At 27.9% G+C, this 72,089-nt stretch overlaps 4 protein-coding genes across 7 annotated transcripts; 1 reads left to right on the forward strand and 3 right to left on the reverse strand.

Annotated features, from left to right (window-relative positions):
• The first annotated feature begins 16,288 nt into the window (after window positions 1-16,288).
• On the forward strand, window positions 16,289-19,575 carry LOC114178793 (BTB/POZ and TAZ domain-containing protein 1-like). The gene is made up of 5 exons (XM_028064883.1): window positions 16,289-16,477; window positions 16,568-16,701; window positions 16,786-17,089; window positions 17,180-17,499; window positions 19,251-19,575. Exons 1-5 carry the CDS (start codon window positions 16,364-16,366, stop codon window positions 19,429-19,431), a joined length of 1,053 nt encoding a protein of 350 aa, XP_027920684.1. The 5' UTR covers window positions 16,289-16,363; the 3' UTR covers window positions 19,432-19,575.
• A 7,455-nt stretch (window positions 19,576-27,030) lies between these two features.
• Window positions 27,031-34,469, reverse strand: LOC114175245 (vignain-like). The gene is made up of 5 exons (XM_028060016.1): window positions 34,022-34,469; window positions 33,666-33,895; window positions 33,438-33,578; window positions 33,118-33,316; window positions 27,031-27,901 (listed from the first exon to the last, which is right to left on the reverse strand). Exons 1-5 carry the CDS (start codon window positions 34,467-34,469, stop codon window positions 27,666-27,668), a joined length of 1,254 nt encoding a protein of 417 aa, XP_027915817.1. The 3' UTR covers window positions 27,031-27,665.
• Window positions 34,470-38,274: 3,805 nt separating this feature from the next.
• Window positions 38,275-39,822, reverse strand: LOC114175246 (vignain-like). Its single transcript, XM_028060017.1, has 4 exons — window positions 39,325-39,822; window positions 38,979-39,211; window positions 38,757-38,897; window positions 38,275-38,599 (listed from the first exon to the last, which is right to left on the reverse strand). Exons 1-4 carry the CDS (start codon window positions 39,770-39,772, stop codon window positions 38,336-38,338), a joined length of 1,086 nt encoding a protein of 361 aa, XP_027915818.1. The 5' UTR covers window positions 39,773-39,822; the 3' UTR covers window positions 38,275-38,335.
• A 2,360-nt stretch (window positions 39,823-42,182) lies between these two features.
• LOC114178449 (autophagy-related protein 16) lies at window positions 42,183-46,217 on the reverse strand. Of its 4 annotated transcripts, none has more exons than XR_003603326.1 (6): window positions 46,005-46,217; window positions 45,244-45,430; window positions 44,726-44,907; window positions 44,439-44,634; window positions 42,989-44,100; window positions 42,183-42,717 (listed from the first exon to the last, which is right to left on the reverse strand). XR_003603326.1 is itself a non-coding variant. In XM_028064365.1 (5 exons), the coding sequence occupies exons 2-5, from the start codon at window positions 45,385-45,387 to the stop codon at window positions 43,078-43,080; spliced, it is 1,545 nt and encodes a 514-aa protein (XP_027920166.1). In that variant the 5' UTR covers window positions 45,388-45,389; window positions 46,005-46,217; the 3' UTR covers window positions 42,914-43,077. The 4 variants fall into 4 exon arrangements, 2 of the variants coding, with proteins under 2 accessions (XP_027920166.1, XP_027920167.1); XR_003603325.1 differs by having other exon boundaries at window positions 42,183-42,720; XM_028064365.1 differs by lacking the exon at window positions 42,183-42,717 and having other exon boundaries at window positions 42,914-44,100; window positions 45,244-45,389.
• Between the last annotated feature and the right edge of the window lie 25,872 nt (window positions 46,218-72,089).

A 72,089-nucleotide genomic window follows, 5' to 3' on the forward strand; every position in this document is an offset into this window, starting at 1 on the left:
CACACAACCACCGTGGGGCTCAAAATGTTCACAAATCTAGCAGCGTCGGCTCCGACAAAAATCATAAATTGCATTAATAATTATATCACTCATTTTCAGGTGGTCCAAACTATAAACTCCAAATATTTATTGAACTTATTATAAAACCCCACGACCTAGGAGATTCTTCTCCCCTCCTTCAACAACTTGTGTATTCTACAATGTCACAAACATATGTGGGTATATTTTGGAAATTTAGAATAATATCGAATCACTCTATATGGATTACGTTTTTATGGATCTTTCTAGACGAGATCCATATACACGATTTAACTTGACCGTTGGTTGGAGAATTTTCTGCATGTTTTCCTTCTTCTGACTTCAAAAATTTATCATCTATATTTACTTAAACATGAATATCCCCAAATCATTATAGGAGAACAAAAGAAGTAGAAGAATCGCTCTCGATCGCTCTAAGAACATGTTTAACTTTCACAATGATCTTATTAGGCATGTATAAGTTTAGGATGAAATATTTTCTGTTCTTTTAATTTTAGTGAAATTTAAAATTAGTTTCTATTAGAAAATTTATATCAATTTGATCCATATCTTTAGAAATGTGTGGATTTAATCTTTTAAATCAAATTTATTTAACGTTTTAAATGCATTTTTCAGTTTGAAGCAAAAATATATCAAACAGTATAAAAAAACTAAAATATTATACTGAAATGAGTTTGAAACCTCAAATAAACTTAATAAAATTTTATTAAAATGATTAAATACAAACTTTTACATAATTAGAGACTAAATTAATTTAAAGTTACAAAAAACTAATTCTAATTTTCACTAAAAAATTTGAAGAATCAAAATCATATTTAATCTATAAGTTTATAATTTAATTTTTGGGTTCTTATTATACTACATAACTTTTATAACGTTTTTACACATTTTATATTTTAATGAAAAACATCTTAAAATCCGCACTTTTATTAATACTTTATTTAATAATTCATATTTTAAAAGATAAATATGACGTTTTGTTTTTATAGTCTACGTTTTTATTCAAGATTTTAAATTTTATGACAATTTCATAAAATCTAAATCTTAAACGGAGTTATTTTCATTATAAGGCTTATCTTACATTAGTTTCTAAATATTTCTTAATTTTTTATTGGAATGTAAGGGTTCTATTAATCACACCTTAATTTATAATAATATTTTATTTTAGTTAGATAGATTTTCAAGATAGATTTTTTTTTTGAAATTTTTTATAATTTATAATCTTAAATTTGGTATCATCTCAACATATTTTAATAAGATGATCTTATCAGAGATATATATTAAATTTATGACTCACATCACAGTTAATATATTTTTAAGTTAAATGATAATTATTCAAAGACTCCTCAAGCAGAACATTTAACTGTATATTTTCTTTTTCTCTCTTTATAACTTTTACATTTGTCTTTTACCTCTTCATCTACTTTTTTTTTCCCTCTTCCCTCTTAAACCCCTTAAATCCTTCAAAATCTATGACACCTATTGGAAATGGACCTAAACCCTTAAAACCTAATCAAAAATAGGTTTAACATCACACACTTACCTTAACCTTTACACTCTTAAACTAAAAGATTAGACGAATGTTCTAAAGTTTTCAAAATTGGATCTTTACACACCATCAGATTTACACCTAATACCACAACAATATATTACTAAATATATATTCATATTTTTAATTAGAGATAAAATAAAAACAAAAACATTTCTTCACTTTTCTACATTAGTTAAATTTCTAATTTATTTAATTTTTCTCTTATTTTCCTCTTTAATACATAATATTGTGGAAAATTAAAACAGAAACAAATGAAAGTTGAAGGGTGTAAGAATTTGATGAGCATGAGCTTTTGGGTGTTGGAAGGGTCGTTTGAAAGGAAGTTATGGGTTTATCCATTCCACGTCTTTCCCGTTCCTCATGAGCTGGTTTATCCATTCCACGTCAGATGAAATGCAATCCATGTGAGCACTCAAATGGGAGACCTTTGCACTTTTTCATAATTTTTTATTTCTCTTTTTAATGCACTACTCTCTATCCACTTGCCAACTGTTTCCTAAGTTTATTAATTATAATCACAACAATTTGAAAATATAATAAGAATGTTGTTGATAGGTTCCTACAAAATTATTTCAAATCCTATTGACCTATGCATTCACAATATTTCTTAACTTTTTCTAAAATATTACTTTGCAAAAGACACTAACATCTAACAATTTGGTGAATTAAAATTTAAGTGTTTGATAGTAGATACATGAGACATTTGAATATTTTAAAGAAATTTGTGTTTGGTAATCATTGTGTTTACAATATGAGATGTTATGTTTTGAGATTAAAGTTATGTTATTAAAGTTGTTTATTAACATACGTGGCTGTCTTTTGGGATTAGAGTGCGATTGTATTTTAGTAATTAAAGTTTTTTTTTCTTAGAAATTAATAAACTTTGCAAACTTAAAATTTTTAGAAACTCTCAGTGTTTTAAGGTAATGTATTAATAGTCTTGCTAGGTTTGAAATTAAAAATTAGATTTTCTTTGATGGATATTATTTCTCTTTGTTTTTTTTTTTTTATGTTGTGTTTGGATTGGGTGTGATATGAGAGAGTAGATTTACATTAATTTGAGTTAATTTGTAGATAAATATGAGGTTGTTTGAATTAAGGAAAAAATTGTATAATTTGAGTTGATATGAGTCGAAAGTTCATGAAAATTTACATATGATGTTATTGATAAAATTTAATAAATTATAATTTTTAATTGAGTAAATTGTATAATTACCATTTTACCCTTACATATAATTAGAAGAAATGATATTAAAATTGTTATTTAAAATTAGAAAAATATAATTTATTGATATTATCAATAATAATTTAAAATAAATTATTTTTATTCTCAGTAATAACTGAAATAATTTATAATATAAACTATTTAATTTATATCTCCACATTTATTTAAATTTATTTTATTTTACATAATTAATTCATTTACAAAAGATGTTTATTTGAATATTATTATTATTATTATTATTATATAATATTCTATCATTATAATATACATATAATATATATATATATATATATATATATATATATATATAAAGAAAGTAATAAATATAAGTAAATTAAATTGTTAAAAAAAGGGACAATGAAATAATTTTAACTTGATGAGTTATTGTTCTATGTATTTTAGACAGTACTAAAATCTGCAACTCATGTGCAAATTCATCATCTCAAATTAACGTAAATCAGTGAAATCAAACACGTCGGTAACTCACTTTTCATCCGCATGAACAATACTCATGCGAATCTAAACACAAGAACATATATGGTCTTTAACAAACTTAGCTTTTATGTGTGAATTTAATTTGGTCTCCACTTTTTTCTTTAATAAATTTTAAAACATTTACAAGTATTATTTTTTTTTGATTGACCTTCAACAATTTTTTTAACGTTAGTTTGGTCCCGCTTTATATATATATATATATATATATATATATATATATATATATATATATATATATATATATATATATATATATATATATATATATATTAGATATTTTAAAACATTTACATGTGATATATATGGAGAGGTATTAATTCTGTTAGGTATGGAATCATTATAATATGAATTAAAAACTATATTAAGAAATATATATAATTTTTCAGAGCTGTGTTTAGAAAGAAATATTTTTATAAAGATAAAATATTATTTATGTTTGTTTTCTTTTTAAAAAGTTAAAATATTAATTATTATATAGTTTATTTAGGTAAGGAATGTAGATTCCACTTGATAACATTCTTGAGTTGAAGTTGTGCAAGGGAATAGATGCGTTGAAGATGATTTAGTTAGGTTATAGATAAATGCTAATAACTCAAAGAATAATGTATTTTTTTTAAGGATAGTGTATTTATTAAATGAAAATAAGTTGAAGACATAATTAATTTAAAGTATATATCTATTCCGTATACCTATATATAAAAGAGTATATCTCTTTTTGCTATTTACATCTTTCCAGCTTCATCATCTGAAAGAAAGTTTTTTAAATTAAAATCATTATTTTACCAATTTTACCTTTTAAATAACTTTTTCTTTCATAAATTTAACGGTATTTTTCAATTTAACCATTATTTTAAACTTAATAATTTTTAATTGAAAAATTATCTACAAAACAAATAAAAACTTTTTATAATTAAATTATAAAAAAATTATATTTAATTTATAATAATAATAATAAAATATTTATTATTAATTTTATTATTTTTACTATGATAAAAGAAATGAATGCACATGCATGCATGTATTTTCACTGGTTAATGAATAAAAATAATTTAAAAACTTTTAAATGGTAGTTGTTTTAGTAAAAAAAGTATAATTTTTCAGGTAAAACACTCAAAATGTTATGTTTGATTTCGTGTCTCTTAGCTTCTTTATTTGGATAATTTTTTAGCCTCTCTAGTTTCTAATCTCCATTCAAAAAGTTTTAAATTATTTCTTTCTCTTTCCGTTTTTTGGTTAAATCTAAGAATGTCAAAAAATAGGAGGCGGGACATATTTTGCTATTCTATATCTATTTTCATATAAAATATTTATTTTTATTCTCATATCCAGATTCAACGTGTATTAATTTTTTTGTCTCATATTCATCTCCATCGAATAATGGGTATAATCTATTATTTATACCCGCACCCGTTTTCTTACTACTTCAATATTAATTTTAAATAATTTTTATAAAATAATAAAAAAATTACGATAAATGAAACATAATATTGTTAAATATTCAATATTAAGAGAATGATTGTTTCTTTGATATTAAAGTACTTTTAAATAAATTATAATTGTTTATATTTTAGATTAGAACACCAAATAAAATTTCTTGAAAATCAAAACATTTATTGAATTTGCAAACATTAATGAAATGAGAATGGATACGAGGATATACATATCTCATACCCGTCCTATTTAAATTATTAAAATATTTAATTATATATATATATTTTTTTATTTTTTATTTCTTCTAAATATTTGATTTGTCATAAAACTCATTTGCACCTATATTATATTTTTCATCTTATCATAATCTTTGATGTAATTATGTTAAAATGGTGTATGTTAATTAAAAATTTATTATATCTCCCATATGAATATTTATATTATTTTTATTGGTTTATCCTTTATGCATGTTTCCCATTCCTCATGAATTGGTTTATCCATTCCACGTCGGATGAAATGCAGTCCACTTTTCATGTGTACCAATCCATGTGAGCATTCAAATGGGAAACCTTTGCACTTTCTCATAATTTTTTATTTCTCTTTTTAATGACTACTTTCTATCCACTTGCCAACTGTTTCCTAAGCTTATTAATTATAATCAGAACAATTTGAAAATATAATAAGAATGTTGTTGATAGGTTTCTACAAAATTATTTCAAATCCTATTGACCTCTTCATTCGCAATATTTCTTAACTTTTTCTAAAATATTACTTTGCAAAAGACACTAACACCTAACAATTTGGTGATTAAAATTTAAGTGTTGATAGGAGATAGAAGAGACATTTGAATATTTTAATGAAATGTGTTTGGTAATCATTGTGTGTTTACAATATGAAATGCTATGCTTTGAAATTAAGGTCATGTTATAAAAGTTTTTTACTAACATTAGTGGCTGTCTTTTGCGATTAGAGTGTGGTTGTATTTTAGTAATTAAAGTTTTTTTTTTAGAGAACTAATGTTATATCTAAGAAATTAATAAACTTTACAAACTTAAAATTTTTAGAAACTCTCTTGTTTTAAGGTAAAATAATAAATGTATTAAGAGTCTTGTTAGGTTTGAAATTAAAAATTAGATATTTTTTGGATTGATGATATTTTTTTTGTATTTTTGTGTAACTTTTGTAAGAACACGTGTGGTCTTTAACAATTTTAGTTTTCATGAGTGAATTTAATTTGGTCTTATTTTTTTTAAATATATTTTAAAATATTTACAAATCATTTATTTATTGGATTGGTCTTCAACAAATTTGTTTTTTTAATGTTAGCTTGGTCCCCGCTTCCTATATTTATTTTTGTGACATGTTTTAAAACGTTTATATGTGATTTTTATGGATGGGGTATTAATTTAGTTAGGTTTGGAGTCATTATAATATGAATAAAAAAATATATGTTAAGAAATATGTATAATTTTCTGGGTTGGTTTTAGAAAGAAATATTTTTATAAAGATAAAATAATATTTATGTTTATTTGTTTGCTTTTTAAAAAGTTAAAAAATATTAATTATTATATAGTTTATTTAGGTAGTAAATGTGATTTCAGTTGATAAAATTTCTGAGTTTAAGATGTGCATGGAAATAAATTCGTTGAGAAAGATTATTTTGTTAGGTTATAGATAAATGTTAATAACTCAAATAATATCATATTTTTCGAGGATAGTTGTATTTATTAAGTGAAAAAATTGAAAACATAAGTATTTAAAGTATATAATAAAAATAATTTTAAAACTTTAAATTATAATTGTTTTAGTAAAATAAGTATAATGACATTTCACGTAAAACATTCAAAGTGTTATGTTTTTTTTTTCTCGTCTTCCTTTATTTTTTATTTCTTTATTTAAATCATCTTATACCTATCTAGTTTCCATTGCATTTAAGAATTTTTAAAATTCTTTTCTCCCCTCTTATTTTTTTCATTAAATCCATGATCTTTCTTCTGCTCTCTACCTTGTCATACTTCTTATATCTAATTATTCGATTATCCTAATAACAACATCACTAATAAACTTTTATAAGTCGGCGTTCAATCTTAACAACCAATCAACGTTATAAAACAACATAGTGGTTATTATAAATTGTTGTAAGAAAATTATAAGTAAAAATAATGTTCTTGTTATTTGAAATGTTTTTAATTCAAATAAAATTTTATATTAACCACAGAATTTTACATTTTCTGTCATTTTAATACAAAATAGCAAAATAGTTATTAAAACTTAATTAAAAAGTATTAAAGTTTTAAATATGCCATATATAAAAATTTTAGTAGTCAGTTAGTTTTAATTGAAGATCGAAATTAATTAGATATTTTGTAAATGTCAAATTATAAGAGAGTGTAGTAAATGTTGCTTAATTTAGTATATTTTATAAATAATAAAATAATCTGTAAGAAAAGAGGTTATCAATTCTTTAAGAAGGAGAGTATTATAATATCGAGAATACCCAATATAAATGAAAAAAAACAGTGCTTGATTTTGGTAAAAGCACGCACTCCAAGCGCGTGTGGAAGAAATTCACTTGGTCGTGCAAATTCAAACATAGTCCGCTAAAATGTTGACTATAACCCTCCATACATTATTAACATTTTTAAGAATATGTAAAAAAGAATTATTATGAGAATAGGAGATAGTTTACAAGTAATAAATCTGTTACTATTTTTTTAATTCATTTTTTATTTTTAAAAAGAATAATTCTATTTGCATGTCAATGTATCACCTAAAATTAAACATAGCATACATAATCTTTATTATAAAATATATTTTACTAATATTAGTGGTGATATCGGGGATATATTTCAAATTTTCACATAATTATTATAATAATTTAGATTATTATATCTCAATAACTTGTTATAAATAACGATTGAAGTAAAGTTTGGATATGTTTGGATTACAGGAAGATGTGAAAATGTCATATTAATATAAATGATTTAAGAATATTGTAATTTAAAAAAAAATTGAAAGATTAATGGATAGAAAGAATTAAAAAAAAATTGAAAATATCTTATAACGTTGTACTGTACTTTTGAATACAAATTTTAAATAAACTTTCTACTTTGTTGAGTAGATAAGAATAATTTAATAAGATGATTTAAGATATTATATATTGTATAAGTGATATTTAAAATTGTATAACTTGAGATAATATTTGAAGATGATAAACTCAAGACAAATGTTTGAAACCAATCCTTCACATTTGCTAGAAAGCATAATATTGAAAAGGTTGAATTAAATGTTAAGTTTCATAAATTTTGAAACATTCATTCGAATTATTAATAAATAGGTGACTGTTAATGAGTTAATGTAGTTATTATCTTATCTGTATCATATTGTTGAACTTTTGTTACATATTAATTTATTATTTTAAATTTTACAATTTTATAATTTTGTAATCTTGTATTCTTAATCTTATTATATTATAAACATAATTTTATAATTTTAGAAATTTAAAATTTTAAAATTTTTTAATCTTTAATCTTATAATATTATAATTTTATAACTTTAAAAATGTAAAATTTTAGAATTTTAGGATTTTAATATTGTAGGGTTCTGGAATTTTATAATTTCATAAAGTTGACGTATAAAATGAAAAGTGATCACATTCCTCCATTCAAGTCCTTTCTCTTCTGTATCACAAATTCAAACATTGAATTCGTCTTCTATATTTTCTTCCTGTGTCCATTCCACATAAGTAATAAAAATTTAACAAAATAATAAGTTAAGTCCATCTAAGAACCATATCATCTTGTTAATAAAAAAAATAATTATAAAAACAGAACTGAAAAATATAAATATATTAATACTTGAAATATCATAAAAAATTATTACGGAATTAAAATTTTCAAAATTTATGATTAAAACTTAACGAAACCTATTAAAAAGGTCAAAATATATTTGAAGGTTGAAAGAAGATTTTAATGTTGTTTAATAAAATGTTATGATTGAATAATGTTAATGTAGATTATTAAGATTATTATACAAATGATACGAACTTGGTGTATAGATCACCTAACAACTTAATTCGTGTAGATAAATACATTAAGTAATCAGAAATTGAAAGACAATTAACAACTTTAAATATTGGGATATTGAATGCTTTAAAACTATCCTCTTGTAGACTCGATGAACTTATAATAAGACAAACCTTAATTTATGATAGAACTTATTTAAAATAGTATTTTAGAAAACTGTAATAATTATTCTTTATTAAATATCTTTTTGGAAACTGTTATGACTATACTCAAAATAAAAAAGTTTGCACGTACACTGAATCAAAAAGAAGTACCATTGTATGGTATCTAGTTTATGCGTGCGTATCATTCTCACGTACTGTTAGCTTTTGAAGACTACTAATACAGATATCTTTATACGTATAGAGTTTATGGAAAGTGTGGTATCTATTGTTAGCTAACTAGAATAATCTTATATGTATTTATACTACTTGGATCTCTATATGAAAAAAATCTTATTTATTAATGAAAATTGTTACACTTAACTATATAGTTAGGTTTGAAACTGGTATTGTATTTTTGAATTAGTTATATTCATTGTATTTTCAAACTAATTGATAAATTATTTTCATAAACAAATATATCTCTAAAAGTATAAAAATGTAGGATGTGACTCTTTTCCCAAATAATATTAACTTTAAATCAAATTCTTTATTGTTATATTTATTTTATTTTTTTATTTTTATGAGCGTGTAATCTAAAAAGATAATCATATTTTTCCAAGTTACGCATTCAATACATTTATTGATGTTTTATAGGATTTATCCGACAATTTTGACTGTATATTTTTATTGATTTTCAGGATATCTTTCATTTTTCATGCCTTAAGTCTAGTTATTAAATCATTTAAGATATATGTTTGCAAAAGATGGACATGTATTTAGAACTGTAACATATTTTTTGACATATAAATAAAAACTCAAAAATAATATTTTAAAATTCTGAGATGACTTTAAGTTTTGAATTTTGGTTATTTTAGAATCGAAATATAAAATCATACGAAATTTAAAAAGTATTATTATTATTTTTGAATTTTTATCTTTAGTTAGATAATAGGTTTCAATTTTTCAGAGTCGAAATTCATTTCTTTATTAGGATTAACTTTTTATATGTTTTACATTTTTACAATATTTGTTTTATTATGGTGTTTTTGTTTTTCTCTACAATTGAGATATGCGAACGCCACTGTCATTTCTAGATATTTTTTCATTATCATTACAAATGTCAACGCTGATTCATTCTCTTCATTCATGCTCTTTCCCCTTCCCTTGCCACTGCATGCAAACATTGTTGTATTGTATATTTCATTGCAAAAAGTTTGTTCTCTCGTCCTTGCAAATTCTTTTTCCTGTTTCGGAAGACTTGTTTTCTAATGTAACCATTTTGTGTTCAAGTTACACACACGAGATGTTTTCTATAATTGTAAATTGTGGATTTGCTGCGATCCACACTCTCGTTCTTTTATTTATGCATTTAAAATATTCAAATTATATTTTATTTCACATATAAATTTTAATTTTTTTCTAAAAATTATCAATAAAAATATGTTTCGGTTAAAAATCGAAGTCTAGAATTTCACTTTTTTATCTCATTTGGATATATTTCTTCTTTATAGCAGTGAATAATCAAAATATTGGTCTATAACATTATGATTATCAAGATCTATTAACTCAAAAATGTGTCATTTGCGGTTAAATAAAAGTGTGATAAAATTTATGTTTTTAAAAAAAGTGAGAAAATTAAATAGAAGTTCCAAAATACAAGAAAAAGGAAGCCCATCTTGAATGCATAAAAATCAACCAAGATATTTGCGAAGGAAAAACACAGCGCACTAAAGATTGTCTGATACGAAATTTTACTTCAATCTTTTCCTATGATGAAATGACACGATACTGTGATTGGACCTGATGGATTCTTGTTTTGCTAAATATCTTCTTCACGGTACTGATCTACATGATTGCTAATATAAGATTTTTAGTTATAAAGCCAATCAGAAAAATCAGATTAAAGAAAATAAGTTTTCTCTCAAAATATTAACTATATTGTGGCACTCGTTGATTCCTCTGCAACTAAGTCATTCGTGGGAGAACATCGTCCTTATAAGTAATGTATCTAAAGATAATTACAAATTTAATATCAAACAACTTAAATCTTATAAAAAAATAAATAAATGTACTAGTAATCAGTGACGAAACTTGGACACAAAATTTAAGGACGCTAAATTAAATTTGTTACATATAATTTTTTTTAGTTAGAACTTTTTTTTTCATTTTTTCTCTTCATTTCTTCGGCTTAAAACAAGCACATATAATAGTAGAATTCAAAAAAATATGACTATCATTTGTTATTATATCATGATATAAACCATAATACCATTTTGATAAGCCCTTCGTACCTCATCAATTTGATTTGGTGGGTATTGTCAAATTTGAAGACGTTTTTTCCGGATCATGTTCTAATGAATTTTTAAATTCATTATATGTAACCTTAGAAAATTTAGAGATTTGTTTTTCATTGTCTTGAATACTTGGTTCTCATGAAATTTCTTAAGTTTAGTTAATGTAGATGTTTTTTTTTTGTCATCTTTATCACAAGCCTTCCTCTTTCAAAAAAAAATCAATTATTTTACTCTTTATCATAATCTTTCTAATATAAATTTATCACCTCTCACCTATTTAGAAAAAGAAAATTTGTATTCACAAATTACAATTATCACGATGCAAAACATAATAAAATTCATATAACTTTAATTAAATAAGCAACGCTATATAAATTCAAAACTTTAAACAATTTACCATAGGCAGCAAAAAACATAAAATTCCTAAATTTCATAATTAAGGATTATAATAATTTGGGAAAAAATACGACTAAGGTTCATACAAATTTCATAAAACAATCCCTAAAATCAAAATTAGGATTTATACTCATTTGGAATAAATTTAATTTGGGAGAAACATCCTAAAAAGAATCATAAATTTAACATATATAAATTATAATAAGATATTGTTCCGGTCTAGGAATGATGGCCAAACCAGAACAATAATTATCTCTCTCTCACTCCTGAGTTCACCCCCTTTTTTTCTTAATCCCTTATGTATATATAGAGTCCTTCAATTTTTAAACTGCATGTTGAGGTCGACCATTCCCTGGACGGTACAGATACTAACCTTGATACGTGAGAGATCATCCGAAAATATATACTTTAATTTCAATTTATGTGTTCTCCAATCTTTGTTTTCTAATATATCTCGTTGTATTGATTTCTTCTCACACATTTTCATAATAATTTACATTATGAAAAGTTCTTATAGATAAAAATAAATAAACTTTAATCTCTTTTATAAATCAATGTCTCCATTGAACTTTTTATTTTATCTTTTATTATATTTTTTTATAATATAAACTTAATATAAATAATATATAAATATAATTTTAAAAAATAAATTTAAAAAATTTTGGGGAGCCGTGGCTTCCATGTCATTGAGTAGGTCCGTAGTAATTCTTTATCAATTAAAATTTAGAAGACGGGATGATTTCTTAGTGTAAGGATGGACATTTTTTTTGGTTTTAAAGAATACTTCAAATGCATTTTTGTGGAGTCATCACCAATTTTTTTGAGATAATATCATAGTTTACTTGAAATTAAATAAATAAATGATTTAATTTAGTTTTGATGTATTATTTATGAAACACGTACGTAGACACCATGTATTTTAACATATTTCTGAGACACTTCTTAGATTAAAGTTGATTGAAAACGATAAAATTATAAACGAGATTAATTAAATATTTTACACAATTATTTCTAACATTCCTCCTAGATTAACTAAATATAAAATTAGACGTACTTTAGTATTAATTTATAAAATGCTTACATAGTACAACTCAAGATCATAGGGTAAAAACACTTTCTGAATTCTTTTTTTTTTTAGTTTAGTTTACTGTTTCATCTTTTTGTATAAATATTTTCTGAATGTTAAAGAAAGCTTACAAAGGAGTTAATTAAATTAATATAAAAATAAATAAAAAGAATACTAGTTTTCATCTATTTTAGAGAAAGTTACACATGTATAATAATTTAATTATATTACAACTTTAAATAGATGAAAGAAAAGTAGTATAATTGATTAGACTTAATATATTCTTAAATATTCATATTGAACTTATTTCACTAAATATTAACATTTGTTTAATTGAAAATCTATAAAAATATGGTGATATAGGAATTTTATTTAATTTTTATAAATTGTCAAAATAGGTTAAAATTCGTGAGCCAACCGGATCTATCATAGGTTTGATCCGAATTTGGTTATTTTTTTTGTACATGTTAGTACGACCAAAAGTGAATCTAACCAACTGAGAACCCAACTCACTCGGATTGAATTAATGGTGACCTGACTATAAAAAAAAATTCACATCACTTTTAATTTAATAGTCGAGCTCAAAACACAAGGAAACTTTTTTTTTTTTTTTAATTTTGGGGGAGAGATGTCCATGTCCATGATACTTTATTCACTCTCTAACTTTGTATCTCATTAGTCATTTTCTTTTATTTAGAATTGTGATTTAATTCTTGGGATGAATAATTTATTTATTGTCTAAAACGAGAAAAATAAATTTTTAAAATAGGTTTGGACTTTTTTGAATTTTGGTTTAATATATGTTAGATTGGAGAAAAAAAACATGTATTTTTTTTTTAATTAAGTGAACCAACCCGTTTAATCCACCAACTCGTGATGGATCAAGCTAGACTTAAATTTCTTGTGAGTTGACTCACTAAGTGGCCAATCTGTGATGGATCGGATCGGGTTGAGTGACCTGTTTTGACAACTCTCATTTTCTATCACTGTAATTCTAATATACGTGGTTATATTATTAGTAAAACATTAAATATCTCATTCTTAATAAACTTTTGTGCTTAATATATATTCCTTGACGCTAATATAATATAAAATATTCTCATTCTATATCTATAAAGGACAACACACTCAATACAAATAACAGACCCATATCCATGAAAGGCAATAAGTTATAAAAGATTAAGCTACACCATTTCATTAATGATTGAGTGATTATGTGATTGCTTAAGCACCCACTTAAATTCATGTTTTCACATGTTCCCCCAACTCAAGTACCACTCTCAAGCCTCAAAGCTTGAACAATTGTGTTATCAGTTAGCAATAGGGATGTCAAAGTGAGTCAACCTATCTCACATGGGTTGGCTCACCATGGATTGAGCTAAAAAATGGTCAGCTCAACCCAAGTCTTTTTTTGGTGAATCAAAAATCTTGCAATTTGGTCTGACCTATTACGGATTGGTGCGTTAGTGGGTTGACTCACTTACGATTTTCTTTTACAATTTATTCTATATATTTATTGCATTACAATGAGAGTGAATTAACTTAATTTATTTTTTATAATAGTGGAATCAAAGTGTTCAAATAATTCTCAAAATATTAATATAAAGATAATAGTTAAAAGTTAAATTATTAATATATATAACTTAACAAACAAATTAATTAAACATTCAAATATTATTGAGCAACATTCTAACATTTAAAAATATAAAATTATGAACGTATATAATTAGAAGTAATAAATAATTATAGCAAGAAAATTAAAAAAAAATTGTATTTTTTTTTGTGAGTTAAGTGGATCAATCCACCTTCAATCCGAAATTCTTTTTGAGTGGAGTTGAAACTCATTTTGACATCCCTACTTTAACATTATATACTTTAGATGATAAAATTGTGTTGACCTCACTCAATACTAAGAGTGGACAAATGATCCAAATTTTGAAATCCATTCTACAATAATATAAATGCATATGGTTTAAGACCATTTAAATGGAATTATCTCAAACCTAAAATCCATATTTTTGGATTTTAAATCTAAATAGATTTGAATTGTATGATTTTTTGGATTTTTGAAAATTCAAATCTCAGTCCATTTAGTTGGATTTAAATTGGACTATTAATATTTTAATTATTCTCCAAACACAAAAAACTAGAAATTAAAATAGATATATATTTTTTTAGTGAAAATAAAGAATGAACATGTATAGAATCTAATTTTTTTTTGTCTAATACAATTTATTTCAAGATTAGATGCTACATATGAAAATAATTGAAATTATTGTTTAATAATCTAGAAATAAAATTATTTTTTAAATAGTATGATTTACTATATAATTTTTACTTTTTTTTTAAATTTTAATTGTTTTGCATATTTCCATTCAAATTTATTATTTCTAACTACTGTCTTTCTTATCGTCTAACCGATCAAACATAACATTTAATTTGGAAGTCAATGTTAAGAGAAAGGAGAAGAAGGACATATTTAAAAAAAGAAAAAGAAATATTTTCTTCTTTTGATATGCATGCAAACAAGGATAAAAAAAAATGGTATCAACTTAAATATCTGTCTTCTCATATCGACTCTGGAGAGAGAAAGTGCATGACAAAATTATACAGGTAAAAAATAAAAATATATATTTATTTGTTAAAAGTTTAAATATGATTTTAAGCTCGTAGAACATGACAGTTTATAATATTAGTTTTTACAAATACATTTTATTATTTTTAGCAATTTTTATCGTTGTTGTAGAAAAATACCTTTTTACTGTTTCAGTGTAATCCTATTATTCAATAGAATTAGTTTAACACTTGAATAAAAATATTATTGAGGTAATTAAATAATAAAAGAGTCCAAAATGTTAAAATAGTTATAACACTGTTAATAATATATTAAAAATTGAAAATAATTTGTATAATTATCTTACTTATATAAATTAGTATTTCCATTTTATGTTCCCGAAAATAATTTTTCATTCATGATTATCTCTATTTTTATTGCCTTGGTTATATTTTCACTGTATAATTCATGGCATGGATAAAAGAAAATACAAAAGAAAGTTAAAAATAAAAAATCTTTCGAAAAAACTAAAATATATAAAAGCATATATACAAATATTTTAAAAAACGAAAATACATTTAAATATTTACTATATATCTTTTATTTCCTTCTACTTTTTTTACAAAGTCAAAGAATTAAAAAAAAAATCATTTCATTTGTTTTGCTTTCTTTCCTTTATGTTTTCTTCCTTAACAAAACACGAGATAAACTTAATAGGTGCAAATCCTGCTCCATAACATTTTTGTTAAAAAAATATTCTTAGGATTCTGTTTGTGATAGTCATGAATTGATCATAATGGCTGTTTTTCTTTTGGCAGAATGAGTATAATAGAAAATAGAAAAAAGGTCAAAAACCTAACTGGGATGGAGTGTGAGAGACAGATAGAGTAGAAGAAAGGTAACAGAAGACAGCTTCATTGACTGTTGTTAACCGTAAACGGTGGCAAAATAATGGCGCGTGGGGAATAATCAGACACCAGCGCGCCACGTCACCCTTGCCCAAGCAATAGTTTCCGCGTCAGCCCCTACCTAATCCCCCACTTTTCAGCTATAAATACTTCACATTCGTCTCCCATCTTTACTTCTTTAATTTCCCCCAACATCCCACAATTCCTTCATTAACATTTTCTTCTCTCCTTCTCCATGGCTCCCAAAACCGTATCCATTGACTACCAAACCACCCGGGTCTTACCCGAACCCGATGTCTTCATACACTGTTTCCAAGGAACACGTATTCCAGCTCACGCTGCCGTTCTGGTTTGTCTTCCATTTCTAATTTTCCCTTCTTGTTACCATTTTCTGTTCTCATTGCTCTGTTTTAATCACTTTTCTGTTTATCCCGAACAGGCTTCGGTGTCGCCAGTTTTGGAGAACTTCATAGATCGGCCACGTAAGCATCGGAGTTCCGAGAAAATTATCCAAATCCACGGCGTCCCTTGCGACGCCGTCATCGCCTTCGTCGGATTCCTCTACTCCTCCAGGTAACTACTATATACAAACACAGATTAGTATCTTCTATCTTGATTCGGCTGGATTTTGTAAAATGACGGAGATGCCCCCCGCAGGTGCACGGAGGAGGCGATGGACAAGTACGGGATGCACCTGCTCGCATTGTCGCACGTGTACCTGGTGCCGCAGCTAAAACAGAGATGCATCAAGGGTTTGGCCCAGCGCTTGACCACAGAGAACGTGGTGGACGTGCTGCAACTCGCGCGCCTCTGCGACGCGCCGGATCTCCACCTCCGATGCATGAAGCTCCTCACCTATAACTTCAAAGCGGTGGAGGCAACCGAGGGGTGGAAGTTCCTCGTCAAACACGATCCCTGGCTCGAACTCGACATTCTCCGCTTCATCGACGAACACGAAACGGTAATTGATTAATGGACTAATTTTGAAATCTCATGAATTAGTGAATTGCTTATTTATGGATTGGGAATGATGAATGATGATTGATGACAGAGGAAGAAGAAATCGAGAAGGTATAGGATGGAGCAGAGTCTGTACGGGGAACTGAGCGAGGCGATGGAGTGTCTGGAACACATATGCTCGGAGGGGTGCACTCATGTTGGACCCTACGATGCGGAGGTGAAGAAAGAGAGGAGGCCATGTGGCAGATTCTCCACGTGTGAAGGGCTTCAGGTTCTGATCCGCCACTTTGCCACGTGCGAGAAGAGAATGGGCGGTGGTTGCGTCCGCTGCAAACGGATGTGGCAACTCTTTCGACTTCATTCATACGTTTGCCACCAAACCGACTCTTCCTGCAAGGTTCCTTTCTGCAGGTAGTTCCCAATTTTAAATTGAATTCCTCACTCGTGTTTTCTTTGCAAATATAATACATATATTATATTAGTCACGGGGTATATTATATTTGACATATAATATACATTTAATTATGTTCTTTTACGACTTTTTTAAGCATGGGGTTGGTAATTAAAGAAAAAGTATTGGTCCAGACTTTTCATGGTGTCCTTCTTACCAAAACGTAGTTTTTTTCAAATAAATAGTTTTGTTTATCGGCAAAAGGAGACCGAAAAAGGAAATTGATAAAGAGAAAAACATCACGGTCCTATCCTATTTTATAACAAAACAATTATCCTTTTCTTTTTTTTAATAACAAACTGTTGTGTTTCTGTATAGTTTTTCAATTTTTTGGGTAAAAGGTTTACTGTAAATTTTTTATATTATTTTCTATTTCTTCACACATTTATCTCCTTCTTTCCCTATCCCAAACCAAACGACGCCTTTATGAATAAGAGAACGTGGGATTGAGCAGGAGTTTCAGAATCAGTTTTATTTTTTCGTTTTTCTTGTCTAATACTGAGTTATGCGCCAGCTGGTTTCACACGGCAGAAATTTCCCCACTTTTCATTTTTCTAGCCATTAACGGAGTGTTTATTATTAGTAGTACTATTAGTAGTATTTATTTTATTTTTATTTTTATTTTTCTTGTTTTTTAATACCTCTAAGAGCATCTCCAGACAAAGAGATGAGATGGTTTTATTGAAATACTTAAAATTGTTTGAAGTAATTTTTCACTAAAGAAATGTGAGTTGGTATGGAAGCTGTTTAAAAGGAAACTGAAATTGTTGATTTTTTAATCAAGACGAAAAAAAGTACTTAAAATATTGGAGTTGTCCTAAACAGTCTTGTGCAATGCACACAAGAGCAGTTTTACAGGACTAGTTCTATTTGTTTCATAATAGATCGGAGAATAGGGCTGAGTCTAAGTAGAGGAAGCTGGAGTTCAAACTACAAAGACTAAGAATTTGTTTTGTTTTGTTTTTTGTGATGAATTCTTGATTTGGGGTGCGACCCTGCAGAAGTTCCACTTGTTACGATGATGATAAGTAAGAAATTTGATGCGTGGTTTGAGTGAATTAAAGTGTTTACATCTGATTTGATGAGAAACAACATGACGTGGTTGTGATATTACATCTGATTCCCTTGTCCGGTTCCTGAATTATTGGAGTTGGGATCCCATGGTGAATTGGTTTCTGTTCATGGATGATTAGTTTTGGTGTATTTGTGGTCTGTTCTTGATATTTTTGTGAGGGGTATACGCATTTGGACGGCTATCGTCATTATTTCATAGGTCCATCCTAGTTGTCATGTATTCATCCTTTATAAGCCCGCCACTCTTCACCACCACCAGCTACTTCTGAGTCGTGTCCTAGTCACGGCACTAATACATTTCACAAAATCAATTCCATCCAACTAACATGTGTATAGTTGTTAGATTTTCCTTCCACAGTTCCATTAACGATCACGGGTCAATTCATGAGAAGTATAGATCATGGATGGGACCCCCTCCGCATAAAAATATCCCTAGTTGCTGATATACAATTATCAATTCTACTACATACACTTCCTTTATTTTAAAAAAAGACAAAAGCGTACCAAGCCTCCGTCTTTTATCGATGATATTAATATTGTCATGTTTATCTTATGAAACAGCATTGCTCTTATCTAAATTCCCAAGTTGAAGTTGTCTAATTAATCTTAACATTAGTTTTTTGGGTGAATGTGACAGGCAATTTCAGTTGAAGATGCAGGAAGAGAAAAGAAAGGATGATGCTAAGTGGAAACTTCTAGCGAGGAAGGTGGCCTCAGCCAAAGTAATGTCTTCCCTGTCTCTTCCAAAGAGGAAACGAGACGAGGAGATTAGAGGCACAATAAACAATCCCGGGATTAGAAGCTTTAAATTACTCTGAATATTATAGTGATGTATTGTAGGACGGTGTGTTCCTTGTTGATAGGGAAGTTTCTGTTCTGTGTAAAGCAGGGTTTTGGACAGTGTAAACTTCTTGTACCTGCCTCTTTATCAAAGGAAATGTCAAATTGAGTGTTACCCTGAATACTTATTCAAAACACATAACTTTTAACAAAGAGAAAGATGCATATAGTTATAAGTAATGTCATTTTAAAATTAAGGTATAAATACAGATTTGGTATCCCAACTTTTTGGAAAAGTTCAATTTGGTACTCGAACTTTAGGAATGTTCAATTTGGTACCTAAATTTTTTAAACGTGTTTATTTTGGTACCTTCCGTTAAAGACTACATAACGTCGTTTGACAGATGTTCAAATTTAAAGTCCTTTCTTGTAATTACAGCCCATGTAACATTTCAAATAGCAGAAAAATAATGCAAAACTTTGACAGATGATTCACATTTTCCATAACTCCAAACTTTAACTGATTTCATTAAATTTGATATTACAAAAGAACTTTTCAAACACCTAAAGTGAAATCCAACAACTTTAAATAGCTAATCTCAACAGAAGGCAAACGATGTTATGTAATCTTTAACGGAAGGTACCAAAATAAACACGTTTAAAAAATTGGGGTACTAAATTGAACATTTCTAAAGTTCGGGTACCAAATTGAACTTTCCGAAAAAGTTGGGGTACCAAATATGTATTTATACCTAAAATTAACATAGTAAAGACCAATACATAGTTCACCAAAGCCAATATCTTTGCATTTATTCAATAAATTAAAATAAAAATTTGTAAAATTAGAATAAAATTCAAAGCTGAAACTATCAAAATAAAATTGAAGTTCTTACTAAAATTAGAAACACAAAAATGATTTTCTAAACATATACTAAAACTACTGTTTAAAGTTAGGCTGCACAATTGGACAACTATCCCATGTGAAGTGACCTTATTCCCGGTGGCGGATCTTGACCAATATTATTGGGGGAGTCAAAATAATACATCCAAAATTTATATATTTAATTATTAGCATTAATACCGTAAAAATGAATACATAACTTAGTATAACAATAAGCTACATAATTAGCGAGAAATCAAACTACACTTAAAATCCAAAAGAAAAAATCGATGATAATCAAACCACACTTAAAATCCAATTATAAAAAACACATAGTACAATCCATTTTCTTCTATATTCATAAAATAAAAAATTAATATACAATAGATTCATTAAATAAATTATTAAACTAATATTTCACTATCAAGTGAGATAAAAGATAATTATCTTCTTCTTTATTTCTTTGAGAATAGAGGAGAACAACTAATATATGAGAGCAAAAATAATAGATCTTTTTCTCTTGAAAAACAAAAGAAAATAAACATATAATGGAACCACAATTAAAATTTGATTATAAAAAACACACAGTACAATAATTTTTCTTCTATATTCATAACATAAAAAAATAATATAAAAGAGGTTCATTAAATAAATTATTAAACTAATATTTCGCTATCAAGTGAGACGATTCTTCTTTTCTTCCTCGAGAATGGAAGAGAACAAAGGAGAAATAAAAGCAAAAATAAAATATTTTTTTCTTTTTAAATACAAAAGAAAACGAAAACAGATAAGAATGAAATATGAGAACAATTTGGAAGAAACTCAAACTATAATTAAAAAAATAATAAAATATCTTGATAAATCTTTTTATTCTTTATTATATATGATTTTATATTTTATTATTTATTACCATTAATTATTATTTTTATAAAAGAAAATAATATTTAATTTAATATTTATAATAAAAAAATAAAAAATAAAAAAACATAATACAAAATTTGGGGGGCGCATGGCCCTCCCCTGCCACCATTATGCTCCGCCACTTATTCCTTAAATGTATGCTTTGTTCATTTCCCATTAGTCTATTGCAAGTTGTTACAAATATGAATTGTAGAAGTATAATCAATCCACATGTATTAGGACTAACTATATTAGTTTTGTAACAAATAAAAACAAAATGCATTACCTTTTTTCCTTTAACTAATTCATTAACTTTAGACATTCATTTTTCAGGTGTCTTTTCTTTTTTACAAGGGAAACAATCTTAACCATTATTGATTACTAATTGTGTAGGAATATTTTTCTGTGCGATATAATTTGATTTTTCTTATTCTTTCTAGAAATAATCAAGTTCATTTTCTTGTCTTCCCCTCTGTATATGATCAATAATTCATTACTATGTGTTATAAGATGCTTTTAAAAAGGATATTCTCATAAGTCATACTATAAAAAAAAATATAATGTACCAAAAATAGAATAAGACATGATAACTATCATAGCCTTCAATTGAATTACAATGTCCCTCGTGCTCTTAAGAGATTTTTTAGATTCTCATCAACAAAATCTCATTCAAATAAAAGTGTTGAATGTTGATATTTACGAATGTTACAAAGATATAATTAGATACCTACCAATTTTTCATAAAATTAACATGTGCATTTATGACATGATAATTATCTCTTTTCAAATTTTATCATTATTATCCTTTAATTAAAAAATATGACACTTGATTAAGAAATATTGGTATTTTATCATTAATCTAATGACATAAAAAAGTCAATGCTCCATTCTATAAGACAAATATCAGAACGACAGAACTATCAAATATGTTATATTTTTCACATGTTATATATGGATCAAACAAGAAATATAATATGACATTTCATCGTTATTAGTCAAACAAACATAATAAAACTCAAATAGTTAAATTTTATCATAGTATATATAGTTAAATATAATTAATATTTCAAATCCCGTTATAAAATTGAATATCTAATATTAATAATCGCATGACTAATCTCAAATTCATTAGAATTATATTTATTCTTTAAAAAGATATATATTTACATTTATTTTTCACGTTATTTTTCTTTGTTCATTTGTTTCCATCTTTCAGTGACATGATTGATTATTGGAAGTGTTGGAGGAACTTAAACATATGTGTTGAGACAGTATAATTGAGGCAGAAGAAGAAGAAACAGCAGTTACAATAAAAGAGAGTGAATAATGATTAGAGTCGTTAAATTTGGAATTCAAAAGAGTAGGTCACCCAATAAGGCACACACCAACAGACATTGGTCCTATGAAGCGGGGACACATTTGTAAAGCAAAAGGAACCCATTTGCTTTAATCTGTGACCATTGCTACAGCCTACAGGCCACTGTCCTAGACAAAGTCAAGTGCATAATTCCAATTGAGAGGCATCCCCGAAAGAACATTGTTGCACCATTCACTACTTGGAAACTATTTGGGTTTATGGAAAAAGGGTTAGGTAGATAAAGGGTTTACCAAAATATGATTCACAAATAAACTTATTAAATATCAAGTATATATAAAATAAACTGTTTTACATAATACGAAATTATTTAAAAGGATCAATCCACTAAAATAATAATTGGGGAATTGTAACACCCTAAAAGTTGATCGCAATCATTTTAAGTTATTACTAAGTTTAGAGGCTATTAGAACCCCTTAACATATCTCAAAATAACTTTTTTTAACATCCCAAAGTACTTCGAAAATATGAGAAGTATGTTTGATACAGTTTTTCAAAACAAAGACAAAGATTTCATCTATTGAACTAATAACTATTCAAAACTATTAGAGACAACTATCAGTGACATGCTCCTACTGAGCACACTCGTAAGACTCTGCACCTATCATACTTACTCACTATCTCTAAAACCATCATTAGAGAGGGATTAGGATGAAACAAAATTTAATTTAACAAGTTATGACATGGTTAACTTCACTAGTTCCATAAATATGATCATCTTTCATATCATATTGTCTGTCATGTGAAGTCTCTCTCGACTCTCACCACCTAGATATCATACTCTATGTGAGTTAGATACTTGTAGAGTTAGGATAGTCTCACCCTTGAAATCCCATTTCAATACACTTTGACATCCTAACTAATGGTATTTTATTTTCCCTTGAATATAGTCATCGAGAACCAAACTTTTCATTTCTAAGCCAAAGAGGACATAAACAATTCAAACAAAAATTTAAAGTTTTTCCAAAGCTCCAGACCAACAGCTCAGTGCCCCCCATGCCGTCTAACGGTGTTCAGAGCTGCTCAACCGTGAACACACAACAAAAAAAAATTGCTTCTAAACAATTGAATTTTTCTTCTACCATAATATCATATTCAACTTAACAATATTATTTACAATAATACCAACCTCCCTAAATTACTCTTTTTCAACAATGTCAACATTACATTTAGTCAAAACAAATACAAGAACCCACACTACAAAAGAAAATTACTGACGAAATTTTACCGACGGATATATTTTTGTCAGTAAATTTCAATTATTGACGGATTTTACCGATGAATTCTCAAATTTTAATTATCGACGGAAAAATCCGTCGGTAAGACAAATTTCATTTATCGACCGAAAAATCCGTCGGTAATTCAAATTATTTTTACCGACAAATTTATTGACATATTTTTTTGTCGGTAAAAGAAGCGAGAAATTTCCCGCCCAAATTTGAATTACTGACGGAAAAATTCGTCGGTAATTCAAATTTTTTATATCGACAAATTTACCAACGAAAAAATCCATCAATAAAAGAAGCGGAAAATTTTTCGCCCAAATTTGAATTACCGACGGATATTTCCGTTGATAAATCCGTCGGTACTTACATAACTCAAAATCTGTCGGTAAAATTCGTCGATAATTTATTTTTTTTTTATCGATGGATTTTCGTCAGTAAAAGGAGTGGGGATTTTCTTGCCCAAACCACACCTTATAAGAAGACGAGAAGAAAAGATGAAAAGAAGAAAAAGAAGAAGGAGGAGAAGAAAAAGAAGAAGAAGAAGAAGAAGAATAGGAATAAGAAGAAGAAAAGAAGAGAAGAAGGAGAAGAAGAAGAAAAAGAAGGAGAAAGAGAAGAAAAAGAAGGAGAAGAAGAAGAAGAAGGAGAAGAAGAGGAAGGAGAAGATGAAGGAGAAGAAGGAGAAGAAGGAAAAGAAGAAGAAGAAGAAATAGGAAGAAGAAGAAGATGACGGCGACGGCGGCAGTGACGGTGGCAGCGACAACGACGGTGACAGTGACGACGACCACGAAGAAGAAAACGAAAAAAAATTGAAAGAAGGAGGAAGAAGAAGATGAACAGTGCAACAAATTTACCGACGGATTTTTTGGTCGGTAATTACCGACATATTTACTGACATATTTTTTCGTCGGTAATTATGGACAGATTTATCGACAAATTTTTCCGTCGATAATTACCGACGAAACATGATTTCCATCGATAAAATTTTACCGACAAACATTTTACTGACATATTTTTTACCGTCGATAATCCGTTGTTAATGTTGATTTAGCGATGAATTTTGATCATTACCGACTGATTTTGACCGTTCGTAATATCAATTTTTCTTGTAGTGTCATAATATATTAACATATCAGTTTTTATCTTCTTAATTTCTCTAATTCTATAACACAGAATTCCCACACTCCCTTTTACCAAAAATCATTTTCTTTTAGTACTCATCAATATAATTCTCATTTAATCACTCTACAATTCATCGTCCATAAAAAATATACGCACTCACAACACAACATAGATATTTAAAAACTCTCAAAAGTTGCATCAAATCAAACCTCACAAAAATCATTTAAAGGTTATACAATTATAAATTCTCATTTTAAAACAATTTAAATGATCAATTTTTCTTACCTTAAGAAAGACTTTTATCACAGTTTTCCTTATCTTAAAGAAGACTTTTATCACTGTTCTTTCTCCTCACAGAATGTCTTCACTTACAATGGTCTTATATACATACCTCAAAGACTAAAATCAACAATTAAATAATAATTTAAGGATCATAACTAGATGAAGATGCATATAGAAAACTGAGTATATATATAATAATATATTTATACTCTTTTTAGAATCTATAATCAAATTCTCACATGAATAAATTAAAGAAAAAAGTTAAATTTAAATTAAATTTATTTTGTTTCTAATTTAAAATTTAAATTTAAATTTCTAAAGGAAACATTTTCTAAGAATAAAATTTATAAATTCTCTCGTTTTAGAATGTAGGAAGTCAGTTTCATTTCCTCCTATTGAATTATTATAGTCAAAATATAGCAAAAAGTAAAAGTGATTTGGTGAACATATTCATTTCCTTCTTGCTGCTGCTTACGTCGTGGCATGTGTCACCTTTAATATAAAATAATCAAAAAAGTAAATGGACGGATGCTAATCAAGTCACAAATGTGGTATGAAGTTGGATAAAAAGTTTAAAAAATATGTTTTAATAGAAAAGTATTAATATATTTTTTCGCATATGTAACTTTTGTTGAGAAAAGAATACTTTTAATAACATTTTGGTTAAGAGATCCAGTTGACCATTAAACATTTATTTTGTGTTTATCTTTTTAAGATGAATCAGGTCGAGTGAATTTGAGAGAAAAAAATTTATAGATTTTAAAAATATTTTAAAAAAATTATAAAAATTGGTAAATAATATGATGAGTTTTATAAATTAAAAAGATCTTTAATTAATAAAATTGAATGACTATTATTTTATTATTAATCATAAAAGTAATTTAAAATAAAATAAAATTAGTGTAAATTATGTTAAATGAAATATAATATATTATTTAAAATAAAAAAGTTAAAATTGATGAAATTATACTAAAATAAAATAAAATTGAAATAAATCATGACTGATTAGTTTTAATAAAATTAAGTAATAATTTATATATTTGATATTATTATAATCAACTTATACTTCTTTGTAACCAACTTCATGTTAAGTTATTTCGATGTTTTCTTTTTCTTTTTTCTTTCATTTGTGAACGTCATAATTCAAACATTCCTCGTTGAAATTGCTAACGTCAAAGCAAAGAATTTCAACAAGAAATTGAAATATAATCTAATGTCAACACTCAATTTTGTCCGGTTAATAAAAACAATTAACTAAAAAATTATTTAAAAAAAAAAGGAAAAAAGAGAAGAAAAAAAACACATCACAAAAAATCAACATTAATTTGAATGTACATATATACTCCTTTTCTTTTATTTAATTATTTGTTTTTGTTTTTAATTTTAATTTTAATTTTGTCTTGCTTTTTATTTATCTATTTTTATTTACTTTATCTTGTTTTATTTTATTTTATGTTTTTTTATTTTTATTTTTTTTTACTTCACTTTATCTTATTTTATTTTATCTTTTTTTAATTTCAATTTCCATTTTATTTTTATTTTCACACCATTTTGTTTTTCTGCTCTTAAAAAAAAATATAAAAAATATATATGAAATAAAAAAAAAAGGTAATTATGAGAGTCATTTGACTTGACTCTGCCATTCAAAATATGGCCAGAGTTGTTGGGGGGTTTTTGGACAGAAGAGGAAGAAAGGTTGGGTATTGGTGGTCACTGTGGCAGCAACCAGGGGAGGCAGTCTGAACATACCAGTGCAGTTATGGCTAAAGGGCAATCTGCCACACATAAGCAAAAAAAAAGAGGAGTTTTACAGAGGACCACAAAACAGCAGGAGCAACACACAGAGGCGAACTTGAAAAAAAAGACAGTTTCACAATTGATATCAATTCATATTCAAAGCCACAGTGAAAAGAGAAAGGGGTTGCACGAGTGAAGGAGCATCAAGAGGTAAGTATCGTTGTCGTGAAATAAACTGCAAATGTATGTGACTTGTGTGCATGGTTAAACGCCCAAATGTGATGTTCTGTTGTGCCCTCCTATTGCGCTCTTTTGCTGCGCTCTTTTGCTTGATTGATTCATACGCCTGTGTTGTGATGTTTTGGTCTCCATTTACACTGTGTTTATGCCATCTAAAAAAAAGCAAAGAAAATCAGAGTCCGACACCTTCACCATTCTATCACCTTCTAAGCTTCCACATTCACTTCCCAACCGAACCCCACAGCCACGGTTTCCCTCCATTCATCCAACACAAACTTTTCTTTCTCGTTTTTCCCATCACCATCAGATTCATACGCCCACACTAGCCTCCAATTCATTCAAACCTGCAGGCACACCAAACAAAACAGTCTAATACTCCAAATCCATTCTTCTTCCTACACCATCATCTTCATTGCACACCTGCATAAAATAAAAAAAAAAAAGAGAGCCGAAACCCCAATGCCAGTGCCAAATATTCCCGCTTCATCTTCCCCAATCAGTCATATCCAATCAAACCAAAACAGAGAAACGGAGAAGAGTGGATATCGCCGGCGGCGACGCCGCCGGCGGGTTGGAGCATTGAGCAGGAGAACGTGGCAGCCGCCGGCATCTTGGTCCGTCTCTCCGCGAGCGGCAATGGCGTCGTGGCGGCATTCGAAGGCGCGGCGGTCGGAGCTGACGAACACGAGGCTGGAGTGGCATGGTGTGCGACGGCGGAGCTCCGGGATCCGGCCCATCTCGCGCGCGTTGGAGAAGAAAGGAAGAAGTGAGGTCGAGACGATGACGAGCGCCGGCAGCTCCGTCGACGGTGGCCGCTGTCGTCGTCGGCATTCGAGGGCGGCCGGACGCGCGTCCCAGGGCCGGAGTCGTGTTGTTGGTAGCTCGAGAGAAAGGTGCCGTCGGTGGTGGAGTGAAGAGAAGGGGGATTGAGACAGAATTAGGGTTCTCATTCCTTATTTCAAACAAAGTGATCAGCCCACTTCTTCTGCTTGCTGCACCTCCCTTTTCATTCTTCGCACCCCTCTATTATCACATGCACCCCCTTTGTTACCTCATACACCTCCACGTTTTTTTATTTTCTTCGTACACCTCCATTTATGTTAACCCCGCACCCCCGTCTTATTTTGCTTGTTGGGTTTTTATTGCATTTTTACTTTCTCGCACACCCCCGCATTTTTGTTTCCCACTTTCGCCCTTCTTAACTAAATTATTCCTTTTTCTTTTTATTCTTTTTTTCCTTTTATTTTGTTTTCTTTATTATTATTTATTTATTTTCGCTCATTTATTTATTTATTTATTATTATTATTATTATTATTATTTTTATTATTTTTATTTTTTTTATTTTTTATTATTCCTAGAAAAACCAAATATTTGAAAATTATTAAAAATTACAAAAAAATGAAAAAATCTAAAGAATGAAAATATTTTCTTTCACTTTATTGTGTCTGTCCGGTCGCTCGCACCGCGTGACACTCATTTTCAAAATACCAAAATAATTTTCTTTCCTTTTGGTGTCTGTCCGACTGCTCGCGTCGCGTGACACATATTTTTCAAGTAAAAAAAATAATAATACAAAAAAATATAAAATTCCAAAATATAAAAAACATCGTTTCTTTCAAACAAACAAGCTTTTTTAAAGAACTACGTAACCCTGATTTCTCACTTTAAATGAGAATACGTAGGACCAAGGTCAATCCTTGTCGGGCCCAAAAAATTTAAAAAAAAATATTTTGTTTCTTTTTAACATTTTTGTCTTGTTATTTTTGGGGAAAATTAATCACATCAACTTTGCATTTTAATTAAAGGTACCGCCCTCGGGCGGGCGCGGTAGGGTGCTAACACCTTCCCTACCCGTAACCGACTCCCGGATCCAAAAATCTGGTTTTTCGCAGACTTATTTTATTTTTATTTTTATTTTTATGGTTTTTCATAGTTTTCCAGAATAACTATGGTGGCGACTCCAAATCTTTTTTAAAAACCCGTTTTCTTTTTTCGGTTCGCCTTCCCGTCGCGATTCCGGTTGCGACATCCAATAAGTCTTGCCATTTTCATTTAGGTATGACAATGTGGGACGAGCCACAAGGGGAATCTTGCAAAGCAGCATGAAAATATACAAGGTGAACTGAATATTTTAACTTGCTAATTTGCTTAGGTCCACCCGCATAACCCGCAACCCATGTGGACCATTGATGGGTTGACCCACATTTGGCCTACATAGCATTCATCACTTAAATTGCTAAAATCTTACCGCTCTAGTACAACACGTCATGTCTGATTCTTTTAAGTAACTTGCTCATTGGTTCTCTTCTCATGTTCATCCAAACGTAGTTTGCTCATTCGAGTTTAGTCTATCCAAAAATAACTTTCTTATTCACATTTATTTTCTTGTTTCAGTCAACTTCAAAGTCATTTCATTTTTTAATCGGTTTGTACTTTAAAATTATAAATTATAAAATATAAAATTATGTATATAAATTATTTTAAGATATGGCCTATAGAAATTATTTTTTTCTATTAATTTAATTACATAAAAATAAAGTTATTAAAATTCTTATGCAGATTGTGAGTCAAATGTGATGCGAGATAGACCAAAGAAATTAGCCTGCATTTCTTATCTGGGACGATCTGACTCGCTTTTTGTGGGCCAAATGTAAGATGAGTCGGTCTGTGATTCTCATTCAATTCCTAATACCACACGTTACTTAAGCACTAATTATTAATTATTACTCTGCTTAAGTTTTGAAGACTCTTCATATGACCTATTTACTATTTAAGTTTTGAAGACTTTTCATATGGGCTATTTACGAATTCAATTTTTGAAGACTTTTCATATAGTTTATTTACTGATTTAGTTTTGAAGCCTTTATAACATCTCCATGACTTTAAAAAGAACATAGAAAAACATTTAGAGAGACACACTTTGTAATATACACCTGAGTGTATTTTGGTGAGGATTCTTGTTCCCATTCAAGAACTTTGTACTCTTCTTTTCATAGTGGAACTTTGTTCATTATCGTCCCGTGATTTTTCCTCTTACATTCAAAAGAGGTTTTTCATGTAAATCATTGTGTGCTATTGCTCTTGCTCTTTTACTTCTCTTTAATTCCAATAGTCATGATCATGTGTTTCTGCATTGTTCGATACCATAAAATTTTTCTACTAATTTAATTACATAAAAATAAATTTATTAAAATTCTTATGTAGATCGTGAGTCAAATGTTATGCGAGATAGATAAAAAAAATAGTCTATATTTCTTATGCGGAACAATCCAACTCGCTTTTTGTAGATCAAATGTAAGATGAGTTGGTCCGCATTATCATTCTATTTCTGCTTTACCAAGTTCGAACACCCATTTTAGGAACCAGCATAAAAGCACCGCACCACCAAAAACTCACACTGAGTGCACATATCATGAAAGAATTGAGTCAAACACACCTATCACAATGAAAAAGCAAGGATCGTTTTGTGATGTCACTTGTGCTAACTTGACTTTTTGTTCAAAACTATTTATATGAGAAAAGAGCATAATCACTCCGATCAATGCTTCTCTACCTCTACCGTAAATCACCTGAAACATACGACGAACTCTCATGTAAATCTATCTGTGTAAATATGTTTACACATACAAACACGTTTTAGAAGATATTCGATGAAACAAAAAGTTTAAGGTTTCTAAAAATTTGAACTAGGAAAAATATTAATTTTTCTTAACTAATATTATAAAAAATTAATATTGTTCAAGGATGATTTAAGTCAAATATTTAATAAAAGTATTTTAATCTGATATAGAATCCATATTTTAAATTCAAAAAACATTTTCTAATGAAAAACACCGTATTATTATTAAGCTTAAATACCTTTTTGGTCACAATTTTTGTGAGTTTTGTTTCCTTTGGTCCTATTTTTTCGAAATGTTCAAAATGGTCCTAATTTTTGTAATTTGTTGTCAATTTGGTCCTTTTTGCAGACACAGTTTAATTCGTTAATGGAAGATGAACAGTAACCGCTATGTGTCACTCCGTGGTATTTTTTTTCATTTTTCTTTAAATTTTATTTTTTTTTAATTTTTTAATTTTAAAAATGTTGTCCACGTGTCAAGTCAACATTGTGACACATGACAGTATCTCGTGACTTATATGCAATTTGGTCCCAATTTTCGTTAATTTTGTTCAATTTAGTTACAATTTTCATTAATTTTGTTCAAATCAGTCATAATTTTGCTTCTCTCCAAGTTGACAAAGTTTCTATAAATAAAATTAAGATGGATTAATTTTTTATTTTTTAATCAAAATAAAGTAATAAAATACTATTTTTTTTACCTAATTTGGTAGTTTGTTATCATTTCCTTTCGAAAAAAATACAATCTTGTCTCGTCAATATTTATTATGTTTTTCTTGAATTAAGCGTTTAACCATTACTCATTTTAATTAAACTACTTATTGATCCAACTATAATTCTTTCATAGAAGAGAAAATTTGTTTTTGTTATATATTTGGCCAAGAAGCTCAAGAAGGACAAAATTTTGGTGTGTATCTTGATCAAAATACACAAGGTATAGATGTCAAAATGAGTTTCAATCCCATGAGTCAATCCGACTCACCATGGGTTCGAGACAGATTGGGTTGAGAAAAATTCAGTTTTTCTAAAAGTGGGTTGAACTCAATCGCACCCACTTAAACCATGAGTTCGAGCCGGGTTGAGAGTGGATTGACTCACTCAACCCACCAACATTTTTTTACAATTTTTTTTTTAATTTCACAATTTCATATTTTAAATGCTAGAAGGTTGTTCTATAATATTTAAATAGTTTGAATGTTTAATTAATTTGATTGTCAAGTTATATACGTTGATACTTTAATCTTTAACTATAATCTTTATAGTAAATTACTTAAGCAACTGTCTTATAAACAAATTTTTCTGAATTAGCATGACAACAAAAAATGTGTAGTTTTTTTGGAGTATGTGGACACTTTCTTGAAAATAATTAATCATATATTGGTGGTGAGCATGATGAAGACATTGGTTCTAGATTTTACTATAATTATCATGTCATGAGTTGCTTAAAAAATTATTTAAATATTTGAATACTTAAAAATAAATACATAAAAACTTTTTTTATGTGAGTTGGTGAGTCAACTCACTTAACCCACTAACTTGTGATGGGTTGAGTTGAGTTGTAAAATTTCTAATTCACCATAAAGTGAATTGGATTGTATTTATCCATTTTCAACCTGACTCATGATAAGTCAACCCGTATAAGGCGGGTTGGCTCCCTTTTATATGTCTTGTACTAACAATACCTTGTTCCACGGTATATCCCAACCAAATATTAAGGTGAACATGGTTCTATCAGATATGGGATTGTCAAATATCACTACTATTTTCACCACAATTTCTGAAAACTTTAGGACTTTTGTGCCCATATCAGCAAAAGGTCCCCTCTTTCTTTTGGAGATTGGAAATTTGAACGAGTCATTTGAGAAAGCTTACAATTTTTTGGGTACACACCGTTAGACTTATCTGTTTCTTTTGGGTTTTTAAAACTCTGGATTGAATAACTCTGTCGATTAAAGAGGTTATTTTGGGCTTTGGGGACACAACTTTGTACATGATTTTGAGGATAAAATGATCATTAGACAGTGTTAAGTTACATGGTTAATTTATTTCGGTGCATGATTAGGAAAAGAGAAAAAAAAGTATATTATTTTACATTGTGATCTAATAATAAAATAATTTAAATTAACAATAATAATAATTTAAATATTTGTATGATGCAGAAACCTCAACTTGGATAGATAAGTGGGAATAGAAATATTACAGGGAGTAGGAGGCGATCCTTAAGCAGGAAACAACCTGTCTTATATTGATTGAACAAATTATTTTATTTTTTGATCCCTTAATAAGATTAGATAGCAATTATGAAGAAATGATTCAAAGCTCGTCCTTCAGAAATGAAGAATGCTTGATTGGATAGGAAGCCTCCATTGCTATGCCACAGAGATCTACGTCCCTTTGCATTCTAATATAACCATTTTCTCCCCATTCGGATCCCCACGAATTCTTCACTATCCAATATTTGGTTCCATCTTGAGTTGTTCCATACCCCACAATTGCTACCCCATGATTCAGCTCAGTGCCACACAATCCCGTAAATACTCCCTGCACTTAATAATACTAATAGTTCATTTGTTTGTTTGAGTAAAACTATAACTTGATTCTTTGAAGGTTTCATATTGAAGTTTTTGTGAATGGAAAAAAGGTTTTGGAATAAAGAGTTCACCTCTGAATAAAACTGGAAGTCATATCCACCGGCATCAATGGCTACTGACACAGGTTGATTGGCAACAACATTGATCAATGCAGCTTCATTGTTCCGAGGGACACTTTCATAGCCATCAATTGACACTGCAGGTTGCTGCACCTGTAATATGATATTTTTTTCATCTTTAAATTTCTAATCAATAAAGTAAATTAATTAATGTTAAGCTCAAAAAATATGAATGTGCACCTTTGATGTATCACAAGTTCCATCTCTTGCTACGTAAGGGTAATTATTTTCTGTAGTTATACCATATCGTTTGATATAATCGAATGCCCATTCCATGAACCCACCATTGCATCCATAATTCTGAGTGTCACAATCTACAAGTTCTTGCTCAGACAAGGATACCAGCTTACCTGTCTTGATCTGGTTAATACCTTCAACAGCTGCAATCGTTGAAAAGGCCCAACAACTACCTATAACAACAACAAATTCAAAAACAACACCCTGATCAAAAAACAAAGAGAGAGCACCTTAAAGAAAAGTTAAATGGAATCGAAGTGAGTTTGCAGAAAAAATTAATGGAAAGTTTTTTGCTTTACCACATTGGCCTTGATTTTTTACATCAGTGACAGCACCTCTATTCCTCCAATCCACCGAAGCAGGAACCCTGTCAACGTTCTCGTACATGAAAGTACCATTTCCACGTGACATGTCTCGGAACATTCTATGATGACTGACCTTGGAGTTAGCATAGATGGTCGTGAATTCATGGTTGGTCATGTCAGCAAACTTGTTCAACTTCAGCTTGTAAGGCTTATCCATTTTATTCGCATTGTGGACATTAATCACGTTGGCTTTGAACACGTTGAAGCGCTTATGCTTCTCACCCAGGCTTCGTGAAACCGTGTGGTGGCTTCTCCATCTCTCGTACAAATCCCACAACCCTTGCTCCGATTCTAGCTCCTTCTCCTTGAAATCAAAACTCTCGCCCATTCCAACAACAAAACCAAACAATAAAACACCCCACAAAACCTTCTTTCTTTCCATCTTGCTTTGCTTAATATTATATCAACGCAAATGGAAGATGTGAAAAACAGAGATCAAGGTCATGCTTTTTATAGAGAAATGAAAATCAAGTTACGTAAGGGCTTCAAAAATCAATAATGATGAACATGCAAGGCTGTTACAATGACATTAATTACATTTATTATATTTTATATAATGGAACCAAACTCAAGATATTTATCTTATTGGGGGCAAAAATAATTTGCAAGATAAGTTCCAAATCTTTAAAGCCTTTTGTAAAACTGCTATTTGTGTGTTTGAACGATCATATTTCTGTTGCATTGCATGAAGTTCACGGTGTTACCTAGAGAATGATAGCATGGGTTCCTTCTGCTTTTGAGCCACTGTGTGCTTGTAGTAGATATATATATATATATATATATATATATATATATATATATATATATATATATATATATATATATATATATATATATATATATATTTAAAATTTGTGAAGTATATATATCATGCTTTTCTCGGATACTAAAATAATCTCAGGAAATTATTCTATAAATTTCCTTAAATAAAAATAACAGCTTCGTAGTTCTACATGTCAGAAGAACAACAGCTGAAAGTAAATTTACTCTTTCCGAACATCCTCAAATTAAGTACAGTGAAAGGATTTAATTAATGTTTCACAAAATAGCCACCTATAACTTTAAATCTTATTTTTTTTTCTATATCTTGTCTCGTCTATATTTATGACGTCAACATTTAATTAAATACTTATGATTTAGCAAAATTTGAATTTTTTTAGGATTAAATACGGTTTTTGTTCCTTAACTTTCGGTCAATTTTAGAATTAGTTCATTTTGAAACTTTGAACCAATCTAATTCTTTATCATTGAAAATACGTGGATTTAGTCATTCTAATCAAATTTTGTTAAGTTTATTTGACATTTCAAGCACATTTCATAATAGTATTTGACTTAACATTAAAGTAAAAATGTGTCAAACCGTATAAACAACTCAAATATAATCCTGAAATGCGTACGAAACATCAAATAAACTTAACAAAATTTGATTAAAAGAACTAAATCTACATATTTCGAAAGATGAAGGACTAAATTTGTCTAAAGTTTCAAGATAGACTAATTCCAAAATAGTATTTGACTTAACATTAAAGTAAAAATGTGTCAAACCGTATAAACAACTCAAATATAATCCTGAAATGCGTACGAAACATCAAATAAACTTAACAAAATTTGATTAAAAGAACTAAATCTACATATTTCGAAAGATGAAGGACTAAATTTGTCTAAAGTTTCAAGATAGACTAATTCCAAAATTTACTGAAAATTAAGGGACAAAAAATATTTAATTTTCTTTTTACTGATGTAGCTACTTTTGAAGTACAATCCAACCGATATATATGTAAAATTATTTTTTTACTGGACCGTTTTATTGTTCATATAGAGTGAATTCGGCCCGCGGAAGAACCAAATCACACATTCCCTTTTATGATTCATTTACTAAAGTATCAAAATTGTCATGTTGACAGATAAGGTAAACTCATTAAACACGACTTAAAATTGTTAAAATATTGAAGTCATATTCTAAAGTAAATGCATGTTAAGAACGACTAAAAAATATTAAAAATAATAAAATCATATTCTAAAATTACGATTTCTAATATTATATGGAAATAGGATTTTTTTTAATGACACTATAAAAATCTCTTATTAATTAATGATCAATTTTAAGAACATAAAATAATTAGGCGTTGTAGCAACCAATTTATAAACTAAAAATTATTGTTAACTAAAATAGTTTTTAAATTGTTCTCTAAAGTTAACAATACATTGAATTGTCACTAACATTAGCTTTGGGTTTTAGCTACTAAAAAGATTAGCTTCTAAATTTGCTCCATCAATGATCAATTTAGATACAAATTTAGAGACTAACTTTTTTGCTAGCTAATGTTAGTGACTAATCCATCAATGATCAATTTAGATACAAATTTAGAGACTAACTTTTTGCTAGCTAATGTTAGTGACTAATGTAGAAACCAACTCACTATAGTAATCAATTTTAAAACTATTTTAGTTACCAATAATTTTTTTTAGTTTATAAAATAATATCTAAATTGGTCTATATAGTAATTAATTATTTTTATCACTAAAATTGGTCACTAATAAATTATTTTCTTTTAGTATCCTAACTTCTTTTCCTTTACAATTAGATTTGTAGTTTTACATGTGTTTTTATTTTAATTTATAGAAGTCATGTTGTTGTATACAGCTTCCTACTTTTTATATTTTGTAGTTCATTTCTCTTTTTAAATGTATAGTTTTATGTTCTTTTGATATAAACTTATCTTTTAGTCATATTTACTAAATACGACTTAAAAATATTAAAAATAATGAAGTTGTGTTCTAAAATTATGATTTCTAATATTATATAAACGTAATGTTATTTAATAATTACTTCTTTTACTTTAATATTACATAGATGAGACTATAATTGTCCCTATCAAAAAATCCTTATCTATAATTTGTATATGCCGAATAAGTATCCAGTGTGTCGAAGAATGTCATACATCGCTCACTTTGTAGCACCTTGTCCTAATTTTGATAGTAGTTATATTTAATGCATGTGATTGAAGGGTCAAGTTAAAGAGTCTATAAAAATACCATGTAGTACTCATCGTAAAACTCAACAAGTCTTAATATACAAAATATTTATCTAAAAAGACTTGTTTATCAACAAAATTAATGCATCATATATATATATATATATATATATATATATATATATATATATTCTTTATTTTGAAATATTTAGATAATTTTATTTTTAAATTTTTACTAAATTTCTTTATTAACAAATAAATATATGTAATTTTAGTTTTAATTTATAAATAAAATCATTAAAAAGTATTATTATATGATTTCAATAATATAAATTTTAATTTCAGATTTTTTTAATGATTTGATGAATAGTTTTATATATTAATATTATGTCATAATAATTTCTTAATAAAATAAAATTAAAAATATACATATTTATTTATTTAAATAAATTAATTTTAATAACAAACTTATCTACAAATTTCAAAATGAAAATTATTTTCATAAAAGAAATTAGAAACATTATTTTTAGTTTATTAATGAAATTATTAACAAATATATCAAAATAAAGAATATATAAATAATATATGATTGTATTAAAATTTAAGAAAAGATAAAAAAATCAAAAATCATTAGCTATATTAGTATGAAAGAGTTTAAAATTAAAAAATATGTTTATATAATAATTGAAAAAAATATCAAAACTACAAACTTTAAAACATACAATTATAAAACATAAAATAAACAAACCGTTTGGCACTTTTTAAGAGCAATTTCAGGGGTGCCCATATCAGAATATGGCCCCCAATTTTTTTAATTTATTTTGAGATTGAAAATTGGAAAGAGTGATTTGAGAAAACTTACTACTCTTTTGGTAAATTATTACACTTGTCTGCTTCCTTTGGGTTTTTAAAACTCTGGATTGAATAACTCTGTCGATTAAAGAGGTTGTTTTGGGCTTTGGGACACAACTTTTTCTTGATTTCGAGAATAAATTTTGGTTACTAAATTTATTTCGGTTAGGAAAAAAGAAAAAAAAAAGACTATCTATTATTTTATACTGTGATCTAATAATAATAACAATAATTATTATTAAAAAGGTATATATTTCTGTTACACAAACCTCACAACTTGGATACATAATTAGGAATAGAAATATTACAGGGAGTAGGAGGCGATCCTTAAGCAGAAACAACCTTTACTATATTTATTGAACAAATTATTTTATTTTTTTTCTCCCTTAATAAAGTTAGATAGCAATTATGAAGAAATGATTCAAAGCTCGTCCTTGAGAAACGAAGAATGTTCCATGGATTTGGAGGAGGAGGTTTTGATTGGATAGGAAGCCTCCATTGCTATGCCACATAGACCTCTCTTGTTCAATACGTCCCTTTGCATTCTGATGTAACCATTTTCTCCCCATTCGGGTCCCCACGAGTTCTTCACTGTCCAATATTTGGTTCCATCTCGAGTTGTTCCATACCCCACAATTGCTACCCCATGATTCAGATCAGTGCCACACAATCCCGTAAATACTCCCTGCACTTAATTATTTCCAACCTATGACCACTTTCTTCTCAAAACTAGATAATTAAGAACCATGTTTTGTGGTAATTAATTATGCTTTAAAACTATTCACAAAAGGTTATCAATTTTTTCATAAACGTAAAAAATAAAATCAGAATTAAGAGTTCACCTCTGCGTAGAACTGGAAGCCAAATCCGCCAGCATCAATCGCTACTGATACAGGTTGATGAGCAACAGCTTTGAGCAATGCAGCTTCATTGTTCACTGGGACAGTTTCATGTCCATCAATTGACACTGCAGGTTTCTTCACCTGTAATATATGATTTTTTTGTTTCATCTTTAAATTCCTAATCAATGAAGTCAAGTAAATTAATATAAAGCACAAGATCACCTTTGATGCATCACAAGTTCCATCTCTTGCTTCATAAGGGTAATTGCTTTCTGTAGTTATACCATGTTGTTTGATAAAATCAAATGCACTTTCCATTAACCCACCATTGCATCCTTCATTCTCTTTAGTGTCACAATCTATAAGTTCTTGCTCAGACAAGGACACCAGCTTATCTGTTTTAATCTGGTTAATACCTTCAACGGCTGCAACCGTTGAAAAGGCCCAACAACTACCTATAACAACACATTAGAAAACAACAGACATTATTACTTTCATCAAAACAAAGAAAGATTACCAAAGTGGTTTGTTCAATAGAAAAAAACCAAATTATAAATTAGTTTATTACCACATTTGCCTTGATCCTTTACATCAGTGACAGCACCTTTCTTCCTCCAATCCACCGAAGAAGGAACCCTACCAACGTTCTCATACATGAAAGTATCGTTGCCACGTGGCATGCCTCGGAACATTCTGTGGTGACTCACCTTGGAGTTAGCATAGATGGTCATGAATTCATGGTTGGTCATGTCGGCGAACCTGTTCAACTTCAGCTTGTAAGGCTTGTCCATTTTATTCGCATTGTGGATGTTAATCACGTTGGCTTTAAACACGTTGAAGCGCTTCTGCTTCTCACCCAAGCTTCGTGAAACAGTGTGATGGCTTCTCCACCTCTGGTACAAATCCCATATCCCTTGCTCCGATTCTAGCTCCTTCTCGTTGAAATCAAAGCTCTCGGCCATTCCAAGAACAAAACCAAACAATAAAACACCCCAAAGAACCTTTTTCATTTCCATGTTGCTTTGCTTAATATTATATCAATGCAAATGGAAGATGTGAAGAAGAGAGATCGGGGAGATGCTTTATATAGAGAAATGAAAATCAATCTGGCAGAAAAAAGATGAAGTAACTTAAGGGCATCAACAATCAATAACGATGAACATGCAAGGCTGTTACAGTGACATTATAGTTGAATCATTGTTTTTGTACATTTCTTAGATTTTATATAATGGAAGCAAACTCAAGAGATTTATCTTATTGGGGCAAAAATAATTTGGCAGATAAGATCCAAATTTAAAGCCTTTTGGAAAAGTGCTATATATTGTGTGATTGAAGGATCAGATTTGGGTTGCATGCAGTTCACGGTATTACCTTTAATAATAGTGAATGAGGGTGGAAAATGAGAGTATGGGTTGCTTCTGATTTTGAGCCACTGTGGTTGTAGCCTCAAGAGGATGAAAGTGTTAGGTTTTTAAGTAGGGGTATCACCGGAGAGATACAACACGATCTGAGCCTAATCACATGAGGCATTGACACCACTCTCAATCCAAAACTTTAAAACAATGGATTTATGGGTTTTTATTTTTATATAATGTTCTACTTTCTTATCGATGTGAAAGTTAGTCTCACACTTAGATTCCGAAGATTCCGAAGAGAAAGTATGGCAACGGTTTATTAGCTTACGCGATCGCTTGTGAAAGCAGTGCAGTCAGGTATACTTTCCAACTGCATGATTGGTTGCAGTGCATGTGTAGTAACATTGTAAAAGTCCTCAAGTTAGGACAGGAATTCGGTAACTTTTGAAACTATAAAGTCGGTAATATTACTTAACTATTTTATTGATAACATGTATGCTATTTAAATTGTGTGATTCAATTACGAGAATAATTTATGAGAAGTTTTATGTCCCATTCCCATGACGGCATGTGAAAGATTTTTTGTGATATTCAGTGATTAACATTTGATTCCAACTATACGCGCTTGCTAATTGCTTGATGCAAAGAAATACATTAGCGTAATGCTTTGGTCTCTAACAAATCACTTGAAGAATCAAATCAAAATGGAATGAATTGATGAAGAGGCATTTAATTGGGTTGTAACAATTGTAGGCCATGTTCACGGAGTTTGGTCAACTCGGTGATCATCTATTTTATGAAATGACCACAGATGAGTCGCGTGCCTTAATTTATCAAGACTCACTCTTTCCAGATTCCATTCATTTAACGTAGAGTAACCATATTTTGACACATACATATATTACATGACAACACATTGTAAGAATAAAATAAAGTAAAAAAAGGTAGTATAAAATTATTGTAAAAAAATTTGCATATCAAAATACGTTATTCTTTCATTAATTTTACTTTTACTGGATTATGCATTTTGTGCATAAAATTCAATTTTGTCTAGAGTTAGACTTCTGCAGACCCTGGATAATTAATGACCGTTGTAAAGAGAAAGAAAATCTTAGCACAAGTCGTGTTTTAAAAATTGCACATACATGCCTCCTGAAACGTAATTATATGAAATTGTGGATCGTGCTGCGTGATAAACATTAGTGAGAAAAAGTGTATATTCTGAATAAGTAAATTTTACCAATAAATGTTACTTGAATATTATAATCACATTCTGTAGTAGGAATATTTGAATGGGTGTATAAGTTGGGCTTACTGTTATATATTCAATCAAACTAATCTTTTACTGGATAAGTTTAGATGGGCTAATTAAACTCAAAACATTATAAGGATAACAAACACACACAATATGTTTGATATTTAAAGTTCATATAAACAGATTCTGTTTCTAAATGAAAAGCTAAAATGTTTAGCACTTTACCAGCCTATCATTTTGTTTGTATATGGCTTGTATGATAATTAATTGCTAATTTTAAATATGACATAATAACTTCAATCTTTTAACTAAAATTATAATTACTCAAAGTTGTTGTTTGAAGATGTTTTATTCTCATTCTCTTCTATTTTCGTTTTGTAGCACAAATTTTATTATATACGAGACAAACTTAATAACTAAAATTTAAAATAAAACATTTAAAGTATAAAAAAGTGAAGTTAGATTCTGTATCTAAATAAATTAATTCAACTTCAAGAAGTGCATTGCGAACATTGAAATTTTAAAAAAATATGTTAACTTCTTACGTATTCAGTCGAGTACACAGCCATTAGAACAACCAAGCACCTTGTTTAAGCTCAATGGAAGACGGTGGTCTAAGAGACTGAAGGTCTACTTCTATTCTGCAACGGGTCAGGAGTTAAAAACCCATGTTCTTTACCATGGACCCAATTTCTCATATCGTATAAAATTCTTGAACGATGTATTTTCACTATAGTAAAAGTATTTTTGAAAAGTAAAAATTATATTTCAGAATACCCAATTCCAGAATGAAAGAAAGTGACTGGAACTTTTATAGGATGCAGAAAAAAATTCCTTATATAGCAGTAATTGCTCACAACCCCGGCCTTACAGAAAAACCAACTTCATCTGTTTCTGCATTTCATCAATGACACTTCATGGGGTTGGATGGGAATCACCGGTGCAATAAGGTACTTTTGTGAGTACTACTTGCATATCTAGCACCCACTTTCCAAGATAGCAATGTTAAGCTCAGTACAAGTATTTGCGGTGCGTGCAAAAGTAAAGGTTACACTTTCACAGAATGCCGTCAAAGTACCAATTATTACAGTACCAGAACACACACGTAAGACTGTAGGTAACGTTAAGTTACGAATGAGAACTTGCAATCACAGAATATGGTACCAAGTTACCAGCTAATCGTTCAATTGGCCGTTATCTATACACATCAATGGCAGATGGCTGGTGACTTCTGGACAAATTTTGCCAACTCAACATTTGTATCTAGCAGAAGGGCTTCATACCTTCGTCTCAAATTAGTCCACTCATTTCACTTGAGACCAAGAACCTTTTTGGACAAAATTCTTCATAACTACTTCTCAAAATAAAGAAGAAATTAAATTAACTTCATGACAAATTAAATGTACTTAAACACAGATTATTTAAGGAAATCATATAAGAAACTTTCTACAAATTAACTTATGTATATAAGCTAATTTTAGCTAATAGAAAAAGAAATTCTAAATTGTTTTCCTTATTTTTCTCTCCTAAAAGTTGCTGTCAAGAAGTTCATCCAAATAATCCTTGAGACCAGTTTAAATGAAACTTCGTTAAAAATGGAATATACATGGTTGATAATATACCTTGTATGAACATAAAACAGTAATGACGAATTGAGGCAGTCAATTGAGCCATATCACACACTTCCTTGCAAAGAAATGAAAGGCCATTATTATGTCCAGACACAAACTATCCCATTCTTGTCAGCTGAAGCTAGGGGTTTTCCGATCCCGCTCCACGTACAACACAGAACGGAAGAAGTGTGTTCCTTAAGCGTGCCGACTATATCACCTTTTGAAACTGACCAAATATACACAGATCCATCTGCAGACCCAGCAGCAACGTGATTGTCATCAGGACTAATACAGGAGCGACTCCAGTTAGAAGCAACTCTGTTTCCTGCCGCTTTTAGTGTGCCACAAACTTCAAGAGATCGCACGTCAAACAAATTGTGCATATTGTCCCTTCCACTGGTCAGTACAACATTTCCATTTCGAGAAAGGGATATTGATGTAACCGCAAGTGAATGTGCAGCAACCTCGCTGAGTAGTTTTCCGCTCTGAATGTCCCATAACCGAAGATTACCATCAACATGTCCTGAAAATATGGTCTGACCATCCATGCTGAAAGAGAGAGCATTGCAGTTGCTGTGAAAAATGATTGTGTTAGTGCAGTAACCTTTCATTAGGTCCCAAACTTTTATGGTACGATCATAAGCAGCACTGACAACATAACGACTTGAAATCTTGCTCACATCAACAGCACAAACTTTATCTGTGTGGCCGGTAAGGGTATGACGGACACGGCCTGAGTTGACATCCCATACATACAAGTTGTTTGAGCTGCTTGCAGCAATGACAGATCGATTATCATGGGTGATAGTGAGATCTAATACTGAGCCAAGGCAGCCTTGAAGAGTAGAAGATAAGGATCCGGTATTTGTATCCCACATTTTAACTAACCGATCGTGTCCCCCAGTAATCAATTTACCGGAATTGTACTCAAACAACATGGAAGCACAACCACCTTCATGTGCACGAAGCCTGTATTTACATGTGGAAGGGATGTTTGACTCTAAAAAAAACTCAGCACCTTCTTCACTTTGGCGAACTATACCATCCACCTGCTGCCTTGCAAGTTGCTCTAAGCCACTGGCCTTTAGTTTCTCGACCATGTCTTCGTACAGTGCATTAGCCTAAAGTGGTAGGAACTAAATTATTAATTAGCATATGCACAAAAAATTAGTAAGCATAATCAAGGTTTTGTGAGGATCCTACACATAACAAACTTACACTACTAATGTAACTATCATAGTAATTCTATCCTAAAAGACAAGGCTCAGATTTCAAACTACAAAAAGTTAGTTCAGAAGAACATACAATATTGGCTAAACAATGCTGAATGAGGTAACCAAGCCAGTACCAGAAGCAGGTAAGTATAGGCAGAACTTAGTTCCAATAATCCAAGAATTGTACCAATACTAAATATCTAATTCCAAAAGTTCAAATGGAAAATAAAGAAGATATTGTGTACCTCGTTCAGGCGTTCAGCATCCTTCATCTTTTCCAACATCCAGCGGTCAATCAACATCTTATTTTCAGCTTCAGCTTTATTTGCTTTAGCAGTCATCTGCTGCAGTTGGGCTTTAAGTTCAGTATTCTCACTGACAATCACTTCTAGAGATTTAATCTTTTCTTCCAAGTCTTCCTTTAATTGAGAGCACTCCTCCCTGCGACGTTAATTTAACTCATAATCATTTTCCACGAACATAAAAAAAAAAAAAAAAAAGCAGTTACATCGCATAAGAAACATGGCGCAACCTCAATTCGGTCAATTCCTTTTGCAAATCAGCAACTGCATTTTCTTTCTCTTGAACCAACGCTTTTGAAGCTCTGGACTCAGCTACTTCCACAACAAGTTGCTCAGACAACCGAGATTGAGCTTTGTAGCATTGCTGAAGTTCCACTTGAAGATTCTCTGCTTTCTCTTTCCACTCAGAGCCCTTCAAGAACAACCATAGATCCAACACTAACCTCAGTAGAAGCATTCCAATTGCTAAACTGCTAGACACATACCATGATCCGGACAAATATAATACTCAATATCTTCACCCACCCCTAAATTTCCAGTAGTTGTAAAGGGAAGGGGGAAGATTGTCAATTGTCAAAGGCCAATTAATATTAGACAGGGAAAATTGTACACATGAAACTACTCTATTGGAACCGATGATTGAACAAAGTTCTAAAATACAATTAGGGGAAATTGGAAAGCACCACCCCCCAAATTAGATAATTCTTAAGAAGCATGAATATTGTCAAAGCAGTGATAAAGAGGGGACCTGAGAAACAATGGGTCTACAAAGAGCTAGAACAGCGGGGCCATGAGCGGCTTCTTCAAGCAAATGGCGCTTCCGCAGTGCCTTCAAAGCGTGTTTAATAGCTCCACACGCAATTTCTTCTTGCGACTTGCATGTTTTCGCCATTACTAGCACAAAAACAGAATTCAAGCATAAAACTTTTGGGTTCCTGAAAGTTACAATCCAGAGAAAATATAAGCAGAGATTACAATTTAGAATCCGCTATGAAAGTCTAGGATCGAATGGAATAGGGACTTCGAAAAAGATAACAATAAAGTAGAAACCTGAAAATAGGGTCCCATAACAAGAGGCATTTTCTCCAAATCCCTACCATCAAACTTGGGTCTCACAATTCATGAACAGGGCCTGGCTTTTTACACACCCATTTTTACTTATTCATTCCCCATCTTTTTTTCTTTCTTTCCAAACTACCCTCCTAAACACACCCCTTGACTTTCTTCCTCCCAACCCCATATGTATAACTATATAATTTACCGTGACGAAGAGGTTACTAAACACATGCGAAACAGACATTTGGCAAAGCACACAACACAAGCACCATTCAAGAAAAATATCCAAAACTGAGAAATTAAAAACACTTTAAAGCATTTCATCAATTCGTACACTGAACAAGGAAAAATCAAGCAATCAATCAACCAATCAAAAAATAAGATTACAAATTAACCAAAAACGAAAACGAAAGTTTAAAAGTAGCATTGAAACATAATAAAGTTGGTCCAGACCTCGCAATCTGCGTTTAGGAAATCCCCTCTTTCTTTGGAAGCCACCGAAGAGTTCCTCCCTCTCCGTCCGCAGATTGAAGAGTAGGAATATGAAAAATGAAAAAGGGAGAGAATAGGCAAAGAAAAGGCATAGAAGGGAATGGATTTTGGAAGAGACGAAAGAAAACGCTGCAGTAGACTCTCTCCAGATGTGGATGGGGACGAGATAGAAAGAAAAAATACAATGAAAATTATTAGAAATTGTATTTTAAAACATAATTTAATTATATTTTTTATTTTGTTAAAATTTATTTATTTATATATATTTTTAAAATTATCCCTGATGGGTCAGAAAATCAATAGCGGATAAAGGGAATTAATAAAATGAAAACTATTAGAAAGTATATTTTAAAATATATTTTATTTATATTCTTAACTTTATTAAAATTTATTCATTGGTGTATATTTTTTAAATGATCTCATAAAAGGTTAAATGTATAAGAAGGATCCACCTAGTAAATTTATAAAATGTTAAATTATTTCAGAGGTTCTCATCTTTGTAGCGAAATCTCAAGTAGGTTCTCCCATTTTTATTTGACTCAATTGAGTCTCTATTTTTTAAAATTCATTGCAATCGGTTCCTTTCCGTTTGTTGTACAGTGACAGTGCTAATTGTGTGTCACGTGTCAGCACGTGGTTTTTTTATTTTTTTATTTTTTAATTTTTTTTTATAATTTTAAAAAAAAATTGTCACATGTAAATCTGACATTGTACCACGTGGCAGAGACAGTGTGATGTGGTCGTGACAGTGCCACGTGTCACTATTAGATGTCAAAAGTCTCAATGTAGTCCTATTTTGTCTCAATTTGGTCCCAATTTTGTTAAAACTAAATCAATTTCATCCTCTATCAAATTTAAATTTTATATAAATTTTACAATGGTATTTTTATTATAGTTGATATTTTTAACAAAATTAAATTTATTTAAATGTATATTTTGCACTGATATTTATTTAAATTTTATTTTAAATATTTATATATCCATAATTTATAAATAAATGTTAGAGTTGCTTTAAAAATAAAAACTTTCTAAATTCAAATATAAAATTTAAAAAAAAAATTATAACAATTCTAACATTTGTCTATACATTATTAATATATAAATATTTGAAACAATATTTAAATAAAGTTCAATGCAAAATATACATTTAAATAAACTTAATTTTGTTAAAAATATTAATTATAATAAAAATACCATTGTAAATTTATATAAAAATTAAATTTGATATAGGGATGAAATTGATTTAGTTTTAAAAAAATTGGGACCAAATTAAGAAAAATAACAAATGCGGACTACATTGAGACTTTTGACATCCAATAGTGACATGTGGCACTGCCACTGCCACATCACATTGTCTATGCCACGTGACACAAAGTCAGATTGACACGTGACAATTTTTTTAAAATTATAAAAAAAATTAAAAATTAAAAAAAAAATTAAAAAAACCACGTGCTGACACGTGACACACAATTAACACTGTTACTAGACAACTAACGAAAAGAAACCGATTGCAACGAATTTTCAAAAATAGAGACTCAATTGAGTCAAATAAAAATGAGAGACCTACTTGATATTTCACTACAAAAATGGGGACTTCTGAAATGATTTAACATTATAAAATTGACCTTATCGAGTATTGTTTATCTAATTTGAAATAATTGTTTAAAATTAGATGATAATATGGTCAGATGATAATATTTTTTGTACAATCCTCTTGTTATTAAGTTTATTACATTTTTATAAATGAACAAATATAAGTATAAGTATTTTGTTCATTATTAAAGTTAATGAACAAAAATTTATACTAAAAGTTGAGTTTAACATTCATGTAGTCAGGATCATTAACAATTTTATAATAATGAAAAGAAAAAGTTAAATATATTTGTATTATGAATTATAATATAAAATTAGAATTATTTTTTCTGAAATTTTTATTTTGTTTGATTCTATTTTTATTATCTTTATGGTTAAATTACTCTTTTTGTCTCTCTATTTGTCATGAAATTTCAGATTGGTCCTCAAGTTTTTCGTTGTTTCAATTGGATCTTCATTTTCTTAAAAATGACTCAATTTGATTCTTACTGTTAGTTTGACCAGACAATATTAAAGTCAACGCCACATGTCAATTTCTGATTTTTTTAAAATTTTTTAAATTTTTTACAAGTGTCACTTCATAGTTGTTCCACGTGTCAAAATTGTTAATTTTTTACATGTGACACAATGTGAAGTGACACGTGTAAAAAATTTAAAAAATTTAAAAAATTCAAAAAAATTCAAAAATTCAAAAAATTCAAAAAATTCAAAAATTTTCAAAAAAAACATAAATTGACACGTGGCGTTGACTTTAACACTGTCTGGTTAAAGTTAACAGTAAAGACCAAATTGAGTCTTTTTTAAGAAAATGATGACCAAATTGAGACAACGAAAAAACTTGAAAACCAAACTGAAATTTTATGACAAATAGAGAAATCGAAAGAGTAATTTAACCTATCTTTATTTTAGAAAGTAATGAATATAGGTTTTTTAATCAACAACTTTAAATTTTGTTTGATGTCACAATCTAATGTATTTTTGTCCACCAGCCAATAATTGATTTTTTGAAATGATTTTTTTTTTTTAAACGTAGACCAGATTCTTCTTCTGTTGGGTTTTGAAGTTTCTTCTTCAAAATGGGGTTTTAAAGTTTATTCTTCAAAACGAAACTAATAAGTTTCTCCACCTCCATTTCTTGTGAGAACACACATTCATGAAATGAAGACAACAAAAAATTGTCACCCCCATTTTCATTTCCATCTTCAAAAAGATATTAAGCGTGTTCACACAACAATGACACATGCAACCCGATTCAACGGTGTTTATTGGTTTAATTATATATTGTTCTGATCCGATCTAAACCTATCTTATAGTCATTGTTAGGAACAATTATTGTATTTTAGAGGTACATTGCATTCGTAAGGTATTGTCCGTTTTGGAGCAGTATAGAATTCCGTCACGGTTTTGTCTTTAAAAGACGTCTCGGAGCATAGAGGGAGGTATAAGTATTTAAATTACGCCTGACCTTGACTCCTAAGTGATATAAGACTTATTGGGTGTACCGGAATATATATAAATTCATATAAATATAAAAAAATGTTAAATTTTTTGTTGTCTTTGTTTTTGTCAAGAAGTGTTAAATTGGTCCTATAGTTTTTTTTTTTTGTCTTAATTTGGTTCTGGTTTTTTTTAGAAATGATTCATTTTTGTTTTTGCCATTAGTTTGACCAAACATTGTCACGTGTCAATTTGTGACTTTTTGAATTTTTTAAATTTTTTATATATATGTCACCTTACAGTTATATCACGTGTAAAAAAAATATTAATTTAGTCCCTATATTTGTTTTTAGTTTCAATTTTTTAAAAATTGAGCAATATTATTCTTCCTTAAATTGAAACTCAATTTACTTTTTGTATAAATTTTATGTTGATATTTTTACTAAAAATAACATTTCTTAAAATATAAATATTTTTAAACAAACTTTAAAATCTATACAAAATATTTAGGACTACTCACATGGGTGAATTGATATGGAGTTAATACTTGAATCTTGTGAATTTTACTATTTCACTTATTAATTTTAATTTGTTCATGTATTTTTGGTTGCATGATTTGTGTTTCATATATATTTTAAAGTTTGTTTAAAAATATTTTTACAAATACTTAATAAAAATGTCAATTTTAGTAAAAATATCAACTAAAATCTATATAAATTGAGTATCAATGTAAAAAGGAACAATGTTGCTCAATCTTTACAAAAATTGAGACTAAATTGAAACTAAAAACTAATATAGGGACTAAATTGAGACTTTTTGACACGTGACACAACTATAAAGTGATATGTGTGAAAAAAAAGTAAAAATAAAAAATAAAAATCCAAAAAACCACAATTTGACACGTGACATTGACTTTAACATCGATTGGTCAAAATTAAGTGCAAAAATCAAATTAAATCATTTTCAAAAAAATCAAAATCAAATTGAGTCAAGAAAGAAAAAACTAGAAGACTAATTTGAGACAAAAAAAAATAGTTTAAAAAAAAAAAAGAAGAAGTTGGGGCCAAAGCCCAACACTTTGGTTCGTACTTGCTTGGCACACAAACAACAAATGATCCAAGTAAGTTAAAATCAATTTCCTCAATTTTTGACAAAATTATATTTTTCCTTTTTCTTTTCGTTATTATGATTTATAATTAATTTTAGTACCATGAAAATAAAATTGTGGTCTTGCCTAAATGGTTCCGTCAAGTAAATGTGACTTTTTTTTTAATTTAAATGAGATTTTTGTTGATTTTCTTATCTTGAGTTATTGTAGGTTATGGATCTTGCAAGTTCCCAAGTCTGACAATTTGAAGGAGGAGGAAACAAACAAACAACGTAAATGATTATAAATGCACGTAGAGTACTCATTTAATATATATATATATATATATATATATATATATATATAATTAATTAATTTTTCTAACCTAATATATAAGATTAGCAAAAATTAGTTGAAAATATTAAGTATATATATTATATATATAAAATCTTGTTTACACGAAGATTAACATGATTTAAATTAATGAATTGTTTACTGATCAAGAGTACGAATAACAAATTATGATGGATATAAAAAATAAATTCATAAATAAAAATAAAAAAAATTGTCACAATAGAAACAGTAAAATTTAATTTTAAAAAGTGTAAGAGATAAAAGCTTTACCAAGATTGTATTTCATGATTCTATTTAAAGTAAAAACAACAAATAATATATTTCTAATTTCATATCTCACTCGGATACTTATGTTGATTTTGTCTCAGACAAACCTAAACTTGAATAATAAAAACTCTATGTATAGCAATTTTTACTATTAAGTTTGTGTTAATGAACTATATGTTGATGTTTAAGAACGACCAATGACCACATCCATGTCTAGCACGTGGAATCAATTAGCTGTTTTTATCCTAATGTGCAAAATTCATAGAATAGTTAAAACAAGAATAAACCATAAGAGATGATGAAAAAAAAATATTAAATGAAAAATCCATAAAGAATTAAGAATACATTACACCCAATCTAGTGTTAATTACTTATAAACTTAACACTGGACTCATGATGAATTTGAATGTCTACATCCTTCAGAACATCCTTCTACCGTCAAGTGTATATATATATCAATTTTTTTTCTCTCTAAATATGTTTTGACCTTTGTTAGACCCTCAATTTATAAATTTTCAGAGGTGCGCAGCTTGCTGGGCGAATGGAAGAGAGAAATTCCTCTATTTTTAAATCATCTTTGTTATTCCATGGTTTGAGGGTAATATCAAGATTACAATTATGTTTGCAATTTATTTTTCAGCTTAATAATGAAAATGATTTAAAAATATGGCTTTTAAAGTTATTTTTAGAAAAATAATTAATAACATAAATTTGAAAACTGTTCTAAATTAAGGTTTAAAAAGTAATTATTAATTATAAATTTTTTTATTACATTATTTTATAAATATTTTTTTAATAAAATATTTTATTTTCACCAAATCACTTAAAAACTTTAACAAACTTTACTCTAAATCAACTCCTTTCACCTTTAATCCCCTTAAAGTGAACAACACAAACTTCACCCTCTAATCCACTCGAATTCATCATCTCCCTCTCGCTACAATCAACCTTGAGGGAGAGATAGGGGAAGAAAGAGGGAAATTCCTCTATTTTTCAATCATCTTTTCTATGTCATGGTTGAAGGGTGATAGTAAGATTACAATTATTTTCGCAATTTATTATTCAACTTAATTATGAAAATAATATAAAAATATAGCTTTTGAAATTATTTTTATAAAAATAATTAATAACAAAAATTTGAAAATTGTTACAAAATAAGGTTTAAAAAGTAATTATTAATTAATTTTTTTATTACATTATTTTGTAAATGTTTTGTTTATTAATATATGTTATTTTCATTTATATATTTTAATATTTTTTGTACAACAAATCGAATTTATATTATGATAATTTTTAATTATTTTTAAAGTGAAGGACAATTTGGTAATCTTGTTTTTCCTTGATTTACATCTAATTTTTAATATATCACATCCATCAAATCACTCAAAAAGTTTAACAAACTTTACTCTAAATCAACTCACTTTCATCTTTAATCCCCTTAATGTGAACAACATAAACTTCACACTCTAATCCATCCACTGGAATTCATCTTCTCCCTCTCCCTCCAATAAACCTGTAGGGAGAGAAGGGAAGAAAGAGGGAAATTTCTCTATTCTTCAGTCATGCGTGCTATTTATGGTTTGAGGGTGATATCAAGATTACATTTATGTTCACAATTTATTTTTAAGCTTAATTATGAAAAAATGTAAAAATATGGCTTTTGAAATTATTTTTACAAAACAAGTTAATAATGACAATTTTAAATTTGTTATACAATAAAGTTTAAAAAGTAAATATCAATTATAAATTTTTTATTACATTATTTTATAAATATTTTTTATTAAAATATGTTATTTTCATTTATACATTTTAATATTTTTTCTACACCAAATCAAACTTATATTATGATAATTTTTAATTATTTTTAAATAAAATACAATTGGTAATCTTGTTTTTCCTTGATTTAAATATAGATTTTAATCTATCACATCCATCAAATCACTCACAAACTTTAACAAAATTTACTCTAAATCCACATACTTTCACATTTAATCCCCTTAAAGTAATACATCAAACTCTAATCCACTTGATCACGTGCTCTCCATCTCCCTCCAATTAACCTTGAGGGAGAGAGGGGAAGGAAGACGAAAATTCCTCTATTATTAAATCATCTCTGTTATGCCATGGTTTGAGGGTGATATCAAGATTATTTTTATGTTCGCAATTTATTTTTTAGCTTAATTATGAAAATAATGTAAAAATATGGCTTTTGAAATTAATTTTACAAACATAATTAATAACGAAAATTTGAATATTGTTTTAAAATATGGTTGAAAAAGTAATTAATAATTGTAGAATTTTTTTATTACATTATTTTATAAATATTTTTTATTAAAATTTGTTATTTTCATTTATACATTTTATTATTTTTGCTACAACAAATCAAACTTATATTATGATTACTTTTAATTATTTTTAAAATAAAGGACAATTTGGTAATCTTGTTTTTTCTTTATTTAAATATAATTTTTAATTTATCACATTCATCGAATCACTCACAACCTTTAACAAACTTTACTCTAAATCCACCAACTTTCACCTTTAATAACCTTAAAGTGAACAACAGAAACTTCACACTGTAATCAAGTTGATGTCATCATTGGCGGAACTTAGTGTTGACATAAGGGAGCCATGGCTCCCCCAACACTTTTTTTTTCTAATTTTTTATATATTTTTTAAAAATATTTTATATATTATAATTTTATTTATATTAATTTAGTTTAAAAAAACCTATTTTAAATTTAAAAGTTATGTTTTTCTTTTTTGTTATAATTTCTTTTACTTCTTTATTTGGTTTTTCTTTTTTCGTGTCTCTGTCTCTTTCTCTTCTTTTGTTTCTATTTCAATTTTCATCATCAATTTTTTATTATTTTCAAAATCAAATTGCACCAGGAAAAAATTTAGGATTTAAGGAACATTTTGGATTGAACAATTTCTTCTTTTGAATAAATTCATTTTTTACTCTTTTTTTTTCCGAAGTAATATGTGCCTTTTTTACGCTTTAGGCATATCTCTATCGGTTAGAGATCATAAAATCATGCTTGCTTTAATTGTTCATCAAACTCTTCTTTGTGTAGATAGAGCTATTTTAGACTTTTAAGTCGTGTAAGGGAAGAACAAGATTATGAATATCTATGATAAGGAAATGTAATAATCTAGAAGTTATTATTTTTCTTAGAATATTGAGTCTTGGTTTTAAGATTTAGTTTAGGATATTCATAATTTAATATTTTTCTAAATAGGTGAGATGTGACAAATTTATATTAGAAAAATTATGGCAAAGAGTAAAATAATTGATTTTTTTTTAAGTGGAAGGCTTGTGATGAAGATGAAAAAAGTACAGCTATGTCATATAAACTTGAGAAACTTTATGAGAATCCAAAAATTGAAGAAAATGAAAAACAACTCTCTAAGGTTCCTAAAGTTATATATAATGAATTTCTAAATGCTTTAGAATGTGATCCCGGAAAGGTAACTTTTGCTCCTTTTTTTTAATATATTATTATTGATGATAAATTTTATGCTACTTATATATATATATATATATATATATATATATATATATATATATATATATATATATTGTCATATTTTTTGGATGCTATAGTTATGAGTGCTTGTTTTGAATAGAAAAAATGATGTGAAAAATTTGAAATTATTTTAACAAAAATAATTATTAACGAAAATTTGAAAATTGTTATAACATACGGTTTAAAAAGTAATTTTCAATTATAATTATTACATTATTTTATGCATATTTTTTATTAAAGTATGTTAATTTCATTTATACATTTTAATCTTTTTTCTACGATAAATCAAACTTATATAAGGATAATTTTTTTTATTTTTAAAATAAAGGACAATTTAGTAATCTTATTTTTCCATGATTTAAATATAATTTTTAATCTATCACATTCATCAAATCACTCCCAAACTTTAACAAACTTTACTCTAAATTCACCCACTTTCACTTCTAATCCACTTAAAGTGAATAACACAAACTTCACACTATAATTCACTCTATGTCATCCTCTCCCTGTCTCTCAAATCAACAAGGAAGAGGGAAATTCCTCTATTTTTGAATCATCTATGTTATTCCATGGTTTGAGGGTGATATCAATATTACAATTATGTTCACAATTTTTTTTCAGCTTCATTATGAAATTGACATAAAATTATGGCTTATGAAATTATTTTTTAAAAAATAATTAATAACGAAAATTTGAAAATTTTTATAAAATAACATTTAAAAAGTAATTATTAATTATAAAATGTTTTATTACATTATTTCATGACTATTTTTTTATTAAAATATGTTACTTTCATTTATACATTTTAATATTTTTTCTATGATAAATCAAACTTATATAATGATACTTTTTAATCATATTTAAAATAAAGGACAGTTTAGTAATCTTGCTTTTTGTTGATTTAAATGTAATTTTTAATCTATCATATCCAGCAAATCACTCTCAAACTTCAACAAACTTTACTCTAAATCGACTCACTTTCACCGTTAATTCCCTTGAAGTGAACAAGACAAGTTTCACACTCTAATTCACTCTATGTCATTATCTCCCTCCCCCTTCAATCAATTTTGAGGGAGAGAGGGGAAGGAAGAGAGAAACTCCTCTAGTTTTTAATCATCTTATTTATGCCATGGTTTGAGGGTGATATGAAGATTACATGTGTGCAATTTATTTTTCAACTTTATTATGAAATTGATATAAAATTATGGCTTATGAAATTATTTTTACAAAAATAATTAATAACGAAAATTTGAAAATTTTATTAAAATAAAGTTTAAAAAGTAATTATTAATTCTAAAATTTTTTATTACATTATTTTATAAATATTTTTTATTAAAATATGTTACTTTCATTTATACATTATAATATTTTTTTACGATAAATCAAACTTATATAATGATAATTTTTAATCATGTTTAAAATAAAGGAAACTTAGCTAATCTATATTTTTATTGATTTAAATGTAATTTTTAATCTATCACCTCCATCAAATCACTCACAAACATCAGCAATCCTTACTCTAAATCCACTCATTTTACACCTTTAATCCCCTTAAAGTGATCAAGACAAGTTTCACACTCTAATCCACTTGATGTCATTCTCTCCCTTCAATCAACCTTGAGGGAGAGAGGGGAAGGAAGAGAGAAACTCCTCTATTTTTTAATCATCTATGTTATGCCATGGTTTGAGGGTGATATCAAGATTACAATTATATCCGCAATTTATTTTTCAGCTTAATTATGAAATGATATAAAAATATGGCTTATGAAATTATTTTTACAAAAATAATTAATAACGAAAATTTTAAAATTGTTATAAAATAAGGTTTAAAAAGTAAATGTTAATTATAAAATTTTATGTTACATTATTTTATAACTATTTTTTATTAAAATACGTTACTTTCATTTATACATTTTAATATTTTTTCTACGATAAATCAAACTTATATAATGGTAATTTTTAATTATTTTTAAAATAAAGGACAGTTTGGTAATCTTGTTTTTCCTTGATTTAAATATAATTTTTAATCTATCACATTCATCAAATAACTCAGAAACTTTAACAAACTTTACTCTAAATCCACCCACTTTCACCCTTAATCCACTTAAATTGAAAAACACAAACTTCACACTATAATTCACTCTTTGTCATCCTCTTCCTCTCACTCCAATCAACCTTGAGGGAGAGAGTCGGAAAGCAAAAGAGAAAGTCCTCTATTTTTCAATCATTTGTGTTATGCCATGCTTTGAGGGCGATATGAAGATTACAATTATGTCCGCAACTTTTTTTTCACCATTAATTAGGAAAATGATGTAAAAATAAGGCTTTTGAAATTATTTTTACAAAAATAATTAATAACAACAATTTAAAAATTGTTATAAAATAAGGTTTAAGAAGTAATTGTTAATTATAAAATTTTTTGTTACATTATTTTATAAATATTTTTTTATTAAAATATGTTACTTTCATTTATACATTTAAATATTTTTTCTACGATAAATTAAACTTATATAATGATAACTTTTAATTATTTTTAAAATAAAGGACAATTTGGTAATCTTGTTTTTCCTTGAATTAAATATAATTTTTAATATATCACATCCATCAAATCACTCACCAACTTTAATAAATTTTACTCTAAATTCATGCACTTTCACCTTTAATCCACTTAAAATAAACAAAACAAACTTCACACTGTAATCCACTTGATGTCATCCTCTCTCCCTCCAATCAACTTTGAGGGAGAGAGGGAAAGGAAGAGGGAAATTCCTCTATTTTTTAATCATCTTTGTTATGTCATGGTTCGAGGGTGATATCAAGATTACAATTATGTCCGTAATTTATTTTTCATCTTTATTATGAAATTGATATAAAATTATGGCTTATGAAATTTCTTTTACAAAAATAATTAATAACAAAAATTTGAATTGTTATAAAATAACGTCTAAAAAGTAATTTTCAATTATAAATTTTTTTATTACATTATTTTATGCATATATTTTTATTAAAATATTTTCCTTCCATTTATACATTTTAATCTTTTTTCTACGATAAATCAAACTTATATAACTATAATTTTTTATTATGTTTAAAATAAAGGACACTTTGGTAATCTAATTTTTTATGATTTAAATGTAATTTTTAATCTATCACGTCTATCAAATCACTCACAAACATCAACAAACTTTCCTCTAAATTCACTCATTTTGCATCTTTAATCCACTTAAAGTGATTAAGACAATCTTCACACTCTAATCCACTTGATGTCATCCTCTCCCTCTCCCTCCAATCAACCTTGAGGAAGAGAGGAGAAGGAAGAGAGAAAATCCTCTATTTTTTAATCATCTCTTTTATATCATTGTTCGAGGGTGATCTCAAGATTACAATTATGTCCGCAATTTATTGTTCAACTTTATTATGAAATTGACATAAAACTATGGCTCATGCAATTATTTTTACAAAAATAATTAATAACGAAAATTTGAAAATTTTTATAAAATAAGGTTTAAAAAGTAATTATTAATTATAAAATTTTTTATTACATTATTTTATAAATATTTTTTGATTAAAATATTTTACTTTCATTTATACATTTTAATATTTTTTCTATGATAAATCAAACTTATATAATGATAATTTTTAATCATGTTTAAAATAAGGGACACTTTGGTAATCTTGTTTTTGGTTGAGTAAATGTAATTTTTAATCTACCACATCCATCAAATCACTCACAAACTCCAACAAACTTTACTCTAAATACACTCACTTTCACTTTTAATCCCCTTAAAGTGAACAAGACAAGTTTTACACTCTAATCCACTTGATGTCATCCTCTCCCTCCAATCAACCGTGAGGGAGAGAGGGGAAGGAAGAGAGAAACTCCTCTATTTTTTTAATCATCTTTGTCAGGCCATGGTTTGAGAGTGATATCAATATTACAATTATGTCCACAATTTATTTTTCAGCTTAATTATGAAAATTATAAAAAAATATGGGTTATGAAATTATTTTTACAAAAATAATTAATAACGAAAGTTTTAAAAATGTTATAAAATAAGGTTTAATATGTAATTGTTAATTACAAAATTTTTTGTTACATTATTTTATAAATATTTTTTTTATTAAAATAAATTACTTTCATTTATAGATTTTAATATTTTTTTTTACGATAAATCAAACTTATATAATGATAATTTTTAATTCTTTTTAAAATAAAGGACAATTTGGCAATCTTGTTTTTCTTTGATTTAAATATAATTTTTAATCTATCACATTCATCAAATCACTCACAAACTTTAACAAACTTTACTCTAAATCCACCTACTTTCACCTTTAATCAACTTAAAGTGAACACCACAAACTTCACATTATAATCTACTTGATGTCATCGCATCCCTCTCTCTCCAATCAGTCTTAAGGGAGAAAGGGAAAGGAAGAGGGAAATCGCTCAATTTTTGAATCATCTATATTATGTCATGGTTTGAAGGTGATATCAAGATTACAATTATGTTCACAATTTATTTTTTATCTTTATTATGAAAATGATATAAAAATATGGCTTATGAAATTATTTTTACAAAAATAATTAATATCCAAAATTTGAAATTCATCATCTTCCTCTCCCTCCAATCAACCTTGACAGAGAGGGAGGGAAAGGAAGATGAAAATTCATCTCTTTTTCAATCATATCTGTTAGGCAATGGTTTGAGTGTGATATCAAGATTATAATTATGTCCGCAATTTATATTTTCGCTTACTTATGAAAATGATCTAAAAATATGACTTTTGAAATTATTTTTACAAAAATAATTAATAACGAAAATTTGAAAATTGTTATAAAATAAGGTTTAAAAAGTAATTATTAATTATAAATTTTTTTATTACATTATTTTATAAATATTTTTTTTATTAAAATATGTTTTTTTAATTTATACATTTTAATAATTTTTCTATGATAAATCAAACTTATATAATAATAATTTTTAATCATGTTTAAAATAAATGACACTTTGGTAATCTTATTTTTTGTTCATTTAAATGTAATTTTTAATCTATCACATCCATCAAATCACTCACAAACTTCAACAAACTTCACTCTAATCCACTTGATGTCATCCTCTCCCCCTCCCTCCAATCAATCTTGAGGGAGAGAGGGGAAGGAAGAGAGAAACTCCTCTATTTTTAAACATGTCTATTATGCCATGGTTTGAGGGTGATATTAAGATTACAATTATGTCCGCAATTTATTTTTCAGCTTTATTATGAAATTGATATAAAATTATGGTTTATGATTTTTTTTTTACAAAAATAATTAATAACGAAAATTTGTAAATTTTTATAAAATAAGGTTTAAAAAGTAATTATTAATTATAAATTGTTTTATTACATTATTTTATAATTATTTTTTTATTAAAATATGTTACTTTCATTTGTTCATTTTAATATTTTTTTTATGATAAATCAAACTTATATAATGATAATTTTTAATCATGTTTAAAATAAAGGACACTTTGGTAATCTTATTTTTTGTTGATTTAAATGTAATTTTTAATCTATCACATCCATCAAATCACTCACAAACTTCACTCTAAATCCACTCATTTTGCACCTTTAATCCCCTTAAAGTGAACAAAACATGTTTCACACTCTAATCCACTTGATGTCATCCTCTCCCCCTCCATCCAATCAACCATGGGGAGAGATAGGGGAAGATATGGAAACTCCTCTAGTTTTTAATAATCTTTGTTATGCTATGATTTGCGGGTGATATCAAAATTACAATTATGTCCGCAATTTATTTTTCAGCTTTATTATGAAATTATATAAAATTATGGCTTATGAAATTACTTTTACAAAAAAAAAATTAATAACGAAAATTTTAAAATTGTTAAAAAATAAGGTTTAAAAAGTAATTTTTAATTATAAATTTTTTTGTTACATTATTTTATAAATATTGTTTTATTAAAATATATTGCTTTCATTTATACATTTTAATATTTTTTCTATGATAAATCAAACTTATATAATGATAATTTTTAATCAGGTTTAAAATAAAAGACATTTTGGTAATGTTATTTTTCCTGGAATTAAATATAATATTTAGTTTATCAATTTCATCAAATCACTCACAAACTTTAAGAAACTTTACTCTAAATTCACCCACTCTCACCTTTAATCAACTTAAAAGTGAATAACACAAACTTCACACTGTAATCCACTTGATGTCATCCCCTCCCTCTCCCTCCAATCAACCTTGAGGGAGAGAGAAGGGAAGCAAGAAGAAAATTCCTCTATTTTTAATCATCTATGTTATGTCATGGTTTGAGGGCTTATGTCCACAATTTATTTTCCAGCTCTATTATGAAAATGATATATAATATGGCTTATGAAATTATTTTTACAAAACTTATTAATAAAAAAATTTGAAAATTATTATAAAATAAGGTTTAAAAAGTAATTATTAATTATAATTTTTTTTATTACATTATTTTATAAATATTTTTTTATTAAAATGTTACTTTCATTTATACATTGTAATATTTTTTCTACGATAAATCAAATTTATATAATGATAATTTTTAATCATGTTTTTTATTGATTTAAATGTAATTTTTAATCTATCACATCCATCAAATCACTCACAAACTTCAACAATCTTTATTCTAAATCTACCCACATTCACATTTAATCCACTTAAGGTGAAAAACACAAACTTCACACTATAATTCACTCTATGTCATCCACTTTCTCTCACTCCAATCAACCTTGAGGGAGAGAGGAAAACAAAAGAGAAAGTCTTCTATTTTTCTATTTTTCAATCATTTGTTTTATGTCATTGTTTGAGGGTTATATGAAGATTACAATTATGTCTGCACCTTTTTTTTTTGCTTAATTAGGAAAATGATGTAAAAATATGACTTTTGAAATTATTTTTACAAAAATAATTAATAATGAAAATTTTAAAATTGTTATAAAATAAGGTTTAAAAGGTAATTTCCAATTATATAATTTTTTACTACATTGTTTTGTGCGTATTTTTTATTAAAATATTTTATTTTCATTTATACATTTTAATCTTTTTTCTAAGATTAATATAAACTTATATAACAATATTTTTTATTATTTTAATAATAAAGGATAATTTGGTAATCTTGTTTTTTCTTGATTTAAATATAATTTTTAATCTATCACATCCATCAAACCACTCATAAACCTTACTCTAAATCTACCCTCTTTCACCTTTAATTCACTTAAAGTGAAGAACACAAATTTCACACTATAATCTACTTGATGTAATCCTCTCCTTCTTCCTCCAATCAACCTTGAGGGAGAGAGGGGAAGGAAGAGAGAAAATTCTTCTATTTTTTAATCATCTTTATTATGTCATGGTTTGAGGGTGATATCAAGATTACAGTTATGTCCGCAATTTATTTTTTCGCTTAATTAAGAAAATGATTTAAAAATATTTCCTATGAAATTATTTTTACCAAAATAATTAATGACTAAAATTTTAAAATTGTTATAAAATAAGGTTTAAAAAGTAATTGTCATTTATAAAATTTTTTGTTACATTATTTTATAAATATTTTTTTAAAATATGTTACTTTCATTTATACATTTTAATATTTTTTTTCTCCGATAAATCAAACTTATATAATGATAATTTTTAATTTTTTTTTAAACTAGAGGAAAATTTGGTAATCTTATTTGTTCCTTGATTTAAATATAATTTTTAATATATCACATTCATCAAATCACTCACAAATTTTAATAAACTTTACTCTAAATCCACCCACTTTCACTTTTCATCCACTTAAAGTGAACAAAACAAACTTCACACTGTAATCCACTTGATGTCATCCTCTTCAACTCCTTCCAATCAACTTTGAAGGAGAGATGAGAAGGAAGAGGGAAATTCCTCTATTTTTTAATTAACTTTGTTATGTCATGGTTTGAGGGTATTATCAAGATTACAATTATGTCCGCAATTTATTTTTTAGCTTTGTTTTGAAATTGATATAAAAATATGGCTTATGAAATTATTTAAAAAAAAACAATTAATATCGAAAATTTCAAAATTTTTTATAAAATAAAGTTTAAAAAGTAATTGTTAATTATAAAATTTTTTGTTACATTATTTTATAAATATTTTTTTATTAAAATATGTTACTTTCTTTTATACATTTTAATATTTTTTCTATGATAAATCAAACTTATATAACGACAATTTTTTATTATTTTCAAAATAAAGGACAATTTGGTAATTTTGTTTTTACTTCCTTTAAATATAATTTTTAATCTATCACATCCACCAAATCACTCACAGACTTCAACAAACTTTATTCTAAATCTACTCAATTTCACCTTTAATCCCCTTAAAGTGAACAAGACAAGTTTCATACTCTAATCCACTTGATGTCATCCTCTCCCTCTCCCTTCTCCTATCAACCTTGAGGGAGAGAGAGCGAAAGGAAGAGAGAAACTCTTTTATTTTTTAATCATCTCTAACATGCTATGATTTGAGGTGATATCAAGATTACAATTATGTCCGCAATTTATTTTTCAGCTTTATTATGAAATTGATATAAAATTATGGCTTCTAAAATTATTTTTACAAAAATACTTAATAACGAAAATTTTAAAATTGTTATAAAATAAGGTTTGAAAAGTAATTGTTAATTATAAAATTTTTGTAACATTATTTTCTAAATATTTTTTTCTTAATATGTTACTTTCATTTGTGTATTTTAATATTTTTTCTACGATAAATCAAACTTATATAACCATAATTTTTTATTATTTTTAAAATAAAGGACAATTTGGTAATTTTGTTTTTTCTTGGTTTAAATATAATTTTTAATCTATGACATCCATCAAATCACTCACAAACTTTAACAAACTTTACTCTAAATCCACCCCTTTCACCTTTAATCCACTTAAAGTGAACAACACAAACTTCACACTATAATTCACTCTATGTCATGGTTTCCTCTATTTTTCAATCATTTGTGTTTTACCATGGTTTGAGGGTGATATGAAGATTATAATTACGTCCACAATTTTTTTTCCTGCTTAATTATGAAAATGATGTAAAAATATGGCTTTTGAAATTATTTTTACAAAAATAATTAATAACAAAAATTTTAAAATTGTTATAAGATAAGGTTTAAAAAGTAATTTTCAATTATAAAATTTTTTGTTACATTATTTTATAAATATTTTTTTTATTAAAATATGTTACTTTCATTTATACATTTTAATATATTTTTTTACGATAAATCAAACTTATATAGTGATAATTTTTTATTATTTTTAAAATAAAGGACAATTTGGTAATATTTTTTTCCTTGATTTAAATATAATTTTTAATCTATCACATCCATCAAATCACTCACAAACTTTAACAAACTTTACTCCATATCCATCCACTTTCACCTTTAATCAACTTAAAGTGAACAACACAAACTTCACACTGTAATCCACTTGATGTCATCTCCTCCCTCTCCCTCCAATCGACCTTGACGGAGAGAGGAAGGAAAAGGGAAATTCCTTTATTTTTGAATCATCTCTGTTATACCATGGTTTGAGGGTGATATCAAGATTACAATTATGTCCACAATTTATTTTTCAGCTTAATTATGAAAATGATATTAAAATATGGCTTAGGAAATTACTTTTGCAAAAATAATTAATAACGAAAATTTGAAAATTGTTATAAAATAAGGTTTAAAAATTAATTTTCATTTATAAAATTTTTGATTAAACTATTTTATAAATATTTTTTATTAAAATATGTAACTTTCATTTTAATATTTTTTCTGCGATAAATCAAACTTATATAGTGATAATTTTTTATTATTTTTACAGTAAAGGACAATTTGGTAATTTTGTTTTTCCCTAATTTAAATATAATTTTTGATATATTACATCCATCAAATCACTAACAAACTTTAATAAACTTTACTCTTAATCCATTCACTTTCACATTTAATCCACTTAAAGTGAACAACACAAACTTCACACTATAATCCACTTGATATCATCCTCGCACTCTATCTCCAATCAACTTTGAGATAGAGAGGGGAAGGAAGAGAGAAATTCCTTTATTTTTTAATCATCTCTCTTATGTCATGGTTTGAGGGTGATATCAAGATTACAATTATGTTTGCAATTTATTTTTCATCTTAATTATGAAAATGATATAAAAATATGGCTTAGGAAATTATTTTTACAAAAATAATTTTTAACGAAAATTTGAAATTTTTATAAAATAACTTTTAAAAATTAATTTTCAATTATAAATTTTTTTATTACATTATTTTATAAATATTTTTTTATTAAAATATGTTACTTTCTTTTATACATTTTAATATTTTTTCTACGATAAATCAAACTTATATAACGATAATTTTTTATTATTTTCAAAATAAAGGACAATTTGGTAATTTTGTTTTTACTTCCTTTAAATATAATTTTTAATCTATCACATCCATCAAATCAGTCACAATTTTTAACAAACTTTACTTTAAATTCACCCACTCTTACCTTTAATCCACTTAAAGTGAACAACACAAACTTCACACTGTAATCCACTTGATATCATCCTCTCATTCTCCCTCCAATCATACTTGAGGGAGAGGGAGGGGAAGAAAGAGAGAAATTTCTCTATTTTTTAATCATCTATGTTATGTCATGGTTTAAGGGTGATATCAAGATTACAATTATGTCCGCACTTTATTTTTCAGTTTAATTTTGAAAATGATGTAAATATAAGGCTTTTGAAATTATTTTTTTAAAAATAATTAATAACGAAAATTTGAAAATTGTTATAAAATAAGGTTTAAAAATTAATTATTAATTATAAAATTTTTTATTACATTATTTTATCAATATCTTTTTTAATAAAATATGTTATTTTCGTTTATACATATTAATATTTTTTATGCAACAAATCAAACTTATATAATGATAATTTTTAATCATATTTAAAATAAATAAAACTTTGATAATCTTGTTTTTTGTTTATTTGGAGATAATTTTTAATGTAACACATCCATCAAATCAGTGGAAAACTTCAACAAACTTTACTCGAAATATACTCACTTTCATCTTTAATCCCCTTAAAGTGAACAAGAAAGGTTTCACACTCTAATCCACTTGAATTCATCATCTCCCTCTCCACCGATCTACCTTAAGGGAGAGAGGGGAAATAAGAGGAAAATTCTTCTTTTTTTCAATCATCTCTGTTATGCAATAGTTTGAGGGTGATATCAAGATTACAATTTTGTCAGCTTAATTATGAAAAAGACGTAAAAATATGGTTGTTGAAATTATATTTACAAAAATAACTGATAACGATAATTTGAAAATTGTTATAAAATAAGGTTTAAAAGTAATTTTCAATCATAAATTTTTTTATCACATTATTTTATAAATAATTTTTTTATTATAATATGTTACTTTCATTTATACATTTTAATATTTTTTTTTACGATAAATCAAACTTATGTAACAATTTTTAATTATTTTTAAAATAAAGGACAATTTATATCTTGTTTTTCCTTGATTTAAATATAATTTTTAATCTATCACATTCATCAAAAATACTCACAAACCTTAACAAACATTACTCTAAATTCACCAACATTCACCTTTAATCCCCTTAAAGTGAACAACACAAGCTTCACACTCTAATTCACTTGAATTCATCCTCTTTCTCTCCCTCCAATCAATGTTGAGGAGGAGCGGGGAAGGAAGAGGGGAATTTCTCTATTTTTCAATTATCTCTATTCTGCAATTGTTTGAGGGTGATATCAACATTACAATTATGTCTGATTTTTATTTTCAGCTTAATTATGAAAATGAGGTAAAAAAATGACCTTTGAAATTATTTTTATAAAAATAATTAATAACAAAAATTTCAAAATTGTTATAAAATGAGGTTTAAAAAGTAATTATAAATTATAAACATTTTTATTACATTATTTTATAAATATTTTTTTATTAAAATATGTTTCTTTCATTTATACATTTTAATATTTTTTCTACGATAAATCAAACTTATATAATGATAATTTTTAATTATTTTTAAAATATAGGACAATTTGGTAATCTTGTTTTTCCTTGATTTAAATATAATTTTTAATCTTATACATCCATTAAATCACTTACAAACTTTAACAAACTTTACTCTAAATCCATCCCCTTTCACCTTTAATCCACTTAAAGTGAAAAACACAAACTTCACACTGTAATCCACTTGATGTCATCCTCTCCTTCTCCCTCCAATCAACCTTGAGGTAGGGGTGGGCATGGATTGGATATTTAATGATCCAATCCACATCCATTTTTTATCCAAATAATTGGATTAGATTTTTGACCCAAATTCATTTTTTTAGCAAAAGTAGTTTGGATTTTTTTAGAATCCAGATCCAAATATTTGGATCAAGATTGAAATCCAATCCAAATATTTGGATCAAGTTTAAAATCCATAATCCATTTTTAAAAAAAGAAATTTAAATTGAATTTCTTAAAACTTGTTTCATTAAGGCCCGAATGACTCGGATGAGATCGACGATCCGGACGGACCCGACAGCCCGGACGATCAAGACCGGCCCGATGACCCGAACGGGCCGGACAATCTGAACGGGCCCGAAAACACAAACAGGCTCGACGACGCGAACGGGTCGGACGACCCGAATGGGACCAACGACCCAGACAGGCCAGACGACCCGAACGGACAGGTCCAAATAGTCGGGCCCAATCGGGTAGTCGGGCACGTTCGAATCGTGGGGCCGTCTGGGTCGTCAGGTACGTCAAGGTCATCAGGCCCGTCTGAGTCGTCGGGCCCATCCGGGTCGTAGGGCCCGTCCGGGACGTCGAGCCCGTCTAGGTCGTAGGGTCGTTCGGGTCGTAGCGCTCGTTCATGTCATCGTGTCATCCGGGTCGTAAGGCCCGTGTAGGTCGTCAGGCTCATCCGGGTCGCCAGGCCCGTCAAAGTCGTCCAAGTTGTCATGTCCGTCCGGATTGTCGGGCCCATTCAGGTCGTCCGGCCCGTTCGTGTCGTCGTGCCCATCCGGGTCGTAAGGCCCGTGTAGGTTGTTAGACCCATCCTGGTCGTCGGGCCTGTACGGGTCTTCGGGCCCATCCGGGTCATCGGGTCGTCAGGCCCATCCGGGTCATCGATCCCGTACGGGTCTTCGGGCTCGTCCGGGTCATCGGGCCATATGGGTCATCAGGCCCATCCGGGTCGTCGGGCCCGTACGAGTCTTCGGGCCCGTCCGGGTCATCGGGCCGTTTGGGTCGTCAGGCCCATCCGGGTCGTCGTGCCCGTCTGGGTCGCCAGGTCGTCCGGCCCATCCGGGTCTTCGGGCCCGTTCAGGTTGTCAGGCCTGTTCAGGTTTTTGGGCCTGCCTGACTCGTTCGAGTCTTTGGGCTGCCTGACCTGTTTTCGTCATTGGTTCTGCCTGGTCCGTTCGGGTTTTCGGGTCTGCGTGACTCATCAGGTCATTGGGCCAAATCGACTCGTTCGGTTTGTCGGGCCCGCCTATCTCGTTCATATCTTTAGGCCCGCCCAACCTCTTATGGTTGTCGGGCCTGTTCGATCCGTATAGGTCGTCGAGCAAGGCCCATCCAAGTCTGAATTTAGTATAGTTCCTCTCAACCTTTAGTCTAACCCAACTAAAAATTTAAATTGAAAATTTGGATTGGATTTTTTGGATTATCCATATTTAAAAATCTTGATTTATAAAATGGATATCCAATCCATAAGATATATAAAATGTAAATTAGATTGGAATCCATATCCATTAAATGGATTTTAAATGGATTAGATTTTTAATAAAATGGATTATAAATGGAGTGGATTGGAGCAAAAGTGGATTGGATCAAGAAAATTAAATTTTTTGCCCACCGCTACCTTGAGGGAGAGAGGAAAATGAAAAGGGAAATTTTTCTATTTTTCAATCATCTTTGTTATACCACGGTTTGAGGGTGATATCAATATTGCAATTATGTCCGCATCTTATTTTTTCAGCTTAATTTTGAAAATGATGTAAAAATATGGCTTATGAATTTATTTTTACAAAAATAATTAATAACGGAAGTTTTAAAATTGTTATAAAATAAGGTTTAAAAAGTAATTATTAATTATAATTTTTTTTATTACATTATTTTATAAATATTTTTTTATTAAAATATGTTATTTTCATTTATACATTTTAGTATTTTTATACGACAAATCAAACTTATATAATGATAATTTTTAATTATTTTTAAAATAAAGGACAATTTTTAAAATAAAGGATAATCTTGATTTTCCTTGATTTAGATATAATTTATAATCTATCACATCCATGAAATCACTCACAAAATTTAACAAATTTTACTCTAAATTCACCCACTTTCACTTTTAATCCACTTAAAGTTAACAACACAAACTATACATTGTAATCCACTTGATGTCATTCTCTCCCTCCAATCAATCTCGAGGGAGAGAGAGGGAAATGAAGAGGGAAAGTCCTCTATTTTTCAATCATCTATGTTATGCAATGGTTTGAGGATTATATCAAGATTACAATTATGTCCAATATTTATTTTTCAGCTTAATTATGAAAATAAGTTTTAAAAAGTAATTATTAATTATAAATTTTTTATTACATTATTATATAAATATTTTTAATAAAATATGTTATTTTAATTTATACATATTAATATTTTTTCTACAACAAATCAAACTTATATAATGATAATTTTTAATCATATTTAAAATAAAGGACACTTTGATAATCTTATTTTTTTTGTTGATTTAAATATAATTTTTAATCTAGCACATCCATCAAATCACTTAAAAACTTCAACAATCTTTACTCTAAATCCACTCCACTTTGACCTTTAATCCCCTTAAACCCTTAAAGTGAACAAGAAAGGCTTCACACTCTAATCCATTTGAATTCATGATCTCCTTCCCCCTCTCCCACCAATCAACGTTGAGGGAGAAGGAAGAGAGAAATTCCTCTTTTTTTCAATCATCTCTGTTATGCAATGTTTTGAGGGTGATATCAAGATTACAATTATGTCCGCAATTTATTTTTCAGCTTAATTATGAAAATGATGTAAAAATATGGCTGTTAAAATTATATTTACAAAAATAATTAATAACAATAATTTAAAAGTTGTTATAAATAAAGGTTTAAAAAGTAATTTTCAATTATAAATTTTTTTCTTACATTATTTTATAAATATTTTTTTATTAAAATATGTTACTTTAAATCCACACGCTTTCACCTTTCATCCACTTAAAAGTGAATAATACAAACTTTACATTGTAATCCACTTGATGTCATCCTCTCCCACCAATCAACCTTGAGTAAGAGAGGGAAAGGAAGAGGGAAAATCCTCTATTTTTCAATCATCTCTGTTATGCAATGGTTTGAGGGTGATATCAAGATTACAATTATGTCCAATATTTATTTTTCAGCTTGATTATGAAAATGATTTAAAAATATGGCTTTTGAAATTATTTTCCAAAAATAATTACTAACGAAAATTTTAAAATTATTATAAAATAAGGTTTGAAAAGCAATTATTAATTATAAAATTTTTTATTACATTATTATATAAATATTTTTTAATAAAATATTTTATTTTAATTTATACATATTAATATTTTTTCTACAACAAATCAAACTTATATAATGATAATTTTTAATCATATTTAAAATAAAAGACAATGTCGTAATCTTGTTTTTTCTTGATTTAAACATAATTTTTAATCTATCACATTCATCAAATCATTCACAAACTTCAACAAACTTTATTCTAAATTCACTGACTTTCACCTTTAATCCCCTTAAAGTGCACAAGACAAGCTTCACACTCTAATCCACTTGAATTCATCTTGTAACTCTCCCTCCAATAACGTTGAGGGAGAGAGGGGAAGGAAGAGAGAAATTCTAATATTTTTCAATTCTCTCTTTTATGCAATGGTTTGAGAGTGATATCAAGATTACAATTATGTCCCCGCAATTTATTTTTCAGCTTAATTATGAAAATGATGTAAAAATATGGATTTTGAAATTATTTTTACAAAAATAATTAATAACAAAAATTAGAAAATTGTTATAAAATAAGTATTAAAAAGTAATTAATATTTGTAAATTTTTTTATTACATTATTTTATAAATATTTTTTTATTAAAATATGTTATTTTCATTAATACATGTTAATATTTTTTATACGACAAATCAAACTTATATAATGATAATTTTTAATAATTTTTAAAATAAAGGACAATTTGGTAATCTTGTTTTTCCTTGATTTAGATATAATTGTTAATCTATCGCATCCATCAAAAAAATCACAAACTTTACTCTAAATCCACACACATTCACCTTTAATCCACTTAAGGTGAACAACACAAACTTCACACAGTAATCCACATGATGTCATCCTCTCCCTCTCTCGCCAATCAACTTTGGTGGAGAGAGGGGAAGGAAGAGGAAAATTCCTCTATTTTTAAATCATCTTTGTTATTCCATGGTATGAGGGTGATATCAAGATTACAATTATGTCTGCAATTTATTTTTCAGCTTAATAATGAAAATGATTTAAAAATATGGCTTTTAAAATTATTTTTAGAAAAATAATTAATAACGTAAATTTGAAAATTTTTCTAAGATAAGGTTTAAAAAGTAATTATTAATTATAAATTTTATTATTACATTATTTTATAAATATTTTTTTAATAAAATATTTTATTTTCATTTATACATATTAATATGTTTTCTACAACAAATCAAACTTATATAATGATAATTTTTAATCATTTTTAAAATAAAGGACAATTTGGTAATCTTGTTTTTCCTTGATTTAAATATAATTTTTATTGTATCACATCTATCGAATTACTCACAAACTTCAACAAACTTTACTCTAAATTCACCCACTTTCACCTCTAATTCACTTAAAGTGAACAACATAAACTTCACATTGTAATTCATTTGATGTCATCCTCTCCCTCTAATCAACCTTGAGGGAGAAAGAGGGGAAGGAAGAGGGAAATTCTTCTATTTTTTAATCATCTCTATTATGTCATTGTTTCAGGATGATATCAAGATTACAATTATGTTCACAATTCATTTTTCAGCTTAATTAAGAAAATGATATAAAAATATGACTTATGAAATTATTTTTACAAAAATAATTAATTACGAAAATTTGAAAATTGTTATAAAATGAGGTTTAAAAAGTAATTATTAATTATAAAACATTTTATTAAATTTTTTTATAAATAATTTTTTATTAAAATATGTTATTTTCATTTATACATTTTAATATTTTTTATACGAAAAATCAAACTTATATAATGATAATTTTTAATTATTTTTAAAATAAAGGATAATTTGGTAATCTTGTTTTTTCTTGATTTATATATAATTTTAATCTATCACATCCATCAAATCACTCATAAACTTTAACAAACTTTACTCTAAATTCACCCACTTTCACCTTTAATCCACTTGAAGTGAACAACACAAACTTCACATTGTATTCCAGTTGATGTCATCCTCTCCCTCTCCCTCCAATCAACCTGGAGGGAGAAAGGGGAAGGAAGAGAGAAATTTTTTCAATCATATCTGTTATACAATGGTTTGAGGGTGATATCAAGATTACAATTATGTCCAATATTTATTTTTCAACTTAATTAAGAAAATGTTTTAAAATATGGCTTTTGAAATTATTTTACAAAAATAATTACTTACGAACATTTGAAAATTA

This window comes from Vigna unguiculata, chromosome 3 (genome assembly GCF_004118075.2).
Source record: "Vigna unguiculata cultivar IT97K-499-35 chromosome 3, ASM411807v1, whole genome shotgun sequence".
In the NCBI taxonomy this organism is placed as follows: Eukaryota; Viridiplantae; Streptophyta; class Magnoliopsida; order Fabales; family Fabaceae; genus Vigna; species Vigna unguiculata.

Bases quoted from the DNA above. Each gene is read 5' to 3' on its own strand.
- LOC114178449 (XM_028064365.1), bottom strand. From the start codon at position 45,387: ATGGCGAAAACATGCAAGTCGCAAGAAGAAATTGCGTGTGGAGCTATT. The intron at 44,635-44,725 runs GTTGCGCCATGT...TTAACGTCGCAG, and splicing joins AAGGAATTGACCGAATTGAG to GGAGGAGTGCTCTCAATTAA. The intron at 44,101-44,438 runs GTACACAATATC...CTACCACTTTAG, and splicing joins ATGCTGAACGCCTGAACGAG to GCTAATGCACTGTACGAAGA.
- LOC114175245 (XM_028060016.1), bottom strand. From the start codon at position 34,469: ATGGAAAGAAAGAAGGTTTTGTGGGGTGTTTTATTGTTTGGTTTTGTT. The intron at 33,579-33,665 runs GTGCACATTCAT...ATCATATTACAG, and splicing joins GAACTTGTGATACATCAAAG to GTGCAGCAACCTGCAGTGTC. The intron at 27,902-33,117 runs ATTCTTCATTTC...TTCTTCTCCAAC, and splicing joins GGCTTCCTATCCAATCAAGC to GCGCGCGAGATGGGCCGGAT.
- LOC114178793 (XM_028064883.1), top strand. From the start codon at position 16,364: ATGGCTCCCAAAACCGTATCCATTGACTACCAAACCACCCGGGTCTTA. The intron at 16,478-16,567 runs GTTTGTCTTCCA...TATCCCGAACAG, and splicing joins CAGCTCACGCTGCCGTTCTG to GCTTCGGTGTCGCCAGTTTT. The intron at 17,090-17,179 runs GTAATTGATTAA...GATTGATGACAG, and splicing joins TCATCGACGAACACGAAACG to AGGAAGAAGAAATCGAGAAG.
- LOC114175246 (XM_028060017.1), bottom strand. From the start codon at position 39,772: ATGGAAATGAAAAAGGTTCTTTGGGGTGTTTTATTGTTTGGTTTTGTT. The intron at 39,212-39,324 runs GTAATAAACTAA...GTGTTGTTATAG, and splicing joins AAAGGATCAAGGCAAATGTG to GTAGTTGTTGGGCCTTTTCA. The intron at 38,898-38,978 runs GTGATCTTGTGC...CATATATTACAG, and splicing joins GAACTTGTGATGCATCAAAG to GTGAAGAAACCTGCAGTGTC.